General features: G+C 28.4%; 6 protein-coding genes across 6 annotated transcripts; 4 read left to right on the top strand and 2 right to left on the bottom strand.

Moving 5' to 3' along the window:
* The first annotated feature begins 1,734 nt into the window (after nt 1-1,734).
* On the top strand, nt 1,735-2,564 carry LOC113848123 (ethylene-responsive transcription factor ERF003-like). The gene is made up of 2 exons (XM_027477512.1): nt 1,735-1,820; nt 2,087-2,564. Exons 1-2 carry the CDS (start codon nt 1,738-1,740, stop codon nt 2,562-2,564), a joined length of 561 nt encoding a protein of 186 aa, XP_027333313.1. The 5' UTR covers nt 1,735-1,737.
* A 22,332-nt stretch (nt 2,565-24,896) lies between these two features.
* On the top strand, nt 24,897-26,244 carry LOC113848207. The gene has a single exon (XM_027477612.1). The coding sequence runs from the start codon at nt 25,035-25,037 to the stop codon at nt 26,067-26,069; it is 1,035 nt and encodes a 344-aa protein (XP_027333413.1). The 5' UTR covers nt 24,897-25,034; the 3' UTR covers nt 26,070-26,244.
* A 3,806-nt stretch (nt 26,245-30,050) lies between these two features.
* Nucleotides 30,051-32,786, bottom strand: LOC113846737 (deSI-like protein At4g17486). Its single transcript, XM_027475331.1, has 3 exons — nt 32,322-32,786; nt 31,574-31,861; nt 30,051-30,855 (listed from the first exon to the last, which is right to left on the bottom strand). Exons 1-3 carry the CDS (start codon nt 32,458-32,460, stop codon nt 30,632-30,634), a joined length of 651 nt encoding a protein of 216 aa, XP_027331132.1. The 5' UTR covers nt 32,461-32,786; the 3' UTR covers nt 30,051-30,631.
* A 13,802-nt stretch (nt 32,787-46,588) lies between these two features.
* LOC113848134 (uncharacterized protein At2g39795, mitochondrial) lies at nt 46,589-48,707 on the top strand. Its single transcript, XM_027477524.1, has 3 exons — nt 46,589-46,971; nt 47,529-47,857; nt 48,186-48,707. The coding sequence occupies exons 1-3, from the start codon at nt 46,732-46,734 to the stop codon at nt 48,343-48,345; spliced, it is 729 nt and encodes a 242-aa protein (XP_027333325.1). The 5' UTR covers nt 46,589-46,731; the 3' UTR covers nt 48,346-48,707.
* An 8,730-nt stretch (nt 48,708-57,437) lies between these two features.
* Nucleotides 57,438-58,684, bottom strand: LOC113847760 (zinc finger protein 3). The gene has a single exon (XM_027477027.1). It carries the CDS (start codon nt 58,558-58,560, stop codon nt 57,676-57,678), a length of 885 nt encoding a protein of 294 aa, XP_027332828.1. The 5' UTR covers nt 58,561-58,684; the 3' UTR covers nt 57,438-57,675.
* A 10,584-nt stretch (nt 58,685-69,268) lies between these two features.
* Nucleotides 69,269-71,496, top strand: LOC113847831 (class V chitinase CHIT5-like). The gene is made up of 2 exons (XM_027477126.1): nt 69,269-70,550; nt 71,235-71,496. The coding sequence occupies exons 1-2, from the start codon at nt 69,341-69,343 to the stop codon at nt 71,255-71,257; spliced, it is 1,233 nt and encodes a 410-aa protein (XP_027332927.1). The 5' UTR covers nt 69,269-69,340; the 3' UTR covers nt 71,258-71,496.
* Nucleotides 71,497-72,089: the final 593 nt, after the last annotated feature.

The following is a 72,089-nucleotide window of genomic DNA, read 5'->3' on the forward strand; positions in this document are numbered from 1 at the left end:
TAAGATTAGAATCATAATTTTATTTCATTTTTTGTGTGTTTAATTAGATTAATATGTAGCATAATTAATGTTCTTCACTCGTGGGTGAACAGTTGCTAAATGAAGGACATGGGCATAATACCAACCAAAATCTTGAATTTCTAGTAATGTCCTTACACATGTTAAGCAGCATACGTGTGTGTTCCCTTTCAACAATCCTAAGCACTAAGCTTTATGTTACTCTCAAAATAAATAAATAAAATGCATAACAAAATTCTCAACTTGCTTGAGGGTGCATAAAAGCTGGTGACATAATTTATAAAATTCAGCCACCTTGTTTAATAAAAAAAATTGCCAAGTATAATTGTTTATGGCTTCTCCCATGCAAGAACCTTGCTTTATCTCCATGACTAGCACACTTCATCATATGCCCCCATCCCCACAGGAAATAATAAATAGAGGAAACTGTTTTGTTGCTCTGATGGGGTTGTGATGTGATAATAGTGATAAAGGTTCAATTAAAATATTTGATATGGTAGGGTAATTATGATGATGGTCAAGGAATCTTTGATTTTTACCCTGTGTTCCAAATTGGGATTGACCCAATTATAAAATGAGAAATATTAAAGAATATATTTGTATAATATAATTTTTATGTAATTTATTTTTAAAAAATTAAAATACTTAACTTATTAACTAGCAGAAATTTGTCCTAACTTAACTTTTAATCTTAGTGTAAATTTCAATAAATATAATTGTGTATGGTATTTAAAGTGATCTTGCTTAAGAAAAATAAAAAGAATATGCAATGGTAAAGGACATTAATTGATGTCTGTTGTGTGACATACCACTTAATCAGACGAACAACAATCTGCAACGTATGATCGCTATCTTGGTCTCCGAATGGTCCAGCCAATGTTCTAAAATGTGATATCATCTGATAAAGTTCAGCAAAAGCTCCAATTAGAGTGCCTCTTTTTTTTTTTTTTTTTCATTAAGGCAATTTGTGTTTAGTGTATTTGATAATGATATGTTGACAAAAGATATTTTAATTCAAACTTTACACCATAGGAGACTAAAGACAAGTCATTATCTACAATTCGTTCCCTACTCACATGAGAAGAATCTGTGATTATATTTTATATCAGACAACATTCATATCTCTTAAACAAACTTTGCGTTTGATATATATATTTTTTCACCTTATAATCTTATAATAAATCTTTCTTAATTAATAAAGAGAGAGAATCTGTATTAAAATAAAAAATATATTTTAATATGAGAAAATATTTTTTATTTTTTAATTAAAAATTATCTTATTTTATTTTGTTTACAATTTAAAAAATATATATAGAAAACAATAAAAGAAATTACTGTTTCTCACATAAATATTTAAAAACATAAAAAAAGATAATATTTTTATAATTAAAAATAAAAAAATATAAAATGAAACAACTCCTAAGTATCTATAAATCAAAAGTAACAAAGATGAATGAGACATGGGAATTGTTTGTGTATTGAAATACTTATTGAATAATCATGATTTGCAAATTGGGAAAATCCCTGTGGGACCCAAATGCTTAACTGGTTGACAGATTGTTGTTTTGAAAAAGAGTGCCATGTTTGTGAACAATCCCAAGTCCCAACTACAAAAACCCACCATCTCTTCTTGCTTCCCCCTTAAGTTGGTGTCACTCAACTTCACATATATTTTTCACAAAACACACTTTCTGAAAAGAACCCATTTCTTTCCCCAACATGGCCAGACCACAGCAACGATTTCGAGGTGTCCGACAAAGGCATTGGGGCTCTTGGGTCTCTGAAATTCGCCACCCCATATTGTAAGTGCCACCTTATTAGCTTCCACTCCCATGCAACTTCTCACAAATTAACCACAATCACTTTCACAAATGTTAATGTTAGTGCATCTTTGTAATGCTTAATTTTAGAAAAATAATCTCCTCTCTTTACAAGTCTTGTTAACCAATGTTTTTTAAGGTATTTGTTAAAAATTATAATAATGTAATATTTTTAATAACAAAATATTGAATAAAATTGGTCCAGAAGTTTTCTGACAAACTAAATTAAGCTTGGTTTGGTTGTGTAGGAAGACAAGGATATGGCTTGGTACTTTTGAAACAGCTGAGGATGCTGCTAGAGCCTATGATGAAGCAGCTAGGCTAATGTGTGGTGCCAGGGCAAGGACAAACTTTCCATTCAACCCAAATATGTCTCATTCTTCTAATTCAAAGCTTCTCTCAGCAACTTTGACTGCTAAACTTCACAGGTGCTACATGGCTTCTTTGCAAATGACCAGGCAATCTTTAGCAACAGAGGCTCAGAGAACAAATTCAATACCAAATTCCTTCTCCACAACCACAACAAACAACTTTAGTGTGAAAAGTAAGAGACCCCCAGAGCAGGATCAAGAATCAGAGGGAAATAACAGGGTTGTTAAAAATGTTAAAGCTGTGGAAAATGGTCCTCCACAATTCAAGCCTTTAGAAGATGATCATATAGAGCAAATGATTGAGGAGCTTCTTGATTATGGGTCTATTGAGCTTTGCTCTGTCATTCCTTCCTAGGCTCTTTAGTTGATGCATAGACAATTATATTGCAGTCTAGAATCGTAATTCAGCCGTAACATCAAGGTTTTTATGATCTCTGCAATGGCATTACAATCATTATTGCAGTTGCATTTATCTATAATTTTTCACAATATAAAAAAATTGAGCCTCAATTTTTAGTATTGAGATTAAACACTAAAAGTATTAAAATTTTATTAAAAAAACATTTATTGTATTAAAGTTATAAAAGTGTGATAAATATTTATATTTTAATAAAAATACTATTTTTAAATACTTAAATTCAGTTTTAAAGATTAAACAATTATAACGTAACTGCAATTGAGACAACAGCCAAAATTTAATTAAGAGTCATAGTCGTTGTTGTGTTATGTTTAATTAAATGATAAAACGTAAGCTTAGTTTTTGAATTACTTTTATTATTGTTTATTAATCACAATTAGATTTATAATAACAAATGTGCACCTTTTATTAAAAAAAAAAAATTACACGTAAATTACGGGTACAGAGTCTACAGCGTGTGATTTTAAAACGATGCCAATGTCACACCCATGATGTTTAGGCATAGACAAACGCATTGGTGGTGATTCACAGTCTTGTATAATTTAACCCATTATTTTTAAGTTTTTTGACATTTTTAATTTCTATTTGAGGGTTAATTTTTTAAAAAGAAAAGAAGAAGATTAGACATATTTTAAATGAGAAAATGGATTTGTATAAACTTCTAAATTATATTTTAAAGTTATTTCCTATTAGACAATGTTGTGTACTGCCAGCAATCACGTTGTAATCTTTGAAATTACCTGTGTTTTGCCTTGCATGGTCATGACCGGTTCCATTTGCCCTTTGTAGAATTAGGTCAGAAATGTAAGGGAAGGTTTGTCAAAGGGCACGTCTTTTTAGGAAACTGGCTTGAACCCTCTATTTCAAAGATGCGTAGAATTTTATGCTGACACAAGCATTTCGGGAAATAAACTTTTGAATTTGATTAAAATAAATGCTAATTACTTTTAAAATAGTAGTTAATGTTACATAATAAAATTTCACTGGCTTAGTAATAAATCAAAAGATATATATGATTATGGAAAAGTTTGTAAACATAATTATAAATAATATTATTATAATAAACGTAAATTTACTTATATGGTATCGTGAAATCAAACATGTTACGTGTAAAATGGTTAACATTCTAAATTTTTAAAGTATCGTTCATTATTTGTCCCCTTCTCAAATTAATCTCCATTCAACTTTTATTAATAAAAAAATCAATTTAATTGTAATTTTTATGATATTTTAAACACAATGTATAATATTTTTTTATTAATTAATTTCTTGCATGCGACACCCCCTATGAAAAAAAATTTCCCAAAACAATTACTGAAATATATTGTATATAAAAATCAAATTACTGTTAATCCATGGAAAATTGAATTTAGATCAGATTAGTTTCCAATTTCACATTTGTTTGCATCAGTTTCTAATGCCACCGCGGGTTTCCTGTGTTAGAATCCCATACTAAAGTGTGCCATTTTAATGTAATAAATAAGGGTTTGTCTAAGTTATCTGATAGGATAAATAACATAATCTGAAGTAGACTAATAAAATTAAAATATTTTATTAAAAATTTATTAATTCTTTTTTTATAAATAAGATATCATTATCTACCTAAAATAGAGTTATTTATCTCATGAGATAAGTTTAAACCTAGTAGACAACCTTATCCATTACCTAGAGTTACATACACAACATGCACCCTTTCACATTAATCTGCCTTTCTGTGACAAAATCGTGAAATATTTCGTGCAGTAAAATAAAACGGCAATAAAGTTTAATTCAACTTGGTGAAATATATATATTATGCCACTCAGTGTGATAAATTATTTATTAATTGTACCAAATTCTTTATATCTTACAACAGAACATCTGAACTCATTCATTAAGGGGGGGAAAATGCTCCCGCAAGTAAACGTGTTTGGAGTTACCAAATTGCAAAAGAGTAAGATGTTACTTAATCCTTAAACAATTCTTACTTAAGTTACATATTTTGTTTTCTTATGTAATGTGTCGTTTTATTCATTTATGGTTTTGTTTTCGGTCCATAGTGTTCAATATACTGAAGTTTTTTGCTTAAAAGAAAAACTTAGTCGTCCTTAAATAATATATAAAAGTTAACATCAATTTAGCTCTTAATAATGAAAATTTTATAAGTCCCTCAATATCATAGTTTGTGGACAAAAAAAATATTATTCTGTCATATTTTATGAGGAATTGAATTATATCACCTACTTTTTCAAAGATCAAACTGATGTTAACCAAACTTTTCAAGAATAAAAATGCAGACTTAATACAAAAGTTGTTAAAATTACAATTACCTAAGGAGATGTAATCCATTGATTTGATGAAAAAAAAGAAAAAGAAAGGAGTGGTATTCATGCAAGAGATAGTTACGTGCAATTGACATAGCGCTGATAATATAAGTTGAAAAATAGTCATAATAACCTCAAAGTTCTTCATTGGCAACAAGTTTTGCATGTTTCTAAGTCACTAGCTAATTACAGATAACTCACACAGGAGATTTGTGACTTTTTAATGAAAGGAGTTATCTGTCTTACGTTATTCAACAATCAATATTCGGTACCATTTTCTTCTATTATTTGTAGTAGAAATAGGTTAATTGATCAGGTCCATAACAAGAAGGTCCTTCCTTTTTCTGTTCTAACAAAACAAGAAAAGCTCACACTAGCATAAAGTTTGTTTTATGAAATTGTGGGTTTTCCTAAAGGATCAGGGCGCATAAATATAGTGCAAAATTATGATATATTCTTTGTGATCCACGATCATAAACTGTATGTTGTACAAAACTAACCCCATTAAGCTGACACATTCTTCATGTTGGTGTTTTTAGTTGATGCGTGTAGAAAACAAAATCAAGCTCTGTTGAGATCCTATGAGATGCATAACACACATAGCCACATAGGATTTCCAATTTTCTAAAGGTATGTACGTGAAAGAACAAAGTTTTGACTTGCTGCAAATAAGATATGATTGTTGTTGAAGTGTAGTATGACATTTTGGAAAAATTCCAAAATTTAAAATCCCCTTTGTAAATTATTGGCCTTTTGTTTGGGATTGCCGCTTTAAAGTGAATAGACACTGAATGAGATTGAGTGTTTGTTCTAATGATTTATTCAAGGGCCCATTTCCATCTTAAAAGGCTTACAAGATTCACCTTTGTAGCTATTTTTTCTACCCTTTTATATTTTTCTCTTAGGAAATGCCACCTATCTGGCTCCAACTTTTCCCTTCACATTTTCCTTCTCTTCACTAATGCAGCAATTGCCAGAATATTTTTAGAAATTTAGAGATTCTTACTCATAAATTCCAAGCTTAGCATATCAATTTATCCCAGTTACACATTAATTAATAGCTAGACACAAAATTCATTATGTACAATATTCACACAAAGATTAGAAAAGGACACTTTCTACTTTATGAAATAGAAGAGTATAAGTTTGGGGGCTGTTATATTTAAAAACTACTTTTTATTTTTATTTTTATTTTTTTCACTTTTAATTATAAAATCATCACGTGATTTTTATTCTATTTTCAAATATTTATACAGAAAATAAAGAAAATAGGAAAAAAGTTATTTTCAGTGTTTTTTTTTTCAAATATTTAAAAATATTGAATGAAAATAAGGTAATACCTTTGTAATTAAAAGTGAAAAGACTACGAAAATAAAAAATAATATTTTTTTTCCTTCCTTATTTGTGTCAAAGCATGAAAGAAAGCAAGTGAAGTTTTAATTCATGTAGCTGTGCTGCTTTAGTTAAAGAAATTGGTTATTCTAAACAGAATCTTCGAAGCTGATGAAACCCTAACATGAAAACGATAGTGTCATTAAAATCACCGAATTCATATATGATAGATAATCCTGATCGGTAGACAAATGTGCAAAGCATGTAATTATATCCACTTGATTAGTGAGAACTTTATATAATTTCTTTTTTAGCATTTCAATTTCTTCCTTTTTAAACTCAAATTTCCCTTATTGAGGGTATTCTTCTTTGGTTTTTGACCCTTTGTTGATGCTTAAGATTGAGTAACATTAGTTAAACATTGTTTTCTAGTCATCTTTGGCAACTTTGTTATCTCCAGATGTTATTGGGTTCAGTTGAGCTCAATAATTAGCCACTTCTTGATTCCTGTCACAGCTGTAGTTCTTATCCACAATAATCATAACCTTATCTAAATTGTTTCCCTAACTGCTGCTATATACTCTTCTTATCAGCTTTATTTTCTTTGTTTCTTTATGCAATTAAGCATAACAGTTAGACACACCTGTTTTCTCTGGGAAGTTTATTTCTTGATTAATAAAATAGTTATTGAGATTGTATTGAAGACTCTATATTTGACCAAACGGTTAAAGTTCAATTCAACTCTGTTCATTATATTAAAATTAATTTCGAATTTATTACCCTCGCTGAATTTAAATATTTAAAAGTGATATATTTTTATTAAAAATAAGAATTTTTATTATATTAAAAATATAAAAATATAATAAATATTTATTTTTAATACAACATTATCACTTTTAAATGTTTAAACTAAACCTCAAAGTAGTTAACAAAGGTTAAGTTTGAAAGACTCATAATATAAAATGTCTATACCTAGCAAATTTAAAACTTGGGTTGTTTTGGTGATTCCGATTAATAGTGTATGCTTTGTTTAAGCCTCCGCCATGAACTGGCTTCAGAATAATATGTTGGGGTTTGCGCAATTTGGTGTCCCATCTTTATCAGTGAAACTTCATGATTGTTCATCTGTTTTGGGATTGATTTTGCTCCCCACAATCATCAAACAATAAAGTTGTTTAGTCTCATTATTTTGTTTTACTTTTGAATCAGCAAAGTTGGTTATATCATGGCATATATATTAGTGAGTTTTTAATCATTCGTAGTTTGAATCTTGTGACCTAGACAAACACTTTAAGGTTCACCTGTCCCTCCACATTCCTCGTTTTGGCATACGGATGTCTGGTCCAACAAACATTGAACTGAGTCAAATTTACTCTCCCTCTTCATAGAGACAAAAAAATGTAAATGGGGTAAAATGCTTTATGGAATATCCTCCATCCTTGTTATTTAGAGCTTTATGGATTAGTTTATTTTATTTTATTTTATGAATCAAAAGTATCTCTTAGTTGATAGAAAAAAAGAAATTCACTTTTTTGGTACATAGAAGATACTAAGGTAGGCCTTATTTTATTTTATAAATGTTAACTAGTATCTTAAAGATAATGGTTAAAGAATTAAAAGTAAAAACATTTTGTTAAAAAAATATTATTTATGCAAATGCACCTCTTTTCGTAATATTTAATATATGTCAATGTATTTTTTGTGAAATTTTGAAAGTATTACTTACAAGACTCAATTTCTTGTATTATTAAAATATTTTCTTTACTTGTGATAAGAATCAAATCTTATTAATCATCATATTTAAGAGATCTAATTATAATTGCGCTGATATTTCTGTAGATTAGCTAACTTAGTTAGTTCTTGGTGCACTGAAGGAGGGACAAGCTCAATCTAAATTAATTACTAGTGAATGAGTTGATGGCTTGAATTGAAAGCATTTTGGGCACTTTGACTTGCCATCATTGCTGCCAAATTTTTTATGTATACATTCTATTATTTAATAATTGAACTCCATTTACTGTTATATCCACTTGAAGATCTTTGTTTAGGTTGGTTTTCAAGATTGGTCTTGATTTCATGCAAATATAGATATCATCGCCGCGTTGAGCGGGCATCTTGCCTTAAATATATGGCATGGTACAAAGCGAACATTCAACAATATGCGTAACCCATGCTTTTTATTATACGTTAAATCTTGGAATTTGAGGGTTTGAGAGAATTATTAATGCCATATTTAGTGAAGCAGAATTTTGGCACCGTCATTTTTACCTTATTTCGCATTGCTTCCAACTAATTATGATACTGACAATGTTACAACCATGCATCCTTTGAGAGCTAGGTAAAAGAAAACAATTTAAGAGAAAATAGCCTCTATCAATTCAATGTCATGGTACAAAATTTCATCAGTAGGGATTCCACATGAGTTGGAACAGAGTCACAAGAAAAGGCAAGTGAAGGAGTCAAAGGTGATAGTTCCTCACAGAAGAAAAAGCAGTCAAACCCAATCATGGTGCACCCAATCATGGTGTGTAGATATAATCTCTAGTTGAAATGCTGGCTTAGAGACAATCATATGGTACATCCTTTATTTCCCCCCATCAACCCCACACCAAATTACAATCTTATTTTTATTTAGCTTAATTACACATTTAGTCCTTATACTTTTAACTAACATACAACTTTGATCTCCCTAATTTTAAGTGTCTCACATTTAGATGCTTGGATCAGGTGAGTCATGCATAAATCCAGAAGGTAAAAGCAATAATAAAAAGGAAGAAGCTGAGTTAGTGACGTACTCTGTTGAAAAGCCAAAATACTTTGGAGGAGCAAGTTTAGAGCATGAGAAGCTTTAGTTATTTAAAAAAGAGAAAAAGATTAGTTGAATGAAGGTTGATATTTTTGTTTGCTTCACACAAGGACAAGAAGTAAACCATGTTAAATTTAATTGTTCCATGAAACATGGCCTAGATTTAGCTCAACATGACATTTCTCAAAATTTCCCTTAACTTGAGCAAACAAACCATGCAAGCTTTAATTTGAATATTTAATAGTGAGCCAAACAAAATAATACAGAAAAAAACAAAATGAGTTATTGTAAAATGAAGTACAAATATTATAATCTTTTTAAATATTTTATGATAGAATCAAATAATTTTTTTTATTTTACTATTTGGTAAGTAAGTAAGTAAAGAGAATAGAATAAAATATGATTTTGTTATTCTTATCTTTTATCATAACTGGAGCACTGTTGATATGAAATCACAACAGTAAACGGATCTTTATGGCAAAAGTTGTCTTTGATCAAAACAATTAGAAAGATATGAGAGCCACACACTACACCCAGAGAAGGAGTTAACAGTGGTAACATTCATAAAAGGATGGTTCAATGACAAATATTATTTAGCCAACTAACCTAACTTTGACCCCTTGTCTATGTGGAAATAGGACTCAAAAATACTCCAAAAATTTTGAATACTTTTAAGGATGTGACTGGAAGTTTATTCATAATTTTGTTAAGAAGAATGAAAATTAGAACACATGAATAATAAATTTAGAGCAAGATTCACTTATTATTATCATTATACTAAAAAATTTGATAAATAAAATTTATGCATCAAAATTAATGTAAAAAGTACCCCTTTTTGAAAAGAAAAAGTCAGAAAATAATCTTCTAATATTCCTGTTGTATTACAAAAATTAGAGAGGATATCCAAATCAAAAAATGATTAGTATGTGCACACACTGCAATAATGAATTTTCTCTCCACTCCTCTATTTAACTCATCATCAAACTATCGTAACTTACTTTTGATCATTGTTAGGCTTTCAAAAATGTTTGTTCTTATTTACAAGTACACATGCATTTTTTTTAACTCACAAAAATAACTTTACGCAAGAAGCATAAATTTCTCCTGTGCTTATCGATCAAATACAAACTACACATTAACATTGTCCAACCAAAGTTGAAGTGAGAATTGGATAGCTTATAAATTTGAATATCTAATTTAAATTAGCTCATTTTTTTTAATCTAGACTACAGGTATCCTTCACTGGAAATAATCTGAACCAACTAGTGCAATTTTTTAAAATTGTTTCTTTTCGTAAAATATATACTTTGTGCCTAACATATCTTTAATCTAGATCATAAACATATGAATTGTTATTTCAACATTAAAAATAATAGTAAACATTAAAATTTCTTGACATTAGTTATGATTTTAGAACAATTTTGGAAACGAATTATTTTTTGAATCACATTTTTTCCTCAATTTTTTTAATTAGTTGAAAAAAATAAGTAATCATTTTTCCTAAAATAAGTTAAATTATATATAAGTATATTTTCTTTTAAAATATGGATATCAACATAAAAATTCTGAGGTATTATATGATAATCACATTTTTAAATAAGAAAATGATAAATACACAGTTGAATATGACATGTTTTACAAATTTTATAATGTAATAAGTCTGATATTTTTTTCCTTGTATTTCACTGCATCAATAATTTGAGACTACGCTCTAAAAACACACATACAAAAGAAGATATGACCTTAAAAGTAGCAAAACGTCTAACATCTCCATTGAATTGATCATTTCAATTAGAGTTAGGGAGTTTCATTTGGATACATCATTTAATTAAATATTTATTTAATAGTTTTTATAAAAAGTATACTATACATTTTGTTATAAAATTTATTAAAATAAGTTTAAAATGTCATTTTTTAATAAATTATACTAAAAAAAGTTATTAAAATAAATTGTAAGAAAATTATAAAAATCATAATCCACTTTTTTTATAAATTATTTTCTAACATATACATCTCAACTTTTACAAATTAAAAAAAAAAGAACTCAAACCCAAATTCAGTTAAAAATAAATCGTCAAACTCAGGTTATAGCTATATAATATCCACATATTTAAATTTAATTGTCGTAGCTAATTAATCATGACATTAATGACCCTTGAAAAGAAGTACCAACTTACTCATCCATAGAATTGAATTCCCAGGGAAAATTAGTTAATTACCCGCTAAGATCCTACAAAAATCTATTTCCAAAGCACCAAGTTCTTGTATTTTTTGGAGGGTCCAAACTCCAAAGTAGTAAGTGTTATCTGGCTATATAATAACTGGGCCAGGGTTGCATTCTTAATTTGCTTCGGCCCAATGCTTGATTCTAGCCCATTAGATCCAGACTACAAAAGAAAATGTTATATAGACGGTTTGACCCATATCCTATACAGAGTGATATTATGAAATATAAATTGATGGTTAATAATATAAAATTAAATAAAATATTTTATTAGTAAAAAAATTAGGAAGATAAAATTAAGTTATAATAAAAAAATTTCTCAATTAAGTTTGATATTTTATATTCTTTTAAAATTATAATCAGTTAAAATACACATTTAGTTGTTATATTTAACACATTTATATTAACTTTTATACTTAAAAACTTAAATTTTATTTTTTATATGGATATTTTGTTATCTTTTAATCCTTTTCATTATTAACAGTGTTATAATATTTTGTTGTGGTAGTAGATATTTATGGCTGCAAAAGAGGGAATCCTAGAAAAGTAATCAAAGCTAAAAGCAACAACTGAATAATATATGTAATACACTTTTATTAACTAAAATTTATTAAAATTTTATAAAAGTAAAGAGAAAATTATTAAATTAAGAGTACAAAAAAGTAAAATTACGTTTTTTTTATATAGTTTTTAATAACATTTGATTCATAATTAAGAGTATGATACATTGTGGTTATCGATCATTCAATATCAAATGGCCATTAATGTTTGAACATATATATCCAGACTGAGCCTTATTGTCTGAAACTTGTGGTTTCCTTGTATGATTGAGTTTATAGGCTTCTGTGTCCTTTTCCTTCTCTGTTCTTCAACATTGTTAGAACAAATTCTCATGTATGTTATTGAAAGTAAATAAAATATAATACGCATTAATAAATAATAATCGTCTTTGAATGAACTTATCATGTCAATTTTGTATATATTATACAAATATTATTAAATTAAGGTAAATGCTAAGGATACTGGTTAACAAACTCTAAATAAATTTTTTTATAAAAAATATCATAAATACATTTTTTGTCATGATTTTCAATGTAATATAACTTAATTTTTAATAAAAACTTATCATTTTTAATTCTTTGACTAATTTCCTAAAGGCACAGTTAACGAGATTTTTAATTTAAAATATCTTTTCTAAATATTATACTAATATTTCTAAATCTAATAAATTTTCAAATAAATATTTAATTATATTAAAAGGATTGAATTAAAGAAACAATTTTTTAAATTTAAAAAATAAAAAAATAAAAATGTATTAATATGATATGTTAAATTTCTAAATTTAGAGTATTGTTAAAGTACCGTGAGGGTTCTCTTAAATAAACTCAAATAAAATTCCTATTTCCTTATCCCATTTCCTCTACCCTATGCCCCCAATTAAAATCTTCCATTAATTTAAAAAAAATTAAAAAAATTCGTCAACCAAAATAATTTGTTAATACTTAAATACTCATTCTCTTATTCTGATCTTTTAAAAACATCTTTCTTTAACAGTCAATTAAATTGTTAATAGCGTCTTAAGTTTCTCTATGCCTTTAATTTATTTATATAAAACTTGCTTAAACGTTTTGTCAACTTCAAAATATTTGAAAATACAATTTAACTCTTTTTATTATTTCTTTATTCTTTTTTTTTTTACTTAAAAACGGACTTAAGAGTCCAAAGCACAAAACCAGTCTATAAAATTCTAATAGCATATAATTTTAATAACGGATTTAGAGAAGAGAGAGCCTTGTCAAAATAATAAAGAAGTAACTTAATTTTAAAACTTATTTTAACTAGCCAATTAATTAGCATATTGATTAATCTCTTTAAAAACATAATTAAATTTATTCTATTTTTTAATAATTTATTCATTTACTCCTTTAATTTATAAAACTCTAATACCTTTACCTTTTTCACCTTCAAAAAACTACTTTTGTCATCAAATCTTGTCAAAATATAAAAAAATTATTAATTTTTTAATAGTATAAAATTATCAAAATAATAATATAAACAAATTCATACTATCTCACTCTATTTAACAAAAACATTTCATAAAGACCAAATTTTAAATTTTAGACTAAAAGTTTATGATGTATTTATCTATTATTTTATAATTATTAAGTCAATTCAACAACTAATTTTATTAAACACTTTTAATTCAATTAACCATTTTTTCAGCTTTCATTTAACTTATCTCTATTAGTATTACCATACACACTAATTGCTAAATGAAATCAGCAACTTTTCGTACCGAAGTACGATCCTTTTTCCTAAAATGATTTTGGAGATTGATGAAGGAAATGATTATCAACTCAAATCAAGATATAGTGATCTAATTGCAAGAAATAAAGGAGGGTAGCTGCTTTGTTGTTTCTTAGAAGTTGAAAATAAAAGGATCAATGGTTATCTAATCACATTGAATATGGTCTTGAAAAAAGGAAGCAAAAGAGGGAGCAGCAGAAGAGAGATGATGGAATAGCGGATTGTACGTAACCCTAATCAATGTTGACTCAAGAAATGAACCAGCTGGCTAAGAAGACAAAGCTATAAAAGCAAGAAAATGCTTTGTCTCAGTAGTTTATGGATCATGGATGGTTCCTTCACCTTTTACCATTTTATGGAATTCGAAGACACGGGTTGTCGATGGCACCTTTTGAATCCATTACAGATTTGCCAAATAAAGGAACGTACTATATAGGGACTACCTTTGTTTGTTTATTTGCATGCTGGACTCAGTCACAATTGATGAGTGTCACACACCTATCACACGGGCCACTTGTCTATAAAGTTAATACTAATGTATTCTTCCATCATTTTTTTTCATTTTTTTCTCTGATTTGATAAAAAGAAAAATGTTTATGTCTACTTTTAATTATTATACTTTATTTTATGTGTGGTTTTAGTTTCAAATGTTCATATTCAGTTTTTTACTACAAAATTCTATTTAATAATTTAAAAATAATATAACGAAAATGTGACATATTATGAATTTTTATAAATCAATAAACAAAGAATGCACGAAAAATCTAAATAAAAAGTAAATAAAATATTCAAATATAATAAATTAAATATTTATTTATTTTATATACATTTTATTTACTATTTGTACAAATTAATGATATTTTTTTTTCTAATTTTTCTTCTCTCTACCTATTTTATAATTATTTAATTGAGATCCAAATAATATTTTCAAGAAATTTAAAGGTTATAAGTTAAAACAGGATGAATCTACGAATTCTCCTATTTATTTTGAGAAGTAAGCCTTATTAGAAAGTTAAGCTTTTTCATAGGCAAAAGTTGAATGATTAGAAATCATTTATTTATTTCATAGTAAATCAATGGCCAAGGTTTATTGCTGAAAAAGTGAGCACATGTTACAATACGGATATCATATCCAACACATAAAGGGTAAAAGTGTAAAATTAATATTTGCAAAAATTATATATATATATATATATATATATATATATAATATTGTGTATAATGACAAAAAATAATTGTGATGTAATGAATAAGAAGAGTATTTAGTAGACAAAAACTTATAGCTAGTGACAGAAAAAGTCACAACCTAAATATTTTGATGAAGACGACAACAAAGACAAAGAATAATAGTAAATTATTGAATGGGCAAATTTATGATGTATGAACGAAAGCAGAGAGTGAATAAATTTATGTTGTATGAATGAGATGAAAATAAAAAAAGAAAACAAAGTATGAAGACGACAAAGGAGAAATACAAACACATATACGAAGTTACCAATTTATTTTTTTATAAATTTAACTTGTATTATTTATTTTTTATCTTTTACTTTTAACCATCAAATATTAATGAACGATATACAATATTTAGAAGTTTTTTAAAAAATATGTTAATTAATAAAAAGGAGAACATAAGACTCACCTACGTAAATATAGCATAATGTATAATTGTTATGATTGGAATGTTGGGTTGAGTTTAAATTTTTCTTTCGGAAAAGGTAAGGTTTACTGCTGCAATTTAGAATGACATGGCTTTTCAGAAAGACGTGAAATGATTTCGTTATTTGAATATTTTAAAATTAATATTATATAAAATTTGTATACACATATTTTAAATATATTTTCTTAAAAAGCATAAAAAATAATCTCACTTGAAATGTGAAAGGAAAAAACATTTTCTCACGATTTGACTTTTTGATAATTTTTTTCTACATCACTCTTGTATTCACTCTCCCCAAAGACTGGAAAGAGACAATCTGCCACCATATTACATTTCTTATGGAATTTACACAATAAAAGTAAGAGCCACTGGAAGAAAAATAACCATCCAAGCCTTCATAAATACAAGTACAATTTACCTTATGATCATCTTTCAAATGAATTCACTTGCAACTTAGAGAGCCGTTCATGTATAAATGAAGTTAATTGACAATATAAATTGTGTGAAATTCATGATTTCATTTTATAATTATCCACATATAATCTTTATATACAATATTTCAATCAACTTAATTAAAATATTTTATATATTTATATACAAATTTCTATTGCATCTTTATTAAAAAATTCTTATTTCTAACATAATTATCAATACAAATATCAACTTGATTAAAATATTTTTTATATTTACATACAAATTATTATTATATGAGAATTAAAAAAATTAAATTTATAACAACATAATTATTAATACAACTATGCATTAGTTTCAATATTTTTTATATTTACATACAAATTCTTATTAAATCTTAGTTAATAAAATTCATATAAATAATGTTACATATAAAATATTTATTTTTATTATTACCTACATATAAATATAATTTAATATAAATTATTTTATTATTTACATTTAAATGTTTAAAATTTATATATACTTGCACTTACCTACAAATCATTATTACATCTTAATTAAATAAATTAATTTTAACATAATTAATAAATTACAATACTTACAATTTACCATACAATCAAATAATGGTAAGAATTGGCTGGGTCTGGCCTCGAACATATTTCATTCGGAGCTACCTCAATCTTAGTGAAAATAAGATATATATATATATATATATATATATATGTTTTCAAGTCATGAGGCTTATTTGGGACCAAACTTGACAACTTATACGTGATTTGGAGGTGCTTATCAATTAGATTACTTTTATATAAAGATAAGATTAATAAGTATTTTGTAGTATTACCTCGTTTTACGATTATTATTTTTTAAAATATGAGTAAATATTAATTTTAAATAATATACTTATAAATATTTAAATTGTATAAAATTTCATATACATAATTATAAATATAATATAAAATAATTGAATAGTTAAATTAATAAATCTTACATTTATAAAAAAATAATTAAAAATTATAAATATATAAATTTAACACTTTAACCTGGTTATGAAAATTGAATACGATCGTAGAAGGCCTGTTTGATTAGAAATGTGTCCCTTGATTCCATTTTAAGGCCAAAATAGTGTTTGATTTATGATTCTCCGGAGAAAAGAACAAAATGAAAAAGAGATTCCCTTGAAAGAAGAGCACTGTTGAGGTACCGACACTCTGAAGGAACATATTCATGTGTGCATTTAATTATGATATTCGCAATTAATACAAAATGGTAGTGTTTGATTCTGAGTTGTTAATTGTTGGCGATCCACATGGAGTGCACCCCCACGGGTACTATGGTGCTCCCAAGAATCCAGGCAACTCATCAAACAAAGATTTGGTCTAAAAAGGTGACATCTATCTATATCGACTCATGACACCAATACATAGTCAAAATTTATTTCTTAATTAAAATGGTATCTTGTTATGGATTAATTTAATAAATTAATAAAATATAACTGTTATTATGTAATATCAAGAGTTTTGTTAATTTTTGTTTTAAACGGTTAATAATAGTAAAATTTTATTAAAAAAATTTATTATATTTTTTATAATTGTGTATTTATTTTATAAAAATTTTTAATTTGAAGATATTTAAAGTCAGCTTTAAGAGCTGAAGTTAATAAAACTTTAATATCAATATTAACTTATAAAATAATAATAAAAAAAGCATTAATTTAAAGTAATTGTGTGTAATTTAAATGAAGAAATATTCATAAATATTAGTTTTTTTGTTGTTTATTTTGTTACAGATAGTTAAATCTATAGTTAGGACTACAGTGGATTCTATTGCATACTTTATGTTATTTTTATATTTAATAATATTATTTTATTTGTGTGTTTGATTTTTATCCTATAGAATTGAATTGTTCAGATTAAGAATTGATTACCTTTAGCATATCATAGTTAATTGCATTGTAAGTATTCGTAGCATATGTAATTAATAAAACTATAGGATAAAAGGTTACGCAGATCAAACTTAACTCTTCTCTTCCAATCGTTATTAAATTAACAAACACATATGTTCTTTATGTTTTCCCTACCTTTTATCTTGTATGATCATTAGGGGTAATCACCTAGAAAAAAATATTAACATTGCATATTATTGGGCGTTAATAGATTAAGTATGAGTGGCTGGTAAACACTAAAGAAATTAACATTGAGATTAAACTAAAAAAAAATATGGAAAGGTGTAATAGGTGAAACTATATGCCCTAAGCTATTTTTATCCAATTACTATAAAAAATTACTTCCTTTCCTTTTAAATTACTTTTTGGATTTAAACTTTTTATTTCTAATTCATTACGCACCCTTTCTGTTTAAACAATTGAATCAAGGTATTTTTTATACTTGAAAATAATTTATGTGGAATGATAACTTGAAAACTTAATTTTAAAACTCTTCATTACTTTTTGACGGGAACACCTGCCTGCGAACATGTGATAATTTTTTTTTACCATTAAACAAAAAAAAAAAAAATCTCTAGTGATATAAATAACAACTTTAAAGCCCTTTGAAAATTTTTTACTTATATGAGCAACTAACCTTGTGCTTCCCAAGTGCGCTTGTGTACCTAACTTAGAAGAATCAAACATTGCCTTTTAAGTACGTTGAGCGAATTTTACTTATGTGAAAGGAGAAAGGTATTAAGCGTGTTTTTGGGAGTATTACCCTTTGGTCTTTGTGGATATCGACCACTTAGACTTTAAGGTATATACTTGCTAATAATCTTTCACCAAAAAGTCAATCATCATATAAAACAACTTTTAATAAACAAGTAATTAATCAAGGAAACAACTAAAAATGAAAATGTGCTAAATTAGTAAATGAACTTAAGCATGGAAACAATATAAAAAGTTTACAAATACAATGTCATAATAGTAATAATTTTCTCTTTTTTTTCGCAATTAAAGTGTCACTAGATGATCCTGCTTCACCACCGTGGGCATCTCGCTTTTCATCTAGTTGTGATTATTCAAGACACATACATTTGGAATCAGCTTTTACTTCCTTACCTTTGTTTCTTATTTTTTTATCACTTTTTTCTATGTCTATTGCCTTCTTCATTAGTTTAGCAAACATAACAATCCCACTAAAAGATAAGAAGATTTGAGATTCATGTTCTAGGTTCTTTATGTATCCATAGACTAGGTTTACTTCTGAAATTGTTTCTCTACATTGCATGACCTTATCATGGTACTATGTTGATTAAGGTGGGGATATCTTTATTACTTTATTGTTTTACTCACATGAGATCTATTATGTGACTTGCTTCTTCTTCTTCTAAGAACTTTTCGTCAAACTATCATGCTATTCCTTTTTAAGTCGTGAGCAACCTTAGTTTTAACTTAGCCTACTAGGTGAACAATTTTCAATTAATGACTTAGAGAACTCTCTCAATTGCAAATCTTTGTCATTTTTAAATATAGCAGAGTTGTCTTGGAATGTCATGAAATGTTCTCTAATGCTTTTCAATCCATCAAATAATTGAAAATTTGGTAGTATATATCCTTTTGGGTATAATCATGAAGCTATCTGATGAACATAAGGAGGTTCCATTTCCAAATTTGTCTCAACTCCCACTGAGTTATAGGAGCATCTTCTATTCACTCCTTTCTTCTTACATCTATGTAGCATTAGCCATTTCTTTGCATGGAAGTCAACATTTTAATTAGATATTGTTGATTTGCCAATATAGAATCTATCACCGCGACAAGCATCGTGACCGACATGTTTATTGGTCTTGCTTCCACTAGAAGTTGTATCTAGTTTATGCAACATGTTTAGCTTGGGTTGTTCCTCTTCTTCTTCATTTCAATCTATTTTCCCTTCTTCCCTTTTTCATCGTAAGGGAGAAAATACACGAAGCTGAAGGATAATCCCTTTGACATTAAAACAGCTCTCTGTTCCTTCATCTTATTGCATATTTCTTCAATAAAGTCACCAATTGTTTCAAAATCCCTCTTTTGCTTTGTTATTTTGTATCTAAATAAAAAAGTTCATACACTTTGCGAGGTGCCTATTCTAGTTTGAAACAAATTTCCTTGTTATCTCGTATTAGTTGAGATTAAATAAACTAGAAGATTAGCTTCTAGTTTTGCAACCAAATTTTATAGGGGATGAGTTTGTAAACTTTTGAAGCACACCACAAATTTTTTGGAATGAAGGATCATTTTTCCTCTTTTTAATCTCTTTTATCTTGTGTCTTGGCTTGCTCTTCAAGTAGCTGATACATTCTCTAAGTAGCCTAGTATTTTAGCTAATCATCTCCCTTCCATCATTTCACCCGGTGTTCCTTTTTCTATTTTAGAATGTGGCGTCTCTATAATGTGACATTCCATTTTGCTATTTTCAAGCTTTACCTATATGAAACTAGAGGGTGAGGCATCATGTCCCCATCTTAAGAAATGTGGCCTCCGAATATTAGCATTTTCATAGGGCCTGCAACTTGTTGTTCATAGTCATGAATACCTACTATTTTGGTCCTTATATGGTGGTCTAAAGCTTTTATTGATTACTTCTCAATTTGTCATGGAAGCTTCTTTAGTTTTTCTTGGGTTTTATGGTTCTGCAGCGTTAATGTTGTGAATGTCCATTGCCTAGGTCACTTCTTAGGTCCCCTCTTTACCTTTCCCTTTTCTATATGAATTTTTATCTTGGATTATTAAATGTTATATTTTTATAATTTAATGGATTGGCTACGTTTTTCTTGATATAATCTAAACATGTCTTTCTCCTTCCATCTCTTTTTTTTTTCTTGATAACTCTTTCTTTTCTTTATCATAATATCGCATTAATTAGGCTTTTATATTTAAATATTATAAATTTAAAAACAAATTCTTAATTTAATTTAAGTTTTAACCTATTTTTTTGTCTAGGATAAATTTGGTCACATGTCAAAAATTTCACCAATACCGCTAACAAAAGTTTTAAATTTTTTATTGTTTTAAAATAAATTCCGCCACAGAAAGCATGAAATTATTTAGATGTCACCACGTGTCAAAGATCTGAAGGTTTTACTACAACCTTGGTGAAAACCAAACATAATTTCGCTATTAGCAAGGTGCAACTCAAAGGGCGATGACCCGTGGCACTTAGCGTTATGTGTAGTTTTGTAGATATGTGGCAACATCACAACAATTTCATGATATTAATGGCGAATATGGCTTTTGCCACACTTTTGACAAAATTCGTCTATTAGTTGACATGTGTCAGGTCAAATAATAACCTCTTGCAGCCTTCTTTCCGTACATCTCTTTTCCTCTTCTCCTTCTTCCTCTCACTTACCTTTCTCTCCTCCATTTTTTTCTTTAAAAATTGTTTAGGCATTGAAGATTTTGTGACTAAATTTTCTTAATTTTTAGACTTTTATTTGAGGTATTAATTATTTTATATCTTTTTTATATATTATTTTATATTTTATTTATTATTTTAAAAATATGAAAAATGAAAAAAAAACTTAATTTTATAATTTGTATAAACTAATACAAGTGATTATGTGGTTGGTGAATAGTGAGTGGCGGAACAATTGCAACGAAAATTAGTAATTTTTTTTAATTTTTAATATTTTAACATTAGTTTGTCTTCTTATTTAGCAAAAGTATTAATATCATTAAATAATAATTAGGTTATAATATAGTTGACTAAAATGTAAATCGTAATTAGTTGTTAGAGAAAAAAAGAATTTAATGATATTTTTTAATTATTGTTTTGCATAATATTATTAGTATAATGTTGTATATTGCATTTTTTATATTTTTGTAAAATTAAAGAATAAAAAAAATATAGTTGACTAAACAATTGTATAATAATAATGAGTTATATTTAATTTAATTGTAATAAATTTTTATAAGATATTTATTATTTATTTAAGTATGGTATGTAAATTGTAAATATTGTAATTTATTACTTATAAAATTTTTTGTTAGAATTTATTTCCTAAAAAATTAAGAAGTTAAGATTTAGTTCCTGTTGTCCACTCTCTTTTGAGTTTAGCACTTACATATAACATGTCACGTTATTTAATTTAATAATATTTTATTATTTAAAATTAATATTTATAAATAAATTTCTAAACACATTTTACATAATTACAAATAAGTTCTCTCCCTTTCTCTTCCCTAATCCCTTCTCCGTTATCCCACCCTCACCCTCACTCCTTCCCATCCCCACACCCCTTCCCTTTTTATGTATCCAAACTAAGCACTTATTATGTCCTGTATCACATTGAAATATTTATTGATGGTTCTTTATTCAATATGCCTAAATAAAATTAAAATAATTTAGTTAAAAATTATATAATTGTGTACATCATACTCTTTTCGTTTCTTTTTATAAGAAACAAAATAGAGCATTTCCTTGGCCTTTATTATAAGAAACAAATGATAGATTCAAGAAGTATTAATTGTTAAATTTCTTTAATACCCTTCTTTTATTAGTATCATTAATTGTATAAATTACTAACTATAACATTTAATATCATGGGTATTGTTAAAATAAAATTTATATAAAAACATTAGTAACTTAATTACTTTTCTTGGTCCTAGAGATTTAGTCTTTTGTTTTTTATAAAAAGGACCGAAGGTAGTATATCATAATTTTATTAAAATATATTAAAGATTCTCTTACCAATAATGCATGAACAAATTAAATCTAAATCTAATTTTTGATGATCTTGAGAAATTTTAAGATTGACAAATGTATGCAAATCACCTCACCTAGTAATTTTTCACTTGTTTAAGTTCTTCAATAAACTATAATTCAAGTATTTCACATACAAACATGTTGGTTTAGACTTTGCTACAAAATAACTTTGATAAATTTTTATTGAGTTACATTCCAAATAGGAATTACACTCTCTCCTGCTTTGCATGTTGTAAAAACTATTCTCATTAATGCTAACATAATTAATTAAAAATACACATTTTAGACATTATTTGATAATACATCTTTTTTATTTTTTTTGTTGTATATGTTAATTGGAATCAAGTTTGTCCTTAACATCAATAGAAGAAAAATTATCTAACAAAATTTCTCCTTCAACATCTCTATCACCATAATCATCATAATCTGAGTCTTCATATTCTTCATCAATATCATTCTTAATTCTTTTATTACAAAAAATTCATAACTTTTAATTCTAACAAATAAATATATTAATAAAACAATTTGTAAATATAAGTTTATCTTGATAGTAATCAAAATTCACAAGGTTTTATCATTTTACTGTGAAAATGATAAATTTAAATCTATCATCTACAACAGAACTAATGAACTTCAACTAATAATGACATCCATATATAACTCAATAATAGTTCTATGTTATTAACATGCACTTATCATGCAATTAATATCTTCATCAATCAAAAAATATGAAATTAATCTAAAAATAACTTGACTATGACAAAGATTAAGTTTCAAATAAATTTTTCTTTTTAAGACTTAAAAACTTATTCCTCGTCTTATTTGAATCACTTTTTTAGTTCTTTCAAAACTGTGTTTTGTCTACCATTTTCATCAATAAAAAAATATGAAATTAATCTAAAAATAACTTGACTATAAACAAGATTAAGTTTCAAATGAATTTTTCTTCTTAAAACTTAAAAACTTATTCCTCGTTTTATTTGAATCATTTTTTTATTCCTTTCAAAATTCACTCTTTTTATTTCTTTCATAAATTTTACCATTTCAATATATAATATTAACAATTCCATCCATCCTATATTTTTGCAAATAAAAATTAATTAATACATTATTTATTTTTCTAAAATTAAAATTTTTTAAAATAATAATCATTTACTAGATAATTATATTATTTATTTATTTAATTCAAAATAAATTATTAATAATTAATTTTATACTTTTAAATTAAATTAATAATAAATTAAATGAAACTAACGACTTTCAAAATTTCTTCTTCAAATTGAATAAAATGAAAGTTGCATATGATATATAGAGCAAAATATTTTGAACGAAAGCATATACCTATATTAAAATATCCATGAATTAAAAGGGTTACAGTTTGCAAGTTTCATAATAAAATTTGCGCAATCCACCAAACTCATGTCACATGTTAACTTTCTACAAGTTACATCATTTTTATAGTGAAATTGACAAAAAAAAAAAAAAAAAAAACCATTTATCAAATTCAACAAGTTTCTCTGTTCACAACTAAACTTTTAATTTTGTCCATTTTATGGCAAAACTATTGATAAAGTGACACATGACAGCATCTTGCATTTTTCACACTTTATGTGACAAAATTAATTTTTAAAAAAATAAAAATGATAGACTTTAAACAGACTCTGTGCCAGATAGAAAAATTGTTTAAAAAATATAATAAATAAAAAATTTGTTTTTAAATTTCCTACAAGATTCAAACTCTATTTTAATTTTTAAAACTCTTCACTTAGTAAATTGAACCAAATTTTGCCTTGTGTTAGTTTAATTGATCCATTTTAAATTAATAATGTCCATTTAAAAATTTATTATACAATACAATGCTTTACGACGAACACCTTCTACTGAATTAGCAAATAGTTACGTGAATATTAGTTTATGTATATATAAATTTATTCTGTTAAATAAATCGACGATAAACATAGAGTTTCGTTGCAATAAAATACTAAAAAAAAAACATTAAAAATTACAATAAAATAGCTCAATAATATTTTAATAAAAATTATTTTAATTTTTTAACTAATTCTTTAAGGACACAAGTTAATATTGCAATAAACATATTTTTATACACTAGAAAAAATTATACAATTATTAAATGATATAAAAATAATAATAATACAGATTAATTGATCTAATACAACTGATAATAAAATGTACACAAGATACTTGATTTTGATGAATTTGATTTGCTTCTATTTCTCTGCCTAATTCGTCTATTTGTCATTAATAGTTCCAATCCATGTGAGATTTGCTGTGTGTTTGTATAACAAAATCCATTGCACCAATCCGTGGAACGTAGCTGTAAATTGTTGTAATTCCCTAGCCAAACGTGCCAATACCAAAATGGTCCTTCCAAAACCTCTTTTCCAAGTCCTCTTCATTTTCCCACTTTCTTTAAACAATGTTGGCTACTTCTCAAATTTTGTATACATATAAAAAGGATGAGTCAAATTTCACAAGTGCTACTGTTTTCTCATTCTCCCCTAACACCTCCAAACCCAACCCAATCCTTCTTTATTAATTCCAAAATTCTTCCTCACAATTCAAACCCAAATCTTCAAAACCCTTAAAACCAAACCAAACCTATTTTCCTTCCACACCCCATAACCAATAAAACACAACATCATTAAACAAAAGCGAACCCTCAAATGTCCTTCATTTCCTCCACCTTCTCTTCTTGCTTCCACCCATCCAAAACCACCGTCCACAACCACTACGCGCCGCCGTCACCGCCCTCCACCAACCCAAACCTCATCACCTACATCTACCACACCGATTCCGGCACGGTTTCCCTCACATGGTCACGCTCCATTCTGGGTCGTTCTCTCCACGTTCACCTCCGTAACCACTCCTCCTTCCACCTCCACATCAAACCCTTCCTTTTCTGGAAGAAGCACGGCTCCAAGAACCTCTCCCACAACACCCTCCTAACCTGGAACCTATCCAACGCGAGGTTCGGATCAGGACCCGAACCTCACTCCCAGTTCTACCTCGCCCTCCTGGTCGACCACCACCTCACCCTCCTCATCGGTGACCTAAGCCCAAAACTAAAGGCCCAAAAGCCCAACACCCGGCAACTCCTCCTCCTCAAGAGGGACCATGTCCACGTGGCACCGCATCGTCACCGAGTTTACCGAACCAAAACCAAGTTCCGCGGTAAGGATAGGGAAATAGAAATAGATTGCGATGGTTACGGGGACAACAATAATAACAACATGAGGCTGTTGTTCGGCGTGGACGAGGAGAAGGTGTTGGAAGTGCAACGCTTGAAGTGGAAATTCAGAGGGAGCGAGAGAGTGGAAATTGACGGGGGTCACGTGCAGATCTCGTGGGACGTGCACGATTGGCTTTTTGAGAAAGAGAATATTTATAATAATAATAATAATAATAATAATAACAATAACGGAGCCAACGAGGGACACGCGGTTTTTATGTTTAAGTTCGAGGATGACGAGGTACGAGGTAAAGAGGAGTTTGGAGAAGAGAAGGGTGTGGTGAATGTGTGGAATTTGGGGTCTTGTGAGTGGGGTAAAAATGGCAAGAGTTGGTCCTCTTCGTCTTTGTCATCTTCTCATGGGTCTTTTGGTGGAAGTTCCTCTGTTATGGAATGGTCTAGCGTGGAGGAGAATGAGTTGGTTGTTCCTCTTGGCTTTTCCTTGCTTGTTTATGCTTGGAAAAGGTGAACAATTATCTCATATTTACATTTTTTAGTAAGAGTTTATAATAAGAAGACTCGCCTAATTCACCAATCTCAATCGTGTTTTACAACGGGATTACTATGCAATGGTACGCGAAAGGAAAGCACTTCAATATTCAAGCCAGAGACAGAGTAACATGCGTGAAAGGTGCCATAAAGATGTGGGTGCTGGATCTTGGATTGTGGTACTATTAATTGCTAACTAGTTAGAGATTAGAATATATATATATATATATATATATATATATATATATATATTTATTTATTTATTTTTTTCCCACACTAACACATTTGTTTTGTGAACATATGTGAATGAATCTATTGGGGGATTCGTATACTTGATTAGATCTAACAGATTTGTTTTGCTTTGGGAGAGAATTGTTGCATTTGCAATGTAAAATTTATTTTTTGTAACAATATTTTGGTGTGATGATGATATGGGAAACGAGTTGATGTTATTGGAACTGCTGTGAGGGAGTGTGTGATTAGAACAGTACTCGTGATTTGCACGCCAAATGTTAGACCAAACCACGGCATGATAGTTAGGACATTTTGTTTTTCTTTGGTGCATTTGCATTTGGCAGCTTTGCTTTGTTGTTGTTGCTGCCTACTGTACTGTGACCGGTACTAACCGCCAATATAGTTGACCCATTCCAACCAAGACTCAATCATGTTCATTTCTTTTTTCTTTTTTTGGTTGTGATATTCAATTCAATTGAATCGTTAATATTTGAATGACGGCTCAGCAAAACTGTATTCTTATTAAAAAATAATAATATGAAGTCTTGTCCTTAAAAGTTTATTAAATAAATTATTTTTTAAAAATATAATTATTTTAAACTTATGATCAAATTATTGCTCTGATTCTTAATTCTATTTTGTCAATGCTATCAGCTTTATTGCCAAGCAAAAAAATTGAATTGAAAAAAAAACACATAAGAAATATATATAAGGATCAAATTAAATTAAAAGACTTAAAGACTGAAATAAAGCAAAAGAGAAAAAGAAAGATAAAATCGAAATAAAAAATAAAGTTAATTATGATTTAAAACTTAGATTGAGTTTAAGTATTATAATAATCTTACTTGGTTCAAACAAAATTATCTTTAATAGAAGATATTTGTGATTAAAAATTAAAATTATAATATTCTTATAGAAAATGACGGTGCTTGTTAAGAAACAGCAATAGAAAAGTGTGTGACCTAATGCAATGTGCAAGTGATGCTGAGTTTCCAAGAGAAGAATCTCTGGTCGGTTGTTTGCAGCTCACTTGTTGTATTATGGGCCACATGATTTTTGTTTTTAGGGTAAGGATTCCATGAATTACAAGCTTCTTGTGAAGGCAAAGGAAAATAAATAGTTAATCATTAAAAAAATTGCCATTGATTTTTGTTGACGATTAAACTCTTGTGAGTTATGAGTCAGTGACATGAGCAATTTGTATTAAATAATTGTTTTGGTTGCACTACACGTGTTATACCGCATCGATAGTGTTCAGCATGATATTTTTATGGGATGTAATCTTTTAGGGAACTACATCATCAAGTAATAATAATTTAACACGTTGTCTACACAAAATCACTATCAAAATATATTATGCAATTTCTGAAAGGCTTCCTATCTTATCATTCAAGCATTATTGAAGAAAAAAATGAATTTAAGGGGACATGTAACATCTATATTATCATATCATTTTTTTAGGATTGAAGAAATTTTGAATTAAGATACATTTATTATTTATTTAATGATTGAATTATATGCATATATTTGTAATTAGTAACAAGTTTATAAAATTTGGCCTCTCTCTGGACACGCTCCTTGTTTGTCTCGCACTGGCATGGTTTCCGATATAATAATAAATACTGAGTTGAAAGCTGTCTATTGCAGTGGAATTGCTAAACCTTCAAACTAGGAACCGTTCGTGTCCCGAAACCACGGGCTTCCATCGCTTTACACTTATATAATTTAATAACTTTTTATAAAATATAATATTAATTTATTTATTTTTATAAAATTTTATATAAAAATAAAATTTATCCCGTTAGATTTAGAACTGGTCGACGTCAAGCATACCTTTAAAGCTTAAAAAATACTTACAAATAATTTGTTATTAAAAATTATTCTTTTACAAATAAGACTAAAAGTAAATAAATTCTACATGTTTGTTATTTGATTTGATTGTCGGCAAATAGGATGAGAAACAAGCGGGGTCCATAAGTACCTCTCACACTCAGTATCCACCTGACTATTTAAAAATTTGTTTAATTAATCTCAATTTTAAATATTTAAAATTATAAATTTTTATTAAAAACTTTATTTCATGATATAATAAGATTTTAAATAAAATATTATTATTTATTAACAAAATTCAACTTTAATTACCAAAATACCCTTTTTCCAAAGGATTATTCTAGTCCTACGACATGTTTTTATAATATTTTTTAAAATTTAAGATTGAGATAAAAAAATAATAAAATATGTGATGATTAAGATAAAATAAAGAAAAAATGTAAAAGAATATGCAATATTTTAAGAAAAAAGAAGGAATGGTATTAGACTATTAGTCTTTGCTAAAAGAAAAATTGTACAGGCAAGTGGAACATAGGATGCTTCACTTTCTACACGAGTTGGGACAGAGCATTTGACTGAAGGCCGTTTTTGTTGGGAGATATAAAGTACTATAACTGTACTCTTTTAAGTTTATCTTTTAATTTGCCAATGCCTACTAGTATTCTGTGTTTGCTTTATCATTTACACACTCAAAATTACTTTTATATTTAGCCAAATCATGGTTTCGAACTTAAATGTTTATTTAAGTTAAAAGTTAAAGTTGCGAAAAATTAATTTTAATAAAATCATGAAACTTTTAAATTATAATTAAAATGCATGTATAAATCAATATAAATTACATAAGACTTCAATAATTTGGTGTGATATAATCGTGACATCATCAGAAGAAAAGAAAAGGTGGGCAACGCGAAATCAATAACAGATGATATTTTGGGGACTAATTGGGCAAAAATATTTATATGCTCTAACGAAATATTCTCAACAGTTTAACGATAATCTCGATCTAATCTAAAAAATGTTTAAATTCATCGATAGTAGCACGCTTTAAATTGTTAACGAATGCACGTAAGAAATTCTTCATATTTGGAATAACGGAGGAAAGAATAAAAAAGATCGCGGAAGGGGCGACGTGTGATGTCATGATTTGCAAAAGATAGAAAAAGGCGTTGTTGGTTGTTATGCTTTCACGCGACGTTTTGCATAATGCATGTTCAAAGTATGGGAAAAATTCATATTATGGTGCTTCTTATCCTTTACACTACTGCTACGTGCCAAAATACAACGGATCAAGCAAAGAGGGTGGCCAGGGACAACATGCTAATGTTGTCTAATTCCATGGTTGTGAATGTTCAAATTTTGATTTTGGAAGAAAATTGTGTCCCCCAAAATGAGAGGATTTGTGGTTAAAGGAAGGAGTAGGGACATGGTTTTTGTCAAATATAATTAGTGGGGTGCTCCAACTAATCATGGTTGGTCATTTTCTATAAATTGTATTTTTCTCTTCTTAACATAATCATATCATGTTACTCATTAACCTCAAAGATCCAGACTCAATATATAATGAAGTAGGCATAGAGTGCTCCAACTCATTCTTCTTGGTAACCCATTCATGTCATACCAACTCATCTGTGATTACTCCAACTACTGAACATCAAAAGCCAATAAACGCACTAGACCAACCTCAGGAGATCGTATATACACATCCCCCTAAGATGCCTAGAAACTTTCAGCTTTCAAATTCCACCTAATTGACGTGGCAGCTAACAATTAGCTGCATCTATCTCTACCTACAATTTTTTCCTACAACATTGCTTTGCATTTAATAATTCATTGCCAGCAATCATCAACCTACAAATCCATGCCAACTCCAAATGGTGAAAGGATAATAATAACCGTGCAAAATTATAAGATCCAAGGCCTAATTTGGATTTCAGTATCCAGAAAGCAAAGCAAAGCTAGGACACTATATTTCAAGCTAATTTGCTGAATATAGCATCCCCAAATTTTCTGCTTTTCTTAACTTTTCACATATTGCATGTTGAGAACCTTAATTAGATTCAGTATCTAAAGCACTAGGTAGAGAAATTTGGACTCCAATTAGTGCTATTTGCTCTTTATTGCCCTCAAAACATACCATCACTCTTACTTTGTCTCACATTCATACTTCGGCAAATGTACACTATCCAACACAATGAACACATTACCATATGCTACATCAGCAGTTAATAGATAAATCTTGATTCCGAGATGCATAACCCAAAAATCTAGAAATAAAGACCCTTTCTGCCCACTATAGAAAGCAAGCATTTAAAGAGAAAATAGACAACGCCACCATTTCATTTTAGCCATTGCCACACAATGAAGGATATACAAGAGAACAGAAAGATGGGGCAGATGAAAAAGTTGCTTCTCTGCCCATCTTTGATTGCTTACACGATTCTAACAGCCTATATTTTGGAGCTGACCCCTGTCAAAGCTTTACTTTACTGTTATGGTTGAGGATGAAGAAGCATTAATTACAGATGACGACGGAGGAAGGCAATGTCTTTGACTACTAGACAATGGAGGGTTGGGGGAAGCCTCGTACCTGCTGGACTGGCTTCTCATTTTCTTCTTTTCCCCGTCTTGAACCCTGTCTAATGTAACTTGGCGAACTTTCGTTTCATTTAGGCTCGGTGGAAGAACGCAGTTGCAGAGAAAACCTTCATATTTGGAACCAAAATTTACCATCAGAAATCATGAAATGCTTAGCGGTTGTTTGCTTTTTTTATAAGATGCAGCACAGGAACATAAGAAATTTGCATGGGCCAAATATGACATAACATGTACATGTTAAATGAAAAATGAGTAGGGTAATATATATAACAGCCAGAGATTTTCATTTTAAAGGCATTATAGATCCTGCAAAACATCTCTTTTGTCACCTAATGTTTCTTATTAAATGCAGGATTCTGATCGTTGAAGTTACTGGTCATCAACCACAAAACGAAGGATTTAGTCCTTCATTTATTTCCAATAAAGTTGGATGAAAAACAATGCAGAAAGTAATTAGAACCTAAAACCAGGAATAAGAAACGAAGACTAAGCTGAAGCATAACATTTAAATTCTAACACTCATGACCAGATAATTACACAAAGCATGGTGGTGGTTGATATGCAAGAAGTACCAGCAAATTTATCTTGTCCACAGCCTAAATTATTTAAATTTCAAAAGGGGATTTGTGTCAAGCTACGATCTAGAGGTGAGCTAGCACATTGATCCATCAAATTAACATCTATTTCGTATAGAAATAATTCATATAACACTTCCTTTTTCACAATTTTCATAGCTTCTTACAGATCATCCAAACATCCGAGTGAAAAATCAACTCATACAAGGAAAACAACTAATCACAATATACATTTACATATATCCCTTACCAAGTCGAGCAAGCCGATTTACCCATCGAGGGATTGACTTTCCTGTTAATCTGACGCAAACATCATTACAGAAGTGGTTGCAGTTTTTCTGGATAAGATGGTAGGTATTCCCAGAATACTCTTCAGCTAGCTTCTCCATGAACAACCGAACATCCTTCGCCCCCAGATCCGTCCATCCAATGCAAATTGATTTTCTGAAAGTAAATCCAGGACAGTGTCTAGGTTCCACTTCAAATATACCAGTCGCATCACGCTCATGCGCTCCAAATCCATACTCAACACCATGAACTACACAAACATCAAAGCAGTTTTCAAGTGACCAAAACCAGTACAACAAAAACTTTATACAGCACCCTATGGTATTAGTATATTTAAATAAACACAATGACAAACATCAAAGCTTACAGCACATATCAACACTAGTATGGTTTCAGTATTTTCCCCAACTGAACAGTAATAGCAATAGTTATATTAAAATTCAAGTAACCCAAGAAACTTTATCCTTCAATTAAAAGAATAGATCGTTATATTCCATTAATGGCGCCATTATATTATTTATTATCTTACATACCAGAAGCTTTTGGGCTTAAAGCATGGTTTATACACATCCCATTTTAAATTTCATTGAAATTTAACTTTTACGCACACACACTAACCTATTCCACGGATAATTTGCAATACCCAACAACCCAAAATTTGATTCAATTCCTTTGATAGCAAAAAAAAGAACTGGGTTAGTTTTAGTTACCTTGAACACCAGAATGGTAAACACCGAGGCCAAGCCAATAAGCATAACCGTTAATCGGGGTAAGATCATAGACGTTAAGGTGAACCGGGTAAGAACCGGGTTTTTTCTTGCGCGGCACCGGAACGAGTTTACACAGCATTATGAATATGATGGTTTATTTTTTTAAGAAAAAAAATTGCAGCTTTTCCTCGTACACGGTTGGTTCTGGGTTTTTGGGTATGGCTATGGTGATGGGGTGTGCGTGTCACGTTAGAAGTAAAATGGAAATTCCAGAGAAAATTCAAGGGTATTTTAGAGAGAATGACCCCTGAAATTTTCTCTGATTTTAGTGATTCTTCTTTCTTCTCATGTTATATGATGATATGTGTTCCCTTGGCTTTCGGAACAAGAAGAAGAGAAGAAGCAGAGAATCTCGCAGTGTGCTTTGCTCCCTGCTTTTTGCTTTTATTCTTTCTTTATTCATTTACTTATTTCGTACATTATTTATGTGGCGAATGTGTGCAATCATAGCAAGGAAAATATTTAATACATTTATTTTTATTCAACAATTGCTTTTTAGATTTATACGAAACATTTTAAGATATGATCACCAACAATGCTGAAACCAGAGAATTTTAACTCATGATTAAATCAATAAAATATTATTGAGAATAAGAACATTAAAATGCATATTTAATTTTTTTTAAAAAATTAATATGCAGTTTTTCTTTTAATTATTTTAATTTACGTTTAATTTTTATTTTTAATTGTTAAAAATAAATAATTTATCAATTTTTTCACACAAGATCTGTATCTTTATTTTTTATTTAAATAATTAAAAGTTTATATGCGATATATTTGAGATAGGAAATATTTGAATTTTTTAAAATTGAATTATTGATAAATTTTAAATATTTTTGCATGATGTGACATCTATTTTTTTTTCATGATAGTGATATTAGGGGTTTTGAGGAAAACAAACGTTATGAATTTTTTAGTATTAAGTTAAATATGATGTTTTGATCAGTGAATTTCGATTAGAAAATAATTTGCAAAGGTTTAATTTATAAAAAAAAATTGAGAAAAAATTCAAAATAAAAAATTTGATAAAAAAATTATTGTATTAATTAAAATAATTAAGGACCAAATTTGGATAAAAAAATTATTTAAAGAATACAATCATACATTATTTATAATTAAAAGTCAAAAGTATAAATAAATGTTAAAAATATTATATATATATATATATAAATATTTATTTTATTTAATAATTTTCGCATATGTAATTTCATTATCAACATTTATTTATATTTTAATAAAATAAAGTCATTTAATAAAAACATCGAATGATTTAAATTATAGAAAAATTAGGAGCCACGACCCCTCGAAATATTTTATTATTATTTTGATTGTTGTCTCAAATTTACTATAGAAATTCATATGCAGCCAAGATTTATTTTGTTAAATTTTAAAGTGGGGTTAAGATTGTTTGACTCTGACCGGTTAATGGAAGATATATTTTCCATTGTTAATAAAATATTATTTGTAAATTTAGTTAATTTGCTATTGGTAAATCAGGAAAAGTTTTAATGTGTGTGTGTTTTTGGTATAAGGAGAAAAATAAAAAAAGGTTAGAGTATTAAATGAGTAATAACAAATAAATCATTAAATAAATAAGAACCAATCTCATCCAAATTAAAATTAATGCAATCTAAATTTTATTTGAAAAATTATTAATGCTTTCAAATTTCTTAATTACTATACTTTCTTCATTTCCTATAAAAAGAAATGCAGAGAATCCATTTTACTTTCAATATAGAGTATACCCTTCGATAAGATAAATTTTCATATTTTAATGACATTTTAGTTTAGTTTGCAACCACGATGTCTTTGAATTGGACAAAAAAGTCAACACCAATAATTTTATAATTTTTTTTATGAATCTCCATCATTTTATAAAATATTATATATATATATATATATATGTATAATATTTGAAAAATATAAATAATACTTGATACTTTTTATTTAATAAGTATAGTGATTAATAATATATATATATATATATATATATAATAAAAGGTTTAAAATTATTATATCTTTTAGCATGGCAAAGGAACAATTAATATACATGTATATAAATGAATATCTTTTCAAAAATTATGAGGTAACACTATAATTGATTGTGATCTTAATAGGCAAATCAAGTTAGGAATTTTTTACTCGTCCTTTGACCGAACAAATTTAACCAATATAAAAAGTGTCAGCTACAATTTTTAAGGTGTTTTATTATTATTATTATTATTATTTAGTAATTTTTAAAAGATAATTATTCAAGTTTTATAAGAATAAGATTAACCAAATAATATATAGGTTGCATTATAAGCACCTAAATATATTTAATGTTGTAAATACCTCTCGTTGAATAAAAATGTTTTTATATAAACTCTTTATTTTTTAATTAATTAACACGGTTTAATTTGCTTGAGCATTTAAAATTTTTATTTTTTATTTTTTTAAATATTTAAATTTAATTTAAATTTTATATTATTTAAATTTAATATTATTATAAATTACATCAATCTTAAATTAAAATAAATTTTGAATTTATATTTTGATAATTGTATCTATATTGATGATGTGTCTTGTCTAAAAGAGTATTTCAAGATTTTTTTCTCACTTTAAAAATTTATATTTTCAATTTATTCTTATTGAATAAAATAAAAAATTATTATTAATTAAAATATTTATTATTCTTATATATATATATATATATATATATATATATATATAAAATTAAAACCTACTCGTATAATGTAAAAAAGAAAAAAGTTACTGGTGTATGCCGAAACGTGTCTATCGTGGTTTCATTAGAAAAATAAATAAATGTTTGCCTATTTTAAAAAATATATATATTTAATTTTAAAAGTAAGTCAACATAATAAAAAAAATTGTGATTAGAAAATCACATAAAATTGTAATATGATTTTATTTTGAGACAGAAATATGTAAAACCATTTAATTTTTAAAATTTTTATGTTATTTTCATGAATTTGAATTTAAAATTATAATATTAACTTACATTCATTCACACTGAAATATGGATAAGTCCAAATAGGATAAGCAGTATGGGCTCAAGGAATTTGGGATATGTCATTGACAAATTCAAGTAACTTTATATTTGTTTTCTTTTAACAATTCTTCATCAAATTTCTTAATATTTTAATTAAAAAATGTATTTTTAAGGCATAAATAATAAAATTGAAATTGTTCAAAAAATGTTTAACCCAGTTGCAAACAGTTCAATCTCATTATTATTGAGTGAAAGTTACTTAAACAATGATGCCTTATCTCTTCAAAATAAATAAAAAAAGCAATGATGCGTTATAATAGAGCTTTTTTCTTTTTCCTTTGGGTCCAATTATAATTGAGATTGGCACAAGGTAATTATTAAGTGCAGTCGATGTGGGGACTTTCTTAGCCCATAATCTCACCATCTATTATTTTTTCAAAGTTTCTGAAAATTTCGTACTAAAAAAGGGAGCTTTTATAAAAAAAATATAGAATTATTTCATCTTTGGGATTCCATAAGGTGAATTTGTCTTGGGTTATTTTTTTATTGCCCCCCTTCAAACATTCAGGTGATAAGTTTTTGGAACAAAAAACAATTATGGATAAAAATTATAGATTTTATTTAATTAGATAAAAGAAAATGTACCCAATACTCTTTTGTTACCTGTCATTATTGTAGAATTATAGTATCTTTTATTATTCTTTTACATTGATTTTCTTATTATAAGATATTGAAGGCATTGCATATTAAGCACCCTGTCACTCAGAGGGTCATGACTCATGAACAAAATTCGCACCCCACATTGCTTCTTTTAACTTTATTCATCTTTTGGTACCAATGGAATCGATGCTCACTCTCTCTCTTTGTTATTTCATTAAAGCAGTTAGATATTTTTCCTTTAGAGATAACTTTGGGTAAAGTTAGGATGATTCAAAAAAGATGCATTTTCAGAAAAAGAAAAAGGAAATATGATGGTTATTCTTTTTGATTAATTTTCATATACTTTGAGAGCAAAAAATTAGTATAGGTTTAATATTTTTTTAATGTTTGTTTAAAGATACATAACAAAAAAAATAATGAATAAAAATTTATTAAAAATATAATATTTAATGTTATTAATATACTAAATTATATATAAATTATGTATTAAAAAATTAGAAAATATGAAATTTATCTTATAACCACATAGATACTGATTAAGTGAGTTTGAACGAATTAGTGATTTTCAGTGAAAATATATGTTGGTATCATTTAGAAAAAAATAAAGAAAAATAACTTACTTTAGAGGTATTTATATACAAAGTTATAATTTAAAGAAAAAAAATAGAATACTTGAAGTTAAAAAGAATAAAATATAGACACAATAACCATAATATAACATTAACTTCAAGCACACATTCAAAGATTCATAAAATAATAAAGTTATAGTGAGAGTTTATGACTTTGGATTCTCTCCAAATGAGAGATGATATTTTGTATTGTTGAGATTTTGGATGGAGAGAAATTAAGGCCAGAGACAATCTAAACTTAGATTTATCTATATATGCATATGAGCATTCTATTAATTTAATGTATGCAAGTGTCCAATATTAATTCTACTCCATTAACAAAGAAGTAAAGAAAAACTTCATTTAATTAAACTCATAAATATTAACGAATACAAATATTTTTATCCATAATAGTTTTTACCTTTGAGTACTCATGTGCATAAATAATTTCATCAAGTCTAATTTTTAAGTTTATACGATTTATTAATCCTTATAACTACAAGTCTTCTATTTTGGTCCTTAGTATAATTTTTTTTAATATTTAAAATATTATTTCAAAAAATTGTTAATTTTAGCTTTTGCCATAAAAGTTATTCTTTTAAATAATGATGTAATTCATAATAAATTACACTATCATTATTACGTGGCATAAATTAATTGACTAAGATTACTAAGATTATCATCATTTTACTTTCCTTTCTTCTCTATATCATGTTCTCATCCTTTCTTCTCTTTTTAACTTAATCTTTCTTTCCTTCATCTATTTTTCTTCAAATTCTTTGACTACCTCAATAATGTCCTCCTCTTATGTCTTTGGCTCCAATATCACTAATGCACATTGCTTATTTTTGTTTATTATCTTCTTCTAATTAGCTACTAACCTATCAATTTACCAAATTTACATCAATAACCTCAATATCTAACATTATCTAATCCTTGTTCCTTCTTCCATTTTATTTGCACCATATGTTTAATTTTCGTAGATAAGAGACTCTATAACCTAATCCATAACTTGTGTGTTTCTCCTCAAGGAAATATCTCTTCTCTTTGGGACTTTAAATTTTGACTTAGATTGCTTAAGCTTCTTTGTAAGAGCTCATGTTGGAGCTGACATGTGCATTAGTAATTACAACAAAAGAGGGTTAGAAGAACTTGCTCAAAAGGATCTTGACACAATTTCACAGGATAATTCAAGTTAATTGGTTAATAATTCTTCATTAAAATCATAATTTTTTCTTAACCAAATTTTAAATTTATGATACATTCGTTAATATAGTTTCTTAAACCTTACTAAAAGTTGCATTCCATAGTGACACATTGTAATTACAGATGGTAAAGTGGGACAGCCCAATACATCTCAACTTGCTAAAAGCTCGTTAAGAAGCCGATTAACATAAATAATTCCGTTTTTGAAATTAGACTACAAATTATAATTCAACCTATTTAAAGATGGGTTAAAAAGATTCCAAAAATAAAAAGTACGAAGTGAATTGATAAGTTGACCCACCTAAAATCAATATAAATATTTAAAAAATTAATAAAAACTAATAAATGTTATTAAATAATATTTTAAATTATTTATTAATAATTAACTTAAAATAATTACATTTTAATTTTTTATTTTAAAAAATTCAATGGGTTGGTGGCCCTAAGTGAACATTGATCCCTATTTTGGTGGATTAAAGCAAGATAAATGTAAGCCAACAAGTGTGAAACCTTCAACTCATTCCATGAGTCCAAGTTTCCATGACCCCTCTCTTCTTGATATTAATGAATCCAATATATAAGGGATATTATTTATTATGCAATTATTCCTTCCAACAGATTAAGAATCTATCAAGAAAGCATGTGGGGGCTATACATTTGCTGAGTTATTGCTCAAAGATTTTGTGGGATTGGAATGAAAATTATGGCAGGATGTAATTTGTTGTGTTAACTTGTCAAATAGATTATATTTTTCCTTGTTTGGAAATTTGAGTATGTGATAGGGACAAACCACGAGAAGGAGGGCCACAGCAAGGATGCTAAGATGTAATCAATGTGTGCATAATTTTATAATTTATTAATATAATCTAGATTCGTATTCTTGAATAGTTTTTTCTCATAACAGTCGATTCATTTTTATTTATCACCTACTTTTTTAACACAGTGTTGAAATTCTCAAATTATATTTTTAACTTTTCTATAATAAACCTTTTAATCTTCGAATCTTATCTTTTCTTATTTTTCATTTTAACTTTTCATATTAAAATTTCTTTTTCATCCTAAATCACAATTACTTACACAGTTTATGCTCAAACTGAATTTTCTCTTTCTTAAAAAATTTGCTTTTTTCTCCCTAAACCCAAGCTATATCTGTGTTTTTACTTCTTTATTTGAATTAATTATGTGTATTTCTCTTATGTTTTCTTTTATTTATATCTTTAAAACTTTACCTAAATTAAAAAGAAGAAAAAGTTTTGCACTATCTTCAAATTTGGATAATGTGTAATTTAGTCTTTGATGTTTTAAAAGAATAATTTTGATCTTAAATAATAGTTTGAGATTAGTTATAAAAGGTTTTATATTGTACATTTGAAAAAGATTAACGATTAAAATATACCTTTTTAAATATTTAGAACTATATTGTACTTAAACTTTAATGTATAAGTTCATATATATATATATTTTAAAAAACCTATATAATCTACAAGATAATTACTAGTTATAATGTACGTCAAAAATTGTTTATTATTGACTCATTCCTTACATACTTTTATTTATGACCCTTAATTACCTGCTTTTTTAGATCTATCCATATATATAAAATATGGCATATTAAATAATGTAAATTTAATTTTATTTAATAAAGACATCATAACTTAATATCTCAACCGATGGATCATTTCAATAACATTGACAGGAATAGCTCGAAAACTTCAAATCAATTAGACAAATTTAGTACAAAATTTATCTTATACGTATTTCGTGTCAAATCCCTTAAAAATTTCCATCCATAAACATTAAGTTTCTAGTAGTGACACCTATTACATTATTGGACACGTATATTGATTCTACGTTTTGCATGGGGTTTGCTCCTTTTGTGTTTATCACAAGCAAACTCACATGGAGTGTCTATGATTCTACGAATATGTGATACATCCAGCGAAATATCCGTCACTCAACTACAAGTCTACAACCCTTTCAACTACGCTTAGGATAATGCATGAAATTCATTGATTAGCCTCTCTCTTTCTCTTACTATCGTTTTCGTGGTCAAATTTCATGTCAATTTGAAGAAGAAGAAAAAAAAAGTAATTCAATTTAAGTTTAGGGATTCTACATTTCACAAAATATAAAAATTTGGGAACGAATTTTTGTATTGATGATATTATTGTTGGACGGAAGCACAAATAATTTCACATATATATTTCATGTTGCTAATTGTCAAAATTGAAATCATAGACCTATTATTTGTTAAAAATAAATAGAATATATAATTGCTTCAAGACTTGTTATTCATCTAAAGAAATATTACTATTTTTAGTATCTAGTTAATGACACCATATTTGACATGAATGATCCTTGCTATTAGGTTTTTCAATCGTTTTGTGCTTTTTTCTTTCTTATTGCCTCAAAGGTTTAAGTTTTAAGATAGAATGTGTTGTACGAGTTTTCTTAACTTCTTACACAATATTATCTCTACCTAATAATTAAAAAAAAAAAAAATACCTGCTGATAGAATTTACTTTGTCACCGTTTGAATCTCAATTCGCATCACAAAATTTTTTATTATTATGATTTAAGAAAAATTAAACACAAATCTACGATTTTTCAAGTATTTAAAACATGATAGAATATACTTTAATATTCACCACTTAAATTGGGTATAACAACTCAAACAAGATCATCTTCTTTATCGTAAAATGAAAATCAAATTATACTATAGTTTAAAAGAATTATCAAATAACATATTATTAAATTTTTAATCTTTCAATAACATGTTAATTGAACAGCTTTAAATATTTTATGACATTCAATTCACACAAATTTATTTAAGTTTTTCACATTCAAATAAGATCCTTTTCAAATACGCTCTATGATATTTAAAATTTTTATTAACATAAATAACAATCGTAAAGTAAACCAATACTAACAATAACATTTATATTTGTTATAATTTTTCTCACAACATTGATAAGTTAAATTTTTTTAATTTATTAGAAGTTAAATAGCTATATAAATTAAATCAACAACATCAATTCAACTAGATAGTTATATAAACTTCCAAATTGTGATGTATGATTCTAATATACTTTAGTTTCCACCACTATAATTTATTACTAAATAAATGATAAATAAGAGCATTTATAAAAGTTCAAATTTATTTGACTGTAACAGTAACAATAATATAGTTATAATAAAAAAGTTAAGTTATAAATTTTGTTCTTATATATTTAGTTATGTTTACGATGAATTTTTTAGTAAATAAAAAAATTAAAAATAATTTTAAATTAAATTTTAGATCATCTTAACATGTTCTTTATAAATTAAATAATTACCTAAAACATGTTCTTTACAACATAAATGTCTAAGACATCTTCTTGTCATTATTATCATGTACTATTTACAATTTTTGCCACGTGCCTTCATCTATAACTACTTTTAACCAATCCTAATATATTGCCTTTTTGACACAAATCTTTCATCTTCCTTGAAACTTTTGTACTTAATTTTTCATTTAGAAGTAGCTTGATCTAAATTTGACCAAGTAGTTTTTGACCAATTCTTCACTAAGATTATCAAAAATAATATTTTTTGAAAGCATCTCGAAACATCCTTCTTTTGACTAATTTTTAATATTCTTGTACCTTACAATTTTATTTGCAAACTATTCATGAACTTGTCAAAATATCACTTTTTAACTAAACCAAATAATATTTCGTTGATCATAAGTTTCTTGTGAAAACTAATCAAAAATAAATTTATATTTTTTTACTTATTATTTATGCATGTCACGACTACTTTTTGCTACTGACATACGGACAAAATGAACACCTTTCTCACACCAATATAAAAATATAGTTTGTCTAATGAATAAGAGAGAGTTAACATGCATAATGTATTATTATATATAATACAGTTCTTATGACTTAAGAAGTCTCGATCATTAGGCACATTTATGTCGCCTTCTATATCACAATTGGAGGATTTCACTCTTCCACCTCGTAACTCCTAATAAACAATTATAATCACATCATGTTCATAACCAGAAGTAATCTTTTATCCCTGTATTGACAACACATTTCACATATACTCAAATCTTCATTTATAATTCAAACATCAAACTTGGTCATTTTATAAAATGAACTTAAATCATAAGGCACACTAAGAGACCAAAGTTCCAACTATTCATAAAAAATAGCAGTCATTGCCACAAATCATTGGTACTCACCTTTGAGACACTTATATTATCTCATCCACCATACACAAGAGAATCTCTAATTTAATTTAGTTTCAAGCATATATCCAAACCACACACACACACACACACACACATATATATACAGGTAATCAAACAAGACCAAACATTTTAAGCAAAAAGAGTAATCCACTAGCAAAAGTGCATAACCCCTATACATCGTCTATTAAATCCAAAACTAGACAAAGATCAATGCTAAGAGCAGTTCCAAATCCATGACACCAAATTAAATTACAAGATATTCTCTAATGAGATGGAATCCTTCCTAGGGTTAAATTCCATTTCATTGGATGATGACAACTTGTTCCAAAATTTGTATCGAGGTGAGGATCACAACATGTTATCATTGTTCCTCCAACCAATGAAAGGCAGTGGTGAGCGAGAGAGGCTAAGGCGGCGGTGATGATGGACGTCATACAGAAGGTTTCGCTTCGTCATAGGGTGGAGGAGGCACACGTGTAAAGGTATGGGCAACTGGTCGAATGGAGGACTCTATGACTCTATGTCCTTCCATTCAAGCTCAGAAGTAGGGTTTGGGTCAGTCTCAATAGGGGCTTTAGCTGGGTTACCTGTGGATTAAAGGAAGGTTTATAGTATGAAGGCAATAAAGAAAAACCAGGTGAAGAAAAGGGGATGTGTCACTCCGCCTTCAACAGGGAAATGAAGATCTCAATCAAAGTACTGTCATTCTAAAAAAGGCTTCCAGCCCTCTTCAATCACCGGCCCCACGCCCATGGTGATCATTCTCTTGTAAATGCGTTGATGTGTCTCTAGTTCATAAATCTATATGTTCTCCTCACTGGGTAGGACCCATATCCCCGCTTGATCGGTACACATTTGAAATATGCATCTAAAGTACAAAGGCAAGAAAGGATTCTAGAAAATAAAGTAAAGGGTGTCGTAACTGTGTGATCGCAACGTCACAGCGAAAACATTTTTAAAAAATATTTTTTAAAAAATCAAAAAATTAGAAGAATTGCCACCAAAGTTTATTTAAAAAAAAATTGAAAAAATTTTTAAAATAATATAATCTTTGAAACCAAAAATAAGTTCGAAAGTCGTTTACGTGCAGGAAAGATATTAACATCCTATAACTTTTGTTTAAATAATGGTTACCTTTAATTAATTGTGTAAATTTAGTTTAATTTTGAAAAATATTTATTTAACCCCTAAACAATAATTATTGCTATTTTATTTTTAAAGAAAGAATATTTATTTATTGAAATATTAATTTATATATTAGGAATGAAGAAAATTATTTTTGAAAATTATTTTGACTTGACGAGTTTAGTTTTCACTCATACGTATCCCTAAATGTAATGGAGAACTCAAAGTCACATAGTTCTATCGTAAAAATTCTGAAATTATTTTATTAATCTAAAATTTATAAGATTTTAAAAGAAATATTTTAAAAGAAATTGTTTCAAGATTAATTATACTTCTTTTTTTTTAAAAATAATTTATATCTTTTAGGATACAAGACAGCGCAGCTATATATGTTATCTCACGATAAACGATATGAAAGGCAAAGAAAAATCACATATCTGAATTGTAAGTCATTGCAAAAGAGTGTGGTAATTAAAACAAAATATTTTAATTTATATGAAAATAGTATTTTTAGTGTATATATATATATTTTTTTAATTTCAAATTTGATATGGAAAAATTTAAGATAGCATAAACTATGTATAAATCTCTCATGACTTATTCATCAACCAAAAGCAACTTAAATCACACACTTGTATTCTAAAATATTATATGATAAGATGGAGAAATAAATTTAATTTATTAAAGTTAGAAACATAATTTATTATTATTATCATTTTAAACATAAAACTAATTTTTATTTAATAAAGGGATAAATATTTAGAGAAGAGAATAAATTTATATTACTTAGTAAAGATAATTGTTTAACAAAAATGAGTTATAAATATATATAATTTTAATAATAACTTTATTGTATGAAACTTAAATATTCTTATTATTGTTGTCATTATATTTTTTTTAACAACAAAAAATGAATAAATAAATAAATTTAAAGATATGAATAAAACAAGTAAGATATTTTTAATATATATGTATTTTAAATAAACTAGAAATAAAAAGAAAATAAAAGACAAATTGAAAAAAAAAAAACACTCCCTTTTTTATTATTATTGGACTAGGATAATATTAGCTCATAAACTAAACTCTTTTTTTTCTTATTTGTGTGTATTTGGAGATATAGCTTCAGATTATGTTTTGAGGAAACCTAACCTAAACTCTCCAAAAAAAGAAGCAATAAATAGATACATTAAGGGATGAGCAACCCTAGTAGTCTGAACTGTTAAAACACATTAGAAGTTTTTTTTTTTTCTAAAAATTAAGGTTTCTTAAACAGCAAAGGGAAGAGAGAGGGCGACGTTAGTTTAGGAGCAATGGCTGGCGGCTTGCAACAACTGCAGTGCAGTGATGACAACTTATGATGGTTAAAGCGTGGTGGTTGCAGCAATGGTTTGAGGTCGCGAAAAGAGAAAAGAGAGAGAAGAAGAGAGAAAGAGAGGTGAGATGTGAGAAAGAGTGAGGGAAGGGAGATGATTGAGATAGAGAATGAGAAGAGATACATGTGATAATAGCAAAGACAATAAAGAGCGTAGAGAGATTCACAGCTAAGAACCTTAATTTTTTGTATTCAAACCTTGTTTTGTTTAAATGTTTGGTTTCTTTCTCTTGTTCATCTCTCAATCTTTTGTTTCATTTGCTTCTTTATTTCTCTTGTTGTTTTGTTCTCTTAGTTTTTGTTTTTCTCGTTTCTTCATATTTTTTTCTCTTCTTTCTTCATTTTTACTGTTCTCTCTATATATAGGACTTAGGATTGCTAGATCTTAAGAATGACACTGCAGTGAAGTCAACTTCTGCAATTTCAGCCTTGGGTAAAGGTTTGTAGGCGATGAAAATCGCCAATAACAAGACACTATCTTGTCATCATCTTCTTTTTTTTGAAAAATTATTTATTTTGATTTATTTTATATTTCTTTTTTTTTAATTTTTAATTAAATCTTGATGAGGATAAATCTCATATGAAATTAGGTGTTCATAAAGAGTGAGTCCAAAAATACAAGGAATAATCTACATTGTAATCACTATAAATATACCACAAAATAGAAGTTAGTAAAGCCTTCTGATTTTAACAAGCAAGGCAATCCCACTCAGAATTCACACAACACCACATATATACATGTAAACTTTTAAACGGATGCATGAATGTAATGCATGTCATTCGCATTTTTGTACTTTCTAATTTTATCATCTTTTCAATTAAGGTGGATGGAGATCTTATTCCCTGCTACAATAAGTACAAAGTTGTCATTAGTCTATTCTTTAATCCACGTCATCCTTCAAGAATGGGCCTGCCACGATCTTTGTAATAAATGCCCACGACAAGATTAGTGAGGACTTGCCGGAGACATGACCTAAGTGAACTACTTCACGCTATTGGATCATTTTCCTCACTACCTCCAAGATTATTCCATGAACTCGATAAAACACATTTAGCATATACTAAAATACTGACCCATTAACATGTAGCAAAATATAGAACAAGTAAGTCACAAAAAAAAATTATCAAATTAAGTGAAAAAAGCAAAAAGATTAAGAAAAGATCAAGAAAATATAAAAAATTCCCCCCCCCCTCCCCAATTATTTCTTGTAAGCAATTTTTTTTTTGCAAAATTGAAACCTTACGAGCCTTTAAATTTATTGAAGTCAAATCTTATATTTACTTTTTCACATAAATCCTAATTTTAGTTTTAATCTTGTATTAGCTCTTTCACTTAAATTCTAGTCTTAGTTACAGTGGCATGAGTTTATTCTCAAATCATATATCTATAATTAATTTTTGCTTCAAAGAAAAAAAAAAGCACATTATTCATCAACATTGTAATAAATTCCCCCCCCCCCCCCACAATTATATGTAGTAATAAAATTCATTATTACTATATAACTATATATAAAGTTTGATCTGTCCTGTTTGGACTCAACTTAGATAAAATCATTAAGCGTGATAAAACTTTTAATCAAATATCAATATAGTTACATTTTCAAATTTTGGAAAATTACTTTGTGTACCATTCCATTTTGTTAGTTGCATCATTTTTTTTTTACATATTTTTAGAATTACAATTTGAAAAATGATTTACACATTATCATCTAAAATTAAATTTTTGAAAATAATAAATAAGAATAATGGAATTAAAAATTTTATTTTTTATTCACAACTTGAAGTAAAGATTTGATAGTATAAAAGTAAATCAGAATAATAATAGTAAAAATGAATAACTAGAAAACTACTTGAGCCCAGCCCAACCGTTCTTCATATGCTTGTTTCTTGAGCCCTATTAAATGTTGACCAAACACAAAATAGCCTTATTAAATGTGGAGGCCCAAAGGTTAAAGTCGGAAATGCCTGTCGACAAAATAAAAATAAAGAACCAAAGTGAGATGTCGTATTCCAATGTACAGATTCTACACATTTTAGTTGATGTCGTTTATTTCAGCAAAGGAGTTGAAGGCAAAGCTTAAACCCTTAACGCAATTGTCATCTTGAGGTGCAAGATTCATCATCAGTGCCTGATTCCGAAATCCGAATCAATGGCTGGCCTTATTCGAACGGTTCAAAGAGCTCATAGATGGAAACGAAACTGTTCTTCATCTTGTTCGCTTGTTAAACCCCTAAGAGTGAGAAACGCATTTTCTCATACCTCTGGTTTTGGAACCACAACTTACGCAGAAGAACCTCAAACTGTGACCAAATCGCCTTTTGATTCAAACATCCTACGAATACTGGGAAACGAAATCGAGTACCAATCCGAATACGCTCCTCCATACCAGGTTCCTGACTCTGCTGTAATAAAACTTTTTCACGGATTGTGTAAATTCTTATATTAGTTTATGGTATTGTATTCTAGCATTGTTAGTCTGCGATTTTAAAGATATTCAATAATTTCTAACTTTAATTTTTGTAATTTTTTAAAATATTTTTAAAAAAAAATAATTTTAGTGATGACAATAAAAAGCTTGAAAAAAAAGGATGAACTACTTGTTTGAGAAAGTTATTATAAGAAAAAATAATTGTTTTTCTTTTAAACTCTTTTAAGAAACTTCAAAAGATAAGCAATTTTTTTTAAGAGAAATTAAACTAAATACGCATCAAAACAAATAATTTTGTACAAAATTAGAGACTAACAAAATATTTTTTAAAATTTCAGGAATTAGAGCGCAGGATTCTATCAAGTACTATTTTGAAGATATATTCTTACATAATTATATAATAATTTGATTTTATTCCATTTTACTTATCATTATATCTGAACATTCTACATGGTAACATTGAATTATTAGTCCATGTTTTCCTTAGAATTGATGTGTTATTTTTTTATTTTATGCAGCCTGTGACCGAATTCAATTCGTTTAAGGTTGAAGAGCGACGTGGTGAGCAAGTGGTTATAATTAAGGGGAAGTATGGGGAATGTGAAGATATTAAAATTGAGGCTACTATGTTTGATGGATATGAACATGTTCCTGCGCCTGGTGATGACAGTTCTGGGGTAAATGTGCGTCTTCACCTGAGTTTACTGGTGGATATATCAAAAGGGGAAGGTGGCAGTGACTTAGAATTTGTGTGCTCGGCGTGGCCGGAGTGTTTAGATGTTGTGAAAGTTTACATGTTGAGACGCGGTCAAATGCCGGCTAGGCCTTACCTTGGACCTGATTTCAGGTGTGAATGATGGCCTTGACCATTTCAATTTTGTTCATTGGTTCACTGGCCAAAGCTTTCGTGCTTACCGAATCAGTTACGCTGGTCTGAATTTCATGATAAGAGCTTGTGTGAAAGCCTTATAGCATGTTTAGATTTGTGTTTAAATGTCAATGGATTCATGTTTACTTTAACTTAATTAGTTGGAGCTTCTGCGAATCTGTGTTGAATCTATTTTGACAGGTTTTTTAATTTGTTTCCAAACACACACTTAGCTGTTTTGAAGCTATTTGGTTTCTTGAAGTAGGTTTGCTAATGGTTTTTATGTGTTTTGACTTTTTTATTTCAGGGACTTGAATGCTAAAGTTCAGGAAAAGTTTTATGAATACTTGGATGAGAGGGGAGTAAATAATGAGCTTGCTATTTTCTTACATGAATATATGATGAACAAGGATAGAATTGAACTTCTGCGGTGGATGGATAATCTCAAGTCTTTTGTGGAAAGATAGACTGGTAAGCTAGACATTTGGCAACTAAGAATAGATGTTGACAATAAGTTTTGACATTCTACGGATTAGTTTTTCCAGCAAAAGCTCATTTGATTTGTAGTATTTGGTATTTATTTATTCTTTTGATTGGAAAGCACCTTAAGAATGTTGAGCATTAGGCAGTAAACAATGAGCCCTCTGTTTCTTCTCATGGTTAGATTATATGATGATTGACTGATGAAAAGGATAGAGTAGAACTTCTGAGGTGGATGGATAGAATTTGAAACATGGACAGGTGATCTTGGACTGAGAATTGGTGTGAACACTTCCAAGTTTTGCCATCTTTGGAATTTATTTTTCCTGTAAAAATTCTCTTAATTTGTTGTATTTGCATCGTTTATTTTTTTGTTACAATCATACTTATACTGAAGAATGTTGAGCAATAGGAGTCCTATATGTGCCTTGTGGTTTTGTACACATTTTGTCTTGGAGCCTAAAGTGGAAGAAATTTTGAAAATTATCTGAAAAGTTAGTTACAGCTAACAGCTTAAAAGCGTGAATTTGTAGAACTGATGCCACACCTGTAGAACCGTCATTCAACATGATATTATGAGTAAGGTAAGACCTAAGTTAGCTCCATAACTCCTATCCTTGTGAGTTGTTTGTCTATTTTCCGATTCCCTTGCATTTATGTTGTGTCCACAAACTTTTTTTCATTCTTCGTGGTTTATTTGGTGATATACGGGCATAGTATGTTGTTATTGATCACAAGATGATATATCTTTTAGGTTTTGCTTCATATTTGTGTGCACATGGGGCCTAAAATAAACTATACTTCTACAAAGGTTCCTAATTTGTCTGGATGAATGGTAATTTTTTTTAGACGTAGTTGCTGACTTGAGATTGGGCCGGGTCCACCTTGATATTATTTGTATTTGCTATATGTCTTAGATTGTTATTTTTGTAAGTAAAACGGTATAAGAAAATTTATTGTTAGGTGTTAAATTATAGTCTGAAGCTGAATCCTGCGATAAGTTGGGGTATGGTTTAACGTGAGTTTTCACGAAATGGGTCTAGAGTAACTACGTATCAGCTGAACATTTCTTGGTACACATCTTTCGCCATATTAGACTGACCTATTCTAAGCATTATAGACAAACTATGTTGAATGTAACGTATGGTTTAGTCGATTATTGTCTCCACCGGTGAAGTCTCAAATCTATTTTGCTCTTCTAAAGCGAATAGATATATAAAGTGAGAAAGGGAACGTATATCCACCATTGATTTGAATTTAAGTATTTATAACATATAATTAACTTTTAATTCAAGGTAAATAAATGTTTACTTTTTCACTTTACACGACTCTTCACTTAATAGGAGGCCAATTCTAAATAAAGTAAAATTGATTTTAAGAAGTATTTATCAATCCAGAAAATAAAATGTAGAAAGTTTTTTTTCTTTTGGTTTTGGACAAGTAAATGTTATGATTGATTGCTCGTATTTTACTACACACCAAGATCCATAACTTCGTAATTTTTCATTATTTTAATTAACTTTAGTTATGAAACTATGCCACAACCACCATAACTTTTGTGGTCAAATCGGTTGAATCATCCAATCTATTCTTTTATGACCTGAACCATTGCTTCTACTGGTGCAAATGGTTGTCCATTATCTCTTCTATCAATGAGGCGATGTTTTGAAGATTTAGGCCTTGATGGTTATGCCTCAGCATAGTCAAATGGCTTAGTACACACTGAACTGACTGTACAATATTCTATGATACAATTAGAACCAGCAGGAGTAATGATAAGTACCAACACATGGTATATGATCCTAACGATAGAGCTGCTACGTTCAGTCACAGCTTTTTATAAATAGAACATGCTGTATGAGATTGACCAGGAATCTGTCAAGTTTAATTTCATTTTATGTTCAGTCAGGTTTAGTTTGTAAAAAGCAATATCTTTTTAATATTCAACGGTCTAAAATTTGTAACAATTTGCAAAATATTGTACACGTTTCAATCGTCTTAATTGCTATTAGATATATATTTTCATGTATGCATACTGAACCCTGAATTAGAAGAACACGTTTAATACTCCTTTCAGTCTTATTTGTAAGAAATAATTATTAATATTATTTTAGTCCAAATTATAAGAAACAACTATTTTTAGATGTATTAATTACTAAATTCTTTCTATATCCTTGTTTATTGCAAGAATAGTGTTAACAAGTTATATACTCATTACCTATATATTCGTTTAATGTATAAGTTATCAATTTAACCATTTATTATTATAAATATTTTTAAAATATACTATTTTTTTAATTAATGTTGATAAATATTTATTTGTTTCTTATAAAAAAAAGGTTGGAAAAGAGTATAAACAATGTATGATGATGTAGCCCAAATGAGTATCTGTTCGCAGATCTGACTAAGATGCGTGAATATGGATTGAGAGATACAGAGTTACATATACTAAAGTCATAAATGGAAACGTGTTTTCTGATTTTCTCAAAAGCCGGTATATGGTGTACCCCCTCAACTATCAGAGCCATCTTGCTAACCAATTCATGGCATTGTGGATTGATGCTTCGCTTCGCAGAGGGATCAAAGTTATTTTGTATCAATAAGTTTCAACTGTTAATTCGTTATAATATCCATATACAGATTCAATTTTGAACTAGTTATAGACAAGAAATTATAGCTGAATGCCTCATCCATTACGTCATCACGATATTAGCCTCTGTCTAATGTATTAATAGTATGAAATATTTTCTATGCTTTTCAAGAAAATGGTCTTTCAATCCATTAAGTAAAAAGGGGTAGGTAAAATGTACAAAGACAATCCATTATAATATTTTCATGCATGGACACACACTCAACTGAAAAAAAAAATGTAACCCTTAGCAAATGGGTTTTAAATTTTTAATGAGAAATATGAAGATTACCTTTCAATAATGTGATTATTCTACGTTGGTGCATTTTCATACTTCTGTTCCAATACTGTCCTTTCTAGCTTTTCTTCATCCTGTGCTTGCATGATTGATATATTACACATTGTAATGTAAAATCAAGGAGCTGAAGTGACAGATCAATTCAGCATTTATATGCATTTGATATGTCAATTTTCTCTTGGACCATTATGCTTTGATTAAGCCTATAATGCCATAAATGGTCACGCATACACGTGTCCACAAGTTACAACAACGCATGTGAGCAACAAGCAAAGGAAACAAAATAAATGAGGACGCAAATTACCGGAATTTAACTGTGGTAGCTAAAAGTGAGATTTCATAGTGGTAGACTTTGTGCCTTAGATCATAAAATTGAACTACAACACAAGCAACCACTTTGGGAGCATTTCCACCCATATTCTATTCATGACAGTCATCTACAACTTGCAAGGCAACCTTACACAGATATTCATTCTTCGGTTGTCAAAGATTAAACAAACTACATGGTGTGTATTCGAAAATACATTAAAAATTACTGTAAACGTGGATCTACAGGCTTCTCAAGATGAAACCAAACATGCTATTTGAGTGCTTGTATGCATGCATGAAAAGAATTACTTAAATTTTTTATCATAAGCTGTTTTGTGATATTTCATAATAAGCTAATCCATGGTCGGCAATGTGGTTATAAATGGCATTGATAGACTAATAATTAAGATTGCCTGCTTGAAAGTCAGGGAAATATTTCCATATAGACTTGTATTATTCGTATATACACATTTTATAGCGTTATTTTACAATTCATTTTTTCCTCTATACTGTATTCTATCATATCACCAATTTTATCTTATTACTCTCTCCTGTCTCTCTCTCTCTCTCTCACAACTATAAAAAAAAATGTTGCACAAAGTGTTGTATAATATAATTATCATTCACGCATTCATTGCATGAAGCATTTTGCAAATATACAATCCTGCTTCTACACAGTCCTAATAAATTCGTTTGTGTCAATGCTGGGTCACCATCAAGCCTTATAAGATGGAGATACCAAGATGCAGGTCACCATGTTAAGAACCCTATTCATAGCATCACCAATGCTCGTATAAGTTTGGTCAGTGCATATCAAATATTTTAATGAATGGCTTCTACAATATGGAGCAGTTTCTGAATCGTAGTCTTGATGTTGACTCCTCAACAAGGCAGTCGCCAATAATAAGAGTGTGATAAAATAGATCGAGGTCAAAATTATATGCTAGAAAGTTCATTAAATGGAAACCACTTTGAAATGAAATATGAGCTCAACGCAAACAATTATCGAATTTGAGTCACCAATTTAATTAGACATCGAGCTTGTTTATTCATGAACAAGAGCTTCCCCAACATACATTCAATCATTACCTAAATTTTGTAGATAATGGATCCACGTCCTCTCTTGTGCCACTCTAGCTTCCTAATCTGCTGAATGTAACCAATCGCTTTATTTTACATATCAAACTAAAATATTTTACTCAATGAAAAAAAAAGGTCTTACTATCTGGTACTCTAAAAATATTGATTAAGAATTTAAAAACAATTTTTTTTATGAAAAATCATGTTAGGAAATACATTGAAAAAAAAAGAAAAATACATTAATAATATTTTTTAAGCTTAATTGTACTTGCAAGTCCTTTTTTAATCTCTTTAGTTTTAATTGTTCATATTTAATACGTCTAATTTTTCAAGTGTCAAATTAAGTATTTCAAAATAAAATAATTTTTTTATTATATTTTATATATTTAATTTTATACTTTTATTTAAATATTTTTATATTATTTTCTTTATTTTTTAATTATTATCCTAACAGCACTGGTTAACGTATACCATAAAATAAAGATCAACTACCCCTTGTAGAACTTGTGACTTAAAATTTCAATAATCAAAATGGAAGACACGAATTAATATAGAAGACTAAAGGGCAATGAACATGACTCACGCTTTATCAGGCCTGTATTTCTTAGAGATATAATTTAAAATACATAAATATTAGTAATATATTCTTTGAAACATAATTTTTAACACACTTTTTGTAGTTGATATATTTTTAAAAATGTTAAATCACTTATTTTATAAATTAATTTATTTTTAAAATTTATATTGACTTTTGAAAAATTAATAAAATATAAAAAAAATGTGTTAAGAAGTATGCTAAAAGAAATATTGCTCTATCTATCTAAGCTCTCTGGTCTTGATACTTTCTTTGATATAAATGTAGCTTCCTCTGCATGAAAACATGAAGGGTAGCAAATTTTGTAATTACTTTATTTTATTATTTTATGTCATTTATAATAGATTGAATCTACTCATGAATATCCCTCGATAAACGGTTAGTAATATTTAGTTATTTTGATTCCATTTAATAATCGCTATATTCTTAGCTGTCAGTAATAATTATTGACGAGGACGATGACCAAATGTTTTGACAAATATTTAACTGTTGGCTATCTGTCAGCAATATATATTGTATATTAATGGACTCTAGTCATTAACATTGACTTTTGGCTATCTGTAATATCATATTTTGTTGTAGTGAAAAGGGCAAAGGTTTACAAGAATAAAGAAATTATATTGAAGATGCATTAATCAACATGTATAGACAATAAAAAATGGAGTCTTTATGGGCTAATCAACATGTAAATACACCATCACCAACAAAAACAATTTGATTACGTAAAAATAATACATCTAAAATGATAACATGCACACCAAATCCCTTAAATAAACGCAAGAGGTGGGTACCTTTATAATGGAAAACATCATGTGAGTCCTCATACACCCCCCATAAACTGTTAGAGAGCAAATCAGTCTAAATCATAGGCTTCTTTCACTTCCTTCTTAGGTCTTGGCACGGTTGGGAAAATGTAGTCATGACTCATGAGGAATAAAGTTTATATGTGAATAACATCAGAAGGCAACTAAATTAATTAAGGGAAAGGGGTCATCTAAGAAGATGAAATTGGAGAGAAGAGAAGCTTTCCTCCATTGTATTAATTTTCTTCCAAGGGATAGGATTTGGTTCTCAAATTTCCAACTCAAGCTCAAATCTTCAAGATTTTCTTTTTACTTGGTCATCTTCTAAGAAACTACTTTAAAATAACGAGAATCAAGATCCATACTCAAAAGTTGAAGAACAACGGATTTGAGATATAAATAAAAGGGAGATTTGAGCATTTAAAGGTTTACATTTGTTTAACTTGATATTTACCTTTCAATAATTAATTTCTTACTCAATCTCTAGTTTTTGGCCTAATTTTGAATTTCTAATTCCTATCTTGTTACCTTTACCCTATGTTTGGATGAGGCATTAAAAATGGTAATAAAAAAAAAAGAATTGCTTCAATTGAATTGTTAGCATTTTTCAGAAATTTCTAGTTTGGATATACTTTCTTTCATAAAATTTCCAAGCACAGCCTATTTTACTCTCTTCTTCGGCAACCTTTAGTACCTCAACTCTTCGTTTCCGGCATCGCAATTTCAATGCTGCAATATTCCCTTTGGCCACCGTCAACCTCCCTAAGCTCTACCTATAGCATGAGTGAGTTTTGAAAATTATACCTAATTTTGAAAAACCCTTCACTAATTGATTAGTAATCTTTTGATCATGAAAATTATTGTTCCAACAATTCCATAACTCCAAAATTTCCTCAACACTCGTTACATCATCACACTTAAATGTCAACGATTTAAATTATGTCTTAAAATTCGCAAACCTCACACTCCTCAAACAATCGATTGCATTACTGTTAGAACCAAAAAGATTGAACAGAATGGGGGGTGAGCAGCTTAGCAAGCTCAACATCAATGTCGAGATGGAGAAGCTGTGGTTGTCAATAATTGCTCTGCTCCTACCTGTTTGACTGATATCCTTAGTTGTTTATTGTTTTGACTGTACATTATGGTTCAACATTGTCTCATTTTTTCCTCGTCGATTGTCCTTTTCGGTGGCAAATCAAGGATTTGGTTTCTCTATTTGAGATTTTGGAGCACGATTTATATGTCAAATTTATAAATAAGAAATGATGCGCATAATTGTTACATGTGATTAGGATGATACATAAGCACGGATAGTATGATAATAAAATTTAACTTTAAATAATGTAATTTTTAAAAAATTAATATTATAACAAATGTGCTTAATATATGTAATTTAATTAAAAGAGACTTATAAATAACCTCAAAGAGAATAATAAATTTTTATTGAGAAAAAATATTTATTATACTTTAATATTTTTATATAATAAATACTGTTTTGTACCTTGTTGGTGTGAAAGACTAGTACTATTTCGGTAAAGATGCTTTACGAGAACTAGGATGAACAGGTGGAGTTCCTGCGAGGAAAACTCAAGTTAAAAGGGGTTCAAGGGAGTATAATGTGTGTAAAGCAAGAATTATATAACATACTTGAAGCTTGAAGTATCTTCCTTTGTACAAGCGTTGTTTTACCCTTTTACTTGAGTTGTTATCATTGAGTTGGTGTAAACAAGTGGGTAAAAGCTACACAGCAGCGGATTTATTGGGCATGAGTTGCAGTTCACAACATGTTTTGAGCGGTTTTGACCCATTCCAAGTGATGTCTATGCCTTCTTGTATGTCAGGGGTTTTAGTGTGCAAATTGTATGTTAATAGAACATATAATGTGAGGGTCTGAAGTGCTTATCTGATCTTTGGTATTACCCCTGATCAAATATTTATTAATCTTTGGTGTCGATTAGCTATACTTTGCTTTGTATATCAGACTAAAAGATAAAAAAAGTTAGTCTTGTGTCCGGACAGCAGCAGATAAAACAAGAGGAAAGGAAGAGAAAAAAAGGGTTGGAAATGAAGCATGTGAAAATCACTTTGTACTATGTGGTTAGCTTAAACAGTGTTAATGGGACAGCAAGCTTTGATGACTAACAACCACGTTTGCTAATTATTATTTAAACGACAAGGCCTTGTCGTTATTACAGTGGAGTTGTGGTGTTGCTATATAAAAATGTTATTATACTTTTAAGACATAAACACACGAATCTCTCCTAGATTTGAGGCCACTGTATGATTGTGACCTAGTATACATGAACTTCAGAGAGGACAAAAATGCCTTCCTATGCTAAAATCAATATAATAGAGCAAGTCTTATTCTATACTCCATGTGTGGACAAACAAATTATCTATTTTCTTTTATAAGATATTATATATATGTTCATAATGTTATCCGGTTCCCAACCCCCAGTTAGGTCTTTGTTATAATGAGAATTTAAATATTTATAAATGTGGTCACTTTGTCGTTGGCCACTGCCCTTCGTACACATTGTATCGGAATCTTTTTGTCCCAGAAGAGGAATAACCCCTAAATAATATATTTTTTTAAGAAAATAGAATTTTCATTTTCTTAATTGATAATAGTGCCCGTTTGAAATGCATTATGAAATCTACTTTGAATTCTTTTTTTGAAGCATTTTTCAATATATTGCACAAATTAATTAAATTAATTAATTAATTGATTTTAAAAAAAATTAAATACATACTAATTTTATCTTTATTTAAAATCATTTAATTTAATCATACCATCAATATTTTAATTTAAAGAATATTGATTTTAATTTATGGTTTTCAATACATTTATTTATCAAGAATAAAAAATTTAAATAAATACTTCAAAAATTATGAAATACTTATAATAAAGATTACGAAAACCTTTTAAATAATGTCTCTTATAAAAAAAATCAGAAGAGTGTTGGAGCAATGAATTGTGCTTTCATAAATTAATGATCATAAATGCTTCTTCTAAGTATTGGATCAGGACCATATTTTGAAAATAACTTGATAGTAGTCGGTTGCAGATTTATATAACATAGCATGGGGCATGAAATATTGCTCTTGAATTTCTGATCCTAAATTTCTTGAAGAGAATAGGAATTCATTCTATTTTCCATAATCTTTCACAGATTAAATTTTAAATGGGGATGATTTTGGACGGACAAATTTGGTTTATGAAAATGAAATAGATGTAGCAGATTCTAATTCAGTCTTGATACTGATCAGCAAGAGTTATAGCCACTTTTAGGATCTTAAAAACCCCTTCATCAGATTTATTGACAAATTAGGGAGAAAAAAAATCCCGGCAAGAAAAAGACTCAACAAACCTTAAAATTTCACCTCAATAAGGCACCTGACCTAACTGGAGTTGAATGATTCTGAAGTCATATACAAAAAAAGAACCTTGAACTTTGATCCTCCGATAAATAAATATACACAAATGTTATTTCACACGGTGAGAAAAATATATAAGTTTGGCAAAATCTTAACTATACTGATCTAGAATTACTCATAATCAAATACTATAAAAAAAACAAACCAAGCCCAAAATGTTGTTCAGAGCTTGAGGGATAAATCAAGGTGCTTCATTTCATCTTGATTATTAGTACTCTTCACCCGAGTTCCACCACTAACAACCACATATCCACTGATATCTTTATTGGCTGCAGAATTAATCATAGGACTAACCACTTCAAACCTGCCAACACTGTTTTGTGATGGTGATGACAATGTTGATTTTGTCCTGTGAAAATCTGCCACACCAGCTAGCTTTGCTATGCCAGGTTGATGATCAATAATGGGTCTTGACCAACCATGATGATGGTATCCATAAGAGCTTCCAAACCCATTAACATGAGAAGGCTTGTGGATCATGGAGTGTGCTTGAATCCCAAGAGATCTATTGTTGCAAGCACCATAAAGGGGGAGAGAAGCCATGCTTGCAAAGCGATTGTTATGCACAAAGGGAAGGCCAAAAGCTGCTGCTGAAGCCATTAACTGTGTTCCAAACCTGTGCCCTCTTTTTGCTATGGACCTTTCTCTCTTGTGTGCATTTTGGTGGCCCCCTAGAGCTTGTGAACTGTAGAATTTTCTATGGCAGTAGTTGCAAGAGAACACTCTTGGCTCAGCATCAGATCCACCGAGAGGGGTTTCTGATGAATTAGCATTAGATGATGATGATCCCATGTCTAAACAAGTGATGAGGTTGAGTTCTAGTCCTTGTGGACTACAACCAAGAGTGTAATCATCACCAGAAACATTCAGATCCAATAGGGTATTGTGCTTTGTCTCCTTTTCTTCCTCTTCTTCCTCGAGAGATTGTTGTTTCTTTTCATGTGGATTCTGAAGTGGGGTACTTGGACTTGGAGGAGCCTCTGGAATAGAAGAGAGCATGATGCTTGATCTGTCACAAAGGTATGGCTCCTTGCTTAGTCCTTCCATATCAGAGTACTTCCTCTCTCGTCCCCTTGTTGGTAGGTTAAGGAATTTTAGTTTGTTGAATCTTGACCTTTTAAGTGGATAAAGTAGTATATATTGGAGAGAGACAAATGCCTTATTCCTATTATTAATTATACTATATATGGCTATGGAATGACCATTCTAAGCTAAAGTGTTTGTGTTGTTAAAATAGTACTGAGAAATCCTAATATCACACTTTCAAACACACTTTATGAATAAGCTGTATTGAAAGAGAGTTATACACATCATTTGGCGAGTTTTAACAGATTTTAGTTAATAATAGTGTATTCGTATCATAATAGTAACTATAGTATAGTTGAAAAATATTTTGTAAACAAACAAAATAGATAATTAATGCTTGTTCTCTTTGGTTTTAATAATTTTGAAATACAGGATAAAAAAAGAAAAGTAAATAATTACAACATAAAATTATTTTTTAAATGTTTAAATTAACAAAATTATAGTATAATTTTCATGAGAAAAACTAATGGGGATTATGCAATTTTGACTTTGATTGAAAGTCCTGTGCATAACCCATGTGGCTGGGTGCATAGACGCATATCCCATTGTGTAATATAGTGGGCCATATGGGTGTGTGTGTGTGTGTGTGTGTGTGTGTGTGTGTGTGTGAAGGAATTATATCTGCATAAAATGTATGGTTTCGTATGAGCCCATGTCTCTATTATCTGGCCATGCATAGACCCCTTGTGGGAACATTGCTTTGTTAGTATTGGAAACCAGCAATAAGGTACCGTTTGGACTTTGGCCTTTGGGCACAACAAAGACCAGAAGGAAATTATCAAGTGTTACCATCACGCGCGCCTTAAAAGTACCTTAATCATATCATATTCACATAGGAGACAAAGCCGAACATTGTCCATGTATACCAAAGTCACCAAACAAACTTTCCTTAGTACTTGAAAGTCCATCAACAAGGCCACCTTGTCCCCAGTTGTTGCAAGATTGTCCCATTTTCCATCCAGTTGTTGCAAGATTGTCCCTTCGTTTTCTAGTTACAAGTAACGCTTTTGTATCTATATCTACACACTTTACTTTAGGTTTAAACGAAAATAAGTTGTGAAATTACAATGAATACTCCATTTGCATAAAATCATTGTTTATGTCGAAAGATGAACCTATCTTTCCACGAAAATGATTCTAAAATATTCCATCTTTACCATTTTTTATCCTTGTGATCTATTTGATCACTTATGAGATGTAACAATATTCTAATTCTAATGCATCCAAAATTGACCACTTATGAAAACTCATTAACAATCTAATGCTTATGAATGAGTAAATACTTCTTTCAACAATCAACATTGTAGCTATCTTTGCAACTAATGAGACTGAATTTAAGTGTAACTTTTTAATTTAAATACACTTAATATTATTTTTTATTATCATTAATTGAAATTTTGTATCAATAATTTGCAGTACTTTCAATACTAGTTTTTATGATGAAATTATTAAAATAAACTGTAATAATAATAATGTACAAATTAAACATGGTGCATGAGCTAGCAATAAAATAATTTGAAGGCGGTGAAAAGAAAGTAGCTATAAAGGTGGGGGAAGAAATCCTATGTGATGTGTCCAATAGTGGCAGAAGGGACAAATGGCCGACAATTAAAAGAGGAAACTGATGTGGAGTCCCTCTAATGCCCTTGATAGTGGTATTTGGAATCAAGTTTCATTATTATTAATTAAGAGGATCATATCTCCAAGTTAAACTATTGGATTAGGTGTATAACTTTGGCTTTTGCGTGTATATAATACTAATAATTGTTACCATATTCTCAAGTCATTTTTGGCAACTTTGATTAGCAAAAGGCCTAACCCCACCTTAAAGGGTCATGAGTGAGTTTTGTAATTTTAAACTGATTAATCTCGTTGGACAAACAACTCAATGACTCCATGTTAGTATATTGTTAGTTGTCTAATCAATACATAGAACCAAATCTCTTTAAGAGATTTCTCTGTCTGTCTAAATAGGTCCACATTTGAAAGTCCCTCGAAAAAGAAAATCACAAAGTTCCAATCCATCAATAAAAGATATCTTTAGGATCCACATGAAAGTACTGGATTGAAGACAACTACAAAGCCTTTTCGTTCCTCGAATCATCTGTGATTATTGATATGTTGAATTGGATTCCCCCTATTTTTAAAATTCATTTTTGGTTAACTTTAATCAAATTTTATACTTTATCACTTGTTTAATTTAATTCTGAATTTAAATCTCATTCTATTCAATCCAAAACTTAACCCAATTGAATTAAAAAAAAAACATTTTTAATCTGTTTAGTTCAATTTATAAAGAATCAAATCATATTATGAAAAATCTTACTATGTAGGTAATAATAAAATCAAATAATGGAAGATGTTGAAAATTCTCTCGCTCCCTCTTTGACACAAACATAATGCTGATAATGACAAATGAAAACATGGGTGGCTGGGCCTTGATTGTCACGTACACGAGTTACAGATAACCCTAACATCGTCTTCACTTTCGCAGTATAACGTGCTTTTTCTTTCTTTCAATCTTTAATTTTCTGCATCATCTCACGCTCGGCTCCCTTTCACACGCTTCCAAAAAGTCGTTTTCCAAAACCCAGTTTGCTTTCTTTTCTGCATGCAAGTTGTGTGCTACTTACGACCATATGAATATATGAATCTAAAACAAACATTTCTTTAAAGAGTTTCAAACATGGAGGCAAACGTTGATACACAAGTACAATGTATACAAGAAATATTTTTTTATTAATTTAAAACTACCACGCGTCCATAAATTGATATGTCACTAAGTTTTAATATTTTTCATAAATTAAAATACTTAATCACTTATGGTACTAATCAATTTTGCTCATATTTCCCTGCATTACATGGACCACATTGTCCTTGACCTTGGTTACTTTCAGCTTGTGACAAGAAGAAGCATGTAGTTTGAGTTCAATTTCTATGATTTCTTCTTGTGTGTTATCTTTGTACGTAAATATTAATTGATAGAGCACTCTCTAACATGGACCGTGACAACCATCCTTTCACCTTAAATATTCTGTGACCCAAAAAAATTTACTAAAAACGGTTTCCCATTATCTGAGTATACGACAATGGAATGCCACTGTTCATGGAACTGGAAACGACAACTTTATGTTGCTGGTTGATGATGTCAATGAATAAATATAATGAATTAAGGCCTAGTCAACTGGTTGACACCCTCAAACCAAACTGCAATGAATTTTTGGCTCATGTCAGTGGGTGCCCTCCACTTGCTTTTATTTATCTCTTAGTTCATTTTATTTTCCTTGTTTGTTTTTTAAGCTTAGCCTCTGTTTATTTCAAAATTAAAAAAAATACTTCTTTTTTCTAATCACATATTTCTTTTACCGAAATTACTTTTTTATTCAAATAAAATAAAATTATTATAGATGATAAACTTTTCATTTTAAATATTTAATTTGACTATATTTATTGAGACTCAAATTCAAAATTATAGATTTAACTGGAAAAATGTTAAATGTCTAGTGACTTACTTATATATATATCGTTTAATGAAAGATAAAAATTTCAATGTATATGATTTAGTTATAGGTAACAATTGAAAATTAATTGCATTAAAATAATTATATTTTAAATTAAACAAATACTTAATTTGTAATTAAAAAAAATCGATCAACGCAAAAAAGAGAACATTGAGAATTCAATTCTACCATCTGCCCGATTATAATGAACCTGTTCCATCAAAAGACTTGGTTTAATTCGGGTGACAATTTCAATTAAAAAAAAAAGTGTTTAAGGCATTGTTTTCATGTGACAATTTCATGAGCAACAAGTGATGGTATTCATTAATTAATTACAGCAAAAAATCACATTTAAATAATGAAGTGAAACAGTATAATCACAATCCAATATAATAAAAAAAAAAACTGATAGTATGACATAATAGTTGTAAGTGGTACTAATTACAAACATCAGTTATTAAAAAAAAATTTAGATTCTCCTCATCCTCTTTAAATGGGGTACTGTATATCTCTTCTCTCTAAAATTTTTGCAACAAAAATAAAATGTTTTTAATAATTTATAATTTTTATTTGGTATATCATTTTTACTTTTTTTTTAAAAAATGAATCTCTTTTAAACATCTTTCTTTATAAAATTTTTTGTTAAATTTTATTAATTTTGTTGTTAAGTATAATTTTTAATTGGATCTTTTAAATTAGTATCACATTTGTTTTAATATTAAGAGATCAGATTAAAAAAAACTTTCATAATATTTAAACAAATCAAATAAATAATAAGATAGGCAAAAGTAACATCTAAGAATTAAAAAAAATTATATAAGAAAATAATTATCTAAACACAACTGCAAATTTTAGTGATTAAAATATTAATTAAAATAAATTTTAAAATAATAATAATAAAACACAATACATGCATGTTGTAGCAATGACATGTGTTAGTCACTGTTGAAATTGTTTTTCTGCATTTCTCACTAATTTTTATGGAGGTAATGACAATGATACTTGTCGATTATTTTAATTTGCTTCCTTCGAATTCTTCTATTAGATTTGAGACATCTCGGGTTTTAATTAATCACACTGGATCAACATGTTACCTATTATTAAACTACATCAATATAAGTTATATTTATTTTTTCAGTATTTAATAATTTTTATTATGTGATTTATCAAAAATTAACCATTAAATTAAAAGTTTCTATCATATAAATTATGTTTTCATAATTTTAAATTAATCTAAAACTATTTCATAAATTATGCATATTAAAATTAATAATATGTATATTTGTAATATATAAAAAAAATATTTTAATTATTTTTTATAATTTTTTAATTTTAACAAGTCTGACATAAATAATTACATATATATATAATAATAATTTTAAAAATATCCAAATCCTCGTTGTCACATTAATTATCTAAATTATTATAAACTTTAATTATCCACTAATCAAATTTGAAACATCTAGTGTTATGATACATAAATATTCATATATCATAAATTCGAAAATATTTTAATCTTAATTTTAAGCCTGTGCATTTATAAAACTATTGCTTATTATTTCAAGAGGTGGTAATCTCTTAGCCATAAAAAAATAGATAGTTCTTTCAGGGTCTTCTAATCAATGTATAGGTCAAATTAGGAAAATCCTACTCATGTCCTTGATTAGCAATTTCAAGATGTAACTCAAATATTGTTTCAGAGTGTATATAAGAAGTAACTTTATTTATCCAGAAAAATCAATATAAAGAAGTAAAAATTTCGAATCCTTAAAAAAATCATGTGATCCTTGTGGTTTATGTAATTTCATTTCTTAAAAGTTAGTTCAACTTAGCTAAGGTTCTTACCTAATACCTAACCTATAAGGGTTTTTTTTCTTTCTTATGCAAACTTTAAACTTTGTTGACATTGGAAAATTATTTATAGCATATATCGATCAAATATTTCATATTTTTTTCTAATAATTATTATTATTTTATTTGCTAATGGATTTGGAAATATAAACATATATAAATGAAATAAATAAACTTGGGGCCACAAAAGTTGCGAAGGTATAGAAGATGTTGAATCATAAGGCCCACCTTGGATGTAACATCATAAGGCCCACCTTGGATGTAAAAGAGGTGAAGGATATGATGGGGAAGGCGTCACATGATCTCAAATTGCTACTACTCGACCCACTGGATTGGCCCACCATGGGAAGCCCATTTTATTATCTCAAACAAACAAGGGATAATTTTTTGTTTAAATATTTTTAACACTTTTTCCTTTGTTTAGTCATCGCTTAAATATGGTTTGTAAACGAGTGTCTTATTTTTAAAAAATTATATATAGTTGTCACCTTACATTTTGACATATCATGAGTTTCGAAGAGACTTAAAGAAACACTTAAATATATTTTAAATTCATGTAAATATAGCAATTTTTAATTTTAGTTTTTTTATATTTTTTAATTGATTTTGATTTTTACTAATTTTAAAAGTTTTGAAAAAGGTTTCCGTCATTATTTTGTGATAATATAACATGCATCTTATTAGGTTTATGCTCAATTAACGAGGCATGTCATTAATAAGTGATAATAATAAAAAATTAAATTTATGAAAATATTAAAAAAATGTATTTAAGAAAAGAATATAGCTATCAAAATTAAAATATATTGTATTCCAAATTTTTTTCAAAGGACTGACAAAATATAATTAAGTAAAAAATTTGTTACTCGGTCTATTTTTTCTTAAAATTCAACTCCAAATCACATTTTAAAAATTTTCTCTGATGAGGTTCTAAATTTAAATGATTAGTATTATTTATCAAAAATTAAATATTATTTTATTTTTATCTTAAACAATTATTACATTGCAAAATTTTATTAAAAATTACTCTTTTTTTATTCTTTGCTTTTTAATACAGTTTTTAATATGCAATTTAAATTTATTTATTTTTTCTATTTGGGTTCTATAAAAATAAAAAAAATCATTTAAAAAACATCTTTAAAATTATAATTGTAATATATGTTGACAATAATGATGGAGGTCAGATATATTATCCGATTTTGCTATTCTACTAATGGAATATTGTACACTTAGACAGAACTTTGAGTGACTAAACCTCTTATTAATCAATGATTAAGTACATGAATTATGTAAATTGATGGAAAATGTTTTAGAGGATCATATTTAGGATTCGACGTACCTTAGGTGATATTAAAACTTAGATACTTTAGGTAACTTAGTTGGAATGAGAGAAAGATTACGGTTTAGATATTTGATTATGGCTAACTATGTTGACTCTAAATTAAAATATAGATAAATTTGTAAGAAAAATCTCTTTACTAAAACTATGACACTGAAGAAGGAGGCTATCCAACAATAATGACAAAATGTTAATGTGTGTGATTTTCCATTAGAATAGTAAAGTTTTATAGATGTTTAGGGTAACAAAATAATTTTTTTCTACTTTTTTAGACCACAAAATTTAAAAAGATAAATAAGCACACCTTGTTTTTGAAGTATTATATTAAAAAATTCTTTTATAATAGCTCAAACATATAATTATGTTCAATATATCATTGAGATTTGAGTTGTGGTTAAGTGTGATGATTTGTAAAGATAATATAAAAAAGACTATTTTCTTAGTGACTTCAAATTTCTATTTAGGATGTTAAGTAATTGTGATAATATAGAGTACTTTTCTCTTGACAAGCTTAGATTTTTCCTAAATCTTTTTCTTATAAGGTTGTTTTGCTAACCGAGATACAAATATTCAACTATTGTTTTTATGAAATATTATAGTGTAGTAGTTTAGTTTTAATAATAAATATGGTTACTTGATTATGATTTAAAAAAGAGAGAGATAATTTTAGATTGAACCCTAGTATTTGTAGAGGTGATTAAACTACAAGCATTTTTACTCATAATTTGCAAGATTTATCATTTAAAGGTAAGTGATAAGTCTATGATTTGATATATTTTATGCCTTATATTTATACACTTAAATTCTATTTTATATATATTTACACTGATTATGTTATTAATTGTTACAATTTAGCTGAAAGTTATTATTAGTGCATTATGAAGATATTTTGGATAAAAATTAAATGATTTTATCCCTTGGTCATGGCATGTGAATTTGAGTTTTAATTTTAAATTTTAAATTTAAACTTAAATAAATATTTAAATATGAAAATTTGGATCAATTTTCAATTGAAAGTATAAAATTAAAATTTTGAAGATTGACAAATTAAATATTCTCTCTTAAAGATTGAGATCATCTCTTGAAGGCCAAATCACGATCCTATATCTTATTCTACACTTTATATAAATAAACCTTATGCCCTTAAGAGATGATACTACTCTACACACCTTCTTCTCCCTCTTAATTCTGACTTATTTGACTGTTAAGAGTTATTGGAGATCATTGGTAAAGATAATGAACATTCTTTCAGAGTTCGAACGAGTAATTGAATGCCCTGTGGAGAACAAGAACTCTTTTTATCTTTTTTCCTTTTGGGTTTTTCTTATTTGAATTCTCTTTTGTGTTTTATAGATTAGTTCATTATGTTTTTCGTTATTTATTTTGTTGAGTAGCTAAATCCATAGTTAGGGTTATGACAGATCCTATTGCATACTCTATATGATTTTTATGTTTAGTAATATTGGTTTCTTTTGTATTTAGTTTTTATCCTATTGAATTGAATTGTTCATATTAAGAACTGATCACTTTTAGTATCTTATAGTTAATTGCATTGTAAGCGATCATACCACATGTAATTAATGGAATTATAGCATAAAACATGACAAATGGTTAGGCGGATCAAATTTAAGCACTCTCTTCCAATAGTTATTATATTAACAAATACATATGTTCTTTATGTTTTCTCTACCTTTTACCTTATATGATCATTGAGGATCGTTTAGGTAAAAGAATATTAACACTACATTATTATTGGATGTTAATAGATTAAGTAAGAGTGCTTGGTAAAAACTAAATTAAATAACATTGATATTAAACTAAAAAAAAAAACATAAAAATGTGTAATAGGTAAAACCCTATGTCCTAGGTTTTTCTCATCCAATTTCTATCATCCAACTATTTATTCACATACAAAAACAAAATAATTGATTTCATACATAAACTTTTAAGTGATCCTTAAATATGTTTTTAGATAGGATTTTGGTTTAAACCCTAACCTAAAGGCTATCAAATCACTAAAATAAAGTGTAAAGTTCTTAAAATCAAATTAAAGAGATCATAGTTTTATCTACCAAAGCCTTAAATTGTGTTTCTTCTTTTTCAACCTCAAATGGTTGATACTCAAACTTGCATTCCTTGTTTGAACTTAGAATGTTGAGGTGAAAAAGAGATTAGAACATGATGAAAGAGAATTTTGATGTGGATAAAATATTGATTGGATTAAAAAAGAAAGAAAAAAAACAATGGTCATATACAAGTTGCCCTAATCTTGCAAGAAAACATAAGGAAATGAATGCCGAAATTTGTTAAGTATATGAAAGAAAAATGCTTCATATGACCCATCTAAGTTGACTTAAAAGAAAATAAAGAAGAGTTATTACGTTTATCTATTTTTTACCATGCATTTTTATATGGTAAAAGTTTGACATACTTATATTCTCATTCTTTAATTATTATTTTACTCAAATACCCTATATTTTAAGGGGTAATACTAAAATTTAGTAAAATACTAAACTACCCTATATTATTTTATTTAACTTTACCAATTAAGAATTTAAATTTCTCTTACCTGTCCTCACTTAGCCATGTGACATAGTTTACAGAGAGGAATTTTTTTATTTATTAATCATTATTCAATTTATTCTATTTTCATTACGTATTTATATAAACAAATTTTCATTAAATAATTTATTTATATATTTTCAAATTCAATATATTATCAAAAATTTTAAAATTTATATTTTATTTATTTCATTATTTAATTAAAATATTTATTAATTAGAACAAATTAGTAATAATATATTATTTTTTGTTACGCGTATTATGATTATTATTATTTTACACACGTATATGTGGGTGAGAAAAAGATAGAGACACTAATATAACCCTTCCACATTTTGAATAATCAATTTACTCCATCTATCTTAAATTAAACACATAGGTTTTAGACCTTTCTTTCCCCCTCATTTGCTTGTCTCTGTTTCTTCTTTGAGTTACCATTCTTCGTTGTTTTCTCATTGTCGTGTCTTTATGTTTGTTTCTCTCCTATTCATATTGTACTTATTTTCATAAATGTGTAGGGTCAGTTAGTTTGAGATATTATTGCTTTCTTTAATTTGGCTAATGTACTGTAGTGGCGTGATTTCTTTCATTTGACGAATTCCACTATGTATGTATATATATATATATATAGATAGATAGATAGATAGATAGAGATAGAGAGAGAGAGAGAGAGGATATTATTTTAGACACCATGAATCTGTCTCTCTATTGAACATCGATCAGTGGCCATACAACGAATGCACTAACTGCAGCCTACACCACCAAAAAACCATTTGTTCCTATGAACCAATCAGTGCCTTACTGTACTCCAATGAGTTAAGTGGGTTTGACATTTCTTTTGCAGTGGAAAGTGGTAAAACTATTGGGCCAGACAAATTTTAAATACAACTATTTCAGTTATTTTTAATTTTTTTTCAAAATTAATATTTTATAATTTTATCTTGATAATTATTATTTTCATAAATTGGATAAATAAAGTTACTGGTCAATAATAAAAATTAACATTTTACAGGTAAATAAATTAGACCACCTTGAATCTAGATGAAAAAAAAAAAGATGAACCAAGTAAAAAAATAAAGTTAAAATTTTAAAATATAAATTCTATAATTTAACAAACTTAGTCGACCCATTTTTTGGACTCTAATATGTCAACATTATATCTAATTTTTATTCTCTTTTTGAAGTCATGCGGAAGCATCTTTCACTGGGAGGAAAAGGCAGACAGTTAATTTCTCGAATATAATAATGACTTTAATAAGGTTGACATTATCGATGAAAAACCTTATGTTGTGCTGAACCTTTGTGATTCTAGACGTTTTGACTTGTATTATATTGGTTACCTTGTCCACTTTTGTTTCCTTGCGTTTGATTTATTCCCAGTATTTAATATTCCCACTGTAATGTTCAAACTTCGAACCCACTCCTCCTATTAGAGTTTGAACGCAATTTTCCAACGCCACCAAAAATACAAATATCCACGATCCTAATCTGTATGTCAACAAAACCCACGAGTTGGCACATATATATACACATTCAATTAACCACCTTTTTGGCACATTCCCATTCTCTTATGATCAACATGGCCCTCCAAAGGCAAATTATCACACCCCTTTTGGTTATATTCATGATCCTCCACTCTTATGCACTTCATGAACCTTCTAATTGGGAATATGAACCAAGTAGAGGTAGTGTCAGAGCTGCATATTGGCCTTCGGGGAGTGATTTTTCACCCTCTTCTATTGACACAAAGTACTTCACTCACATCTATTATGCCTTCATAGAACCCGACCCACTATTTTTCAACCTTAATGTCACCGAGTTTCATAAAAAATGGATACCTAACTTCATCAACGGGCTCCGCTACCGTCACCCGCCTGTGAAAACTCTTCTGTCAATTGGGGGAGGTGGCAGCAATTCAACCGCGTTCTCTCTCATGGCTAGCACCAAGCAAAATCGTCAAGTTTTCATAAAATCCACCATCCACGTGGCACGCGAATACGGGTTCAACGGTCTTGATTTGGATTGGGAGTTCCCAGAAACTGAACTTGATATGTCTAACCTTGGTCTATTGTTTCAAGAGTGGCACCAAGCGTTGGTGGTGGAAGCTCAAATTCAGAGAAAACCGCGTTTGCTTTTGACTTCTGCGGTGTACTATGCTTCCACAATTAAGCTTATTGGTAATGGGCCTAGATCATACCCGGCCCAAGCCATTACCAAGTACTTGGATTGGGCTAGCCCCATGTGCTTTGACTACCATGGTACATGGGCCAATTTTACGGGCTTTAATGCTGCTTTATATGATCCAAATTCTAATATAAGTACCCGCTATGGGATCGGGTTGTGGATCGAATCTGGTGTGCCACCCGAAAAGCTGGTCATGGGCTTACCATTATACGGGCGGGCATGGAAGCTCCAGGATCCGAATGTACATGGGGTTGGGGCTGAAGCGGTTGGTGAAGCCACTGATACGGATGGTACTATGGACTACGATGAAATTTTGGTGTTCAACAAAGATAATGGTGCCAATGTTGTGTATGATGAGGTGGCTGTGTCATTCTACTCTTATGCGGATACTACTTGGATCGGGTATGATGATGGACCCTCCATTACGAAGAAGGTTCGGTTTGCTAAGTCAAAGGGCTTGAAGGGCTATTTCTTTTGGGCTATTGGGAAGGACAAGGATTGGACCATCTCAAGACAAGGTAACCCACCCCTCCTTGTTGACTTTACCAAAATTATAATTTTGTTGACTTGTTCCTAACTTGAAATTATTATTTTTTAAAATCTATTTTTTAGTTCTCATAAGCAAAATTTAATATGCGTTTTTTAGTTTTGTAAGTTTTAACATTTTTAAAATAGCTTTTGTCACTGTTTAGTATTATGTGACATAAGTATAGTTATACCATGTCATATGTTATTACAAAATAGTCCATGACAGTATAATTAGATATATGCCGTGTTATTATTAAAATAAAATATATTTTTTAAAAATATATAATTTATGAGGATAAAACAAATGAAATTTTTTAAGAAACTAGAGTAACATATTTTAAGTCTAATTTTTAAATAACGAAACTTAATATATGCATTAATCATTTGCCAAATTGATATTAGAGATTCGTGATATGGGAACTATTTTGATAAAAGTAGCTCACAATCAAAAGTATTGAGTGTAATAACTATCATGAAAAACTAATCTGTATGACCCTCTTTTAGAACAAAATTAACTTTTTTTTTCCCTTCTTTCTTGTTGTCTTATCTTTTAGCTTATTTGTTTTTAAATTTTTATTCTGATTTTTATTACATTTATTTTGGTAGCTTTGGTTAATTGAATATGGATTATCTTTATATTTTATTCGCAACGTCTGAATTTCATTTTTCGACAGCTTCGAATACATGGGGACACTGATGGCAATACCAAGTTTATCACGTATTGTTGTTTGGCTTATTAGAATTTTACTGAAGTGGGAATTTCAAGTAATCTGCAACTTTGGTAATTGATGAAGAATCTTAGTATTGGGATCAATAATAATAGTATTTTTTACATTTTACTTTTATACATATTATTTTAACAGTATTTTTCATATTATATTTTTTCTTTCTCACATTTATTTTCACTTCTTAAATTTACGGCAAAATATCATTATCCTTTTCATGATTTGGCCATATGCTTTATTGATTTCAGTTCACATACTTGAATACTGTGACTATGTAACAATGAATATAAAAACACATTGGGAATTTCAGATAAAAAACTAATCATGCATCATACATGAGTCATTAAGGCATCGGGATAAAGCAATCATCGGATGCAATCTGAATAGATAGCACAAAACATTGTATTTTATTTTTTATGGTTGATGGGCGTTGACTGATTGCACCCTAATTTAACACAAATTGCCGCAATATATATATTAATAATAAATAAATATTTACTTTAGTCTCTTAAAAATATGTAATTTCAATCAAATTAATCTCTTACATTTTAAATTTTAGTCTCTAATATTAAAAATTGTCAATCATGTTAGTTCTTCCTGTTAAGAGATGTTAAAATTAAGTAACGGAATGATAATTTGTTACATTAAGTGACACTTGACATTGACCCAAAATGATGTTTTAAAATCTTCTAAAACTATTATTATTATACTTGAATTTTAATATTTTTGAACAATAACATTTTTTGTCTTTTACTTCTCCTTCTTCTATGGAATCTTTTTTCTTCCTTCAACCACTAGTATAAT

The sequence above is a fragment of the Abrus precatorius genome, unplaced genomic scaffold (assembly GCF_003935025.1).
Source record: "Abrus precatorius isolate BTA unplaced genomic scaffold, Abrus_2018 Scaffold8, whole genome shotgun sequence".
NCBI lineage: Eukaryota > Viridiplantae > Streptophyta > Magnoliopsida > Fabales > Fabaceae > Abrus > Abrus precatorius.

What these genes read in the sequence shown, in the direction of transcription:
- LOC113847760 (XM_027477027.1), bottom strand. Translation starts at nt 58,560, where the DNA reads ATGGAAGGACTAAGCAAGGAGCCATACCTTTGTGACAGATCAAGCATC.
- LOC113846737 (XM_027475331.1), bottom strand. Translation starts at nt 32,460, where the DNA reads ATGCTGTGTAAACTCGTTCCGGTGCCGCGCAAGAAAAAACCCGGTTCT. An exon ending in TTACCATTCTGGTGTTCAAG is followed by an intron (nt 31,862 to 32,321) that starts GTAACTAAAACT and finishes ATGTTTGTGTAG; the next exon opens with TTCATGGTGTTGAGTATGGA. An exon ending in AAATCGGCTTGCTCGACTTG is followed by an intron (nt 30,856 to 31,573) that starts GTAAGGGATATA and finishes CCAAATATGAAG; the next exon opens with GTTTTCTCTGCAACTGCGTT.
- LOC113848134 (XM_027477524.1), top strand. Translation starts at nt 46,732, where the DNA reads ATGGCTGGCCTTATTCGAACGGTTCAAAGAGCTCATAGATGGAAACGA. An exon ending in AATACGCTCCTCCATACCAG is followed by an intron (nt 46,972 to 47,528) that starts GTTCCTGACTCT and finishes TATTTTATGCAG; the next exon opens with CCTGTGACCGAATTCAATTC. An exon ending in TACCTTGGACCTGATTTCAG is followed by an intron (nt 47,858 to 48,185) that starts GTGTGAATGATG and finishes TTTTTATTTCAG; the next exon opens with GGACTTGAATGCTAAAGTTC.
- LOC113848207 (XM_027477612.1), top strand. Translation starts at nt 25,035, where the DNA reads ATGTCCTTCATTTCCTCCACCTTCTCTTCTTGCTTCCACCCATCCAAA.
- LOC113848123 (XM_027477512.1), top strand. Translation starts at nt 1,738, where the DNA reads ATGGCCAGACCACAGCAACGATTTCGAGGTGTCCGACAAAGGCATTGG. An exon ending in GAAATTCGCCACCCCATATT is followed by an intron (nt 1,821 to 2,086) that starts GTAAGTGCCACC and finishes TTGGTTGTGTAG; the next exon opens with GAAGACAAGGATATGGCTTG.
- LOC113847831 (XM_027477126.1), top strand. Translation starts at nt 69,341, where the DNA reads ATGTCAACAAAACCCACGAGTTGGCACATATATATACACATTCAATTA. An exon ending in TTGGACCATCTCAAGACAAG is followed by an intron (nt 70,551 to 71,234) that starts GTAACCCACCCC and finishes ATTTTTCGACAG; the next exon opens with CTTCGAATACATGGGGACAC.